General features: G+C 39.0%; 11 protein-coding genes across 15 annotated transcripts; 2 read left to right on the plus strand and 9 right to left on the minus strand.

Annotated features, from left to right (window-relative positions):
• Positions 1–2,035: 2,035 nt before the first annotated feature.
• LOC137944866 (probable polygalacturonase At3g15720) lies at positions 2,036–4,776 on the minus strand. 2 transcript variants are annotated; one of them, XM_068790646.1, is made up of 10 exons: positions 4,730–4,776; positions 4,417–4,524; positions 4,098–4,235; positions 3,742–3,903; positions 3,556–3,585; positions 3,261–3,468; positions 3,101–3,182; positions 2,882–2,978; positions 2,677–2,781; positions 2,036–2,485 (listed from the first exon to the last, which is right to left on the minus strand). In XM_068790646.1, the coding sequence occupies exons 1-10, from the start codon at positions 4,739–4,741 to the stop codon at positions 2,255–2,257; spliced, it is 1,173 nt and encodes a 390-aa protein (XP_068646747.1). In that variant the 5' UTR covers positions 4,742–4,776; the 3' UTR covers positions 2,036–2,254. The 2 variants fall into 2 exon arrangements, with proteins under 2 accessions (XP_068646747.1, XP_068646748.1); XM_068790647.1 differs by having other exon boundaries at positions 4,417–4,521; positions 4,730–4,754.
• Positions 4,777–5,949: 1,173 nt separating this feature from the next.
• LOC137944476 (probable polygalacturonase At3g15720) lies at positions 5,950–8,892 on the minus strand. The gene is made up of 10 exons (XM_068790160.1): positions 8,881–8,892; positions 8,545–8,661; positions 8,262–8,399; positions 7,908–8,066; positions 7,725–7,754; positions 6,867–7,074; positions 6,686–6,767; positions 6,519–6,615; positions 6,267–6,371; positions 5,950–6,180 (listed from the first exon to the last, which is right to left on the minus strand). Exons 1-10 carry the CDS (start codon positions 8,890–8,892, stop codon positions 5,950–5,952), a joined length of 1,179 nt encoding a protein of 392 aa, XP_068646261.1.
• A 5,731-nt stretch (positions 8,893–14,623) lies between these two features.
• On the minus strand, positions 14,624–19,416 carry LOC137944370 (rRNA-processing protein utp23-like). The gene is made up of 5 exons (XM_068790033.1): positions 19,134–19,416; positions 17,340–17,830; positions 16,261–16,539; positions 15,726–15,788; positions 14,624–15,010 (listed from the first exon to the last, which is right to left on the minus strand). The coding sequence occupies exons 2-5, from the start codon at positions 17,733–17,735 to the stop codon at positions 14,921–14,923; spliced, it is 828 nt and encodes a 275-aa protein (XP_068646134.1). The 5' UTR covers positions 17,736–17,830; positions 19,134–19,416; the 3' UTR covers positions 14,624–14,920.
• A 441-nt stretch (positions 19,417–19,857) lies between these two features.
• On the minus strand, positions 19,858–23,365 carry LOC137944222 (uncharacterized). The gene is made up of 5 exons (XM_068789823.1): positions 23,258–23,365; positions 21,549–21,721; positions 20,993–21,091; positions 20,484–20,635; positions 19,858–20,369 (listed from the first exon to the last, which is right to left on the minus strand). Exons 2-5 carry the CDS (start codon positions 21,717–21,719, stop codon positions 19,988–19,990), a joined length of 804 nt encoding a protein of 267 aa, XP_068645924.1. The 5' UTR covers positions 21,720–21,721; positions 23,258–23,365; the 3' UTR covers positions 19,858–19,987.
• A 2,268-nt stretch (positions 23,366–25,633) lies between these two features.
• LOC137943941 (agamous-like MADS-box protein MADS9) lies at positions 25,634–27,991 on the plus strand. 2 transcript variants are annotated; one of them, XM_068789385.1, is made up of 7 exons: positions 25,636–25,997; positions 26,114–26,180; positions 26,424–26,485; positions 26,830–26,929; positions 27,054–27,083; positions 27,387–27,431; positions 27,690–27,991. In XM_068789385.1, exons 1-7 carry the CDS (start codon positions 25,810–25,812, stop codon positions 27,828–27,830), a joined length of 633 nt encoding a protein of 210 aa, XP_068645486.1. In that variant the 5' UTR covers positions 25,636–25,809; the 3' UTR covers positions 27,831–27,991. The 2 variants fall into 2 exon arrangements, with proteins under 2 accessions (XP_068645487.1, XP_068645486.1); XM_068789386.1 differs by lacking the exon at positions 27,054–27,083 and having other exon boundaries at positions 25,634–25,997.
• Positions 27,992–28,798: 807 nt separating this feature from the next.
• Positions 28,799–37,688, minus strand: LOC137943896 (DNA mismatch repair protein MSH3). Of its 2 annotated transcripts, none has more exons than XM_068789324.1 (13): positions 36,617–37,688; positions 35,779–35,976; positions 34,916–35,080; positions 33,990–34,088; positions 33,632–33,883; positions 33,270–33,527; positions 33,034–33,165; positions 32,255–32,515; positions 31,999–32,070; positions 31,693–31,842; positions 30,471–30,965; positions 29,343–29,674; positions 28,799–29,037 (listed from the first exon to the last, which is right to left on the minus strand). In XM_068789324.1, the coding sequence occupies exons 1-13, from the start codon at positions 37,574–37,576 to the stop codon at positions 29,010–29,012; spliced, it is 3,402 nt and encodes a 1,133-aa protein (XP_068645425.1). In that variant the 5' UTR covers positions 37,577–37,688; the 3' UTR covers positions 28,799–29,009. The 2 variants fall into 2 exon arrangements, with proteins under 2 accessions (XP_068645425.1, XP_068645424.1); XM_068789323.1 differs by having other exon boundaries at positions 33,969–34,088.
• A 1,063-nt stretch (positions 37,689–38,751) lies between these two features.
• LOC137944756 (probable ascorbate-specific transmembrane electron transporter 1) lies at positions 38,752–41,301 on the minus strand. Of its 2 annotated transcripts, XM_068790495.1 has the most exons (4): positions 41,158–41,301; positions 39,816–39,864; positions 39,521–39,720; positions 38,752–39,061 (listed from the first exon to the last, which is right to left on the minus strand). In XM_068790495.1, the coding sequence occupies exons 1-4, from the start codon at positions 41,299–41,301 to the stop codon at positions 38,753–38,755; spliced, it is 702 nt and encodes a 233-aa protein (XP_068646596.1). In that variant the 3' UTR covers position 38,752. The 2 variants fall into 2 exon arrangements, 1 of the variants encoding a protein (XP_068646596.1); XR_011110848.1 differs by lacking the exons at positions 38,752–39,061; positions 41,158–41,301 and adding an exon at positions 39,955–40,160 and having other exon boundaries at positions 39,689–39,720.
• Positions 41,302–42,100: 799 nt separating this feature from the next.
• LOC137944480 (nuclear transcription factor Y subunit C-2-like) lies at positions 42,101–42,466 on the minus strand. The gene has a single exon (XM_068790164.1). It carries the CDS (start codon positions 42,464–42,466, stop codon positions 42,101–42,103), a length of 366 nt encoding a protein of 121 aa, XP_068646265.1.
• Positions 42,467–44,989: 2,523 nt separating this feature from the next.
• On the plus strand, positions 44,990–46,663 carry LOC137944481 (LIM domain-containing protein PLIM2c-like). The gene is made up of 5 exons (XM_068790165.1): positions 44,990–45,124; positions 45,313–45,409; positions 45,539–45,570; positions 45,662–45,751; positions 46,367–46,663. Exons 1-5 carry the CDS (start codon positions 44,990–44,992, stop codon positions 46,661–46,663), a joined length of 651 nt encoding a protein of 216 aa, XP_068646266.1.
• Positions 46,664–47,782: 1,119 nt separating this feature from the next.
• LOC137944482 (protein RALF-like 33) lies at positions 47,783–48,100 on the minus strand. The gene has a single exon (XM_068790167.1). It carries the CDS (start codon positions 48,098–48,100, stop codon positions 47,783–47,785), a length of 318 nt encoding a protein of 105 aa, XP_068646268.1.
• A 314-nt stretch (positions 48,101–48,414) lies between these two features.
• Positions 48,415–51,015, minus strand: LOC137944483 (cysteine-rich receptor-like protein kinase 6). Its single transcript, XM_068790168.1, has 7 exons — positions 50,883–51,015; positions 50,249–50,362; positions 49,933–50,132; positions 49,639–49,849; positions 49,322–49,559; positions 48,911–49,061; positions 48,415–48,830 (listed from the first exon to the last, which is right to left on the minus strand). The coding sequence occupies exons 1-7, from the start codon at positions 51,013–51,015 to the stop codon at positions 48,525–48,527; spliced, it is 1,353 nt and encodes a 450-aa protein (XP_068646269.1). The 3' UTR covers positions 48,415–48,524.
• Positions 51,016–65,023: the final 14,008 nt, after the last annotated feature.

The raw sequence follows: 65,023 nt of genomic DNA on the forward strand, positions 1-65,023 counted from the left end.
AGAGGAGAATAGGGGTGGCATCAAGTCGAGTTAAGCTAGAACTTGCATATGTTCGAGTTTGGCTTGATTTGAATACTTTGAACTCAAACTGAACCTCGAGCATAAAATTGGAATCAATATCGAGCCCAAAATTTTTAACCGAGTTTGAGCTCAAGCTTGAGCTGAGTTCGAGCTCCAACCTATATTTAAAACTAAAAATATAAATAAAGAGAATATTGTGATGAACTTAGTATAATTGAATGGCAAGTTATCACAAAGGAGTTCAAGGCTTTGTAATGGAGCATATTAATGTATAATAACCAACTTAATAGACCTAAAAGAAAGAGCAAACACCTCTATCAATAGTGTTTTTCCAGTGGAAAACAATAACATTAGATGTTGAGGAACCCAAAAAGGTTAAACAATCAATCGTCTTTGAGATTTGGGAAAAATAAGAGCAACTATCAACCAACTAAAGAGGGAGTTAACAAGAGCACTTAGATTAGGGTATTTTTTTTTAAAAATCATGCTAACGAGTCGGCTCACTAGCTAACAGGCCGAACTTGAAAAATCTCGAGTTTGACTTGTTATACTTAACGAGCCTTATTTCAAGTTTTAACTTGAATCGAGCTCAAGTAAAAACTAAACTGAGCTGAACTAAAACGGTTTGCGAGTCGATTTGGCTTGGTGCCACCCCTAGAGGAGAGTAGTGCCAGCTCTCCTCTCTGGTATTGCGAGGAGGGGGGGAGGATACCGACTTTCTCATCTCCTTCTATCAAAGCAAAGGGGGAAGGGGTACCAATTTATTGTGAGTATTGGCAACTAGATTCCATTCGAGTTGCATCAATGTTAAATACGAGTTTTGGTATAACACAGTAAAAAGTGTTGTTGATGATGTGGGAAATTAAGCATCGTAACCTGTGGACAATGCTAGTTTGTTTATCTTATCTAATATTTAGTATATCCCTTCTGATTGGTAGGTGACAGGAATTGTAGTTATATATTAACACCAAGAGAGCTTTTCATGGACAAATACCATAATTTCGTATATCAATGGCAAGAGTTTTTCATTGATAAAGACCATAATCTCGTTGTTAAAAATTTATGCTAGGGAGGAAATTTTCCCAAAGAAAAATAAGAATAATTGGAGTATACTATTGTCACAATGAAAGCATATTTTTGTTTGTAAAAGGGTACTTTTAGTTATATGTTTACTGATGACTTGTATATGAATCACTGAAATAGACCAATTACCCATGAAAACATATTTTGGTGGCAAAATGGGTATTTTCAGTATATGTTTACCTGATACTTACATTTCTGATGTTAAAGGCCTCTTTAAAGACAAACAGAAGTGGTACTCTCTGTTAGGAGTAGGGGAGGAGAGGGAGGCCCCCTATTCTGTGAGGATGGGGTGCCTCTATGTAGATTTAGGGGAAGGGCAACGGTGGGAGTGTCCCCCCTTTTGGAAAACGAGGCCCGAGTGTCTACACCCATTTTTCTTTTTTTACAATTTAATAACCATATTACCCTAGGTTTAACTGATTTCCATGGCCATATTTTAAATTTAGCAATATTGGTCATGTTAGAAATTGTGGCATCTAATGAAGTCATATTCAAAAGCTAACTTTGATTTTATGAAATTTTAAGGTTTGAGAGAATATTTAAGAATGACATGTTTGAAAAAATGAATAATTATTTGAAATTATCATTGAAATGAGGGCACAAATTAGTCTTGAATATCTTGATAATTCAGTCAAAAGCTACTAAAATTATGCATTAATAGGAATAGACAAAATGGGAAGTTATACTTAGACCTGACCTGATTTAGGCAAAGAAGGGATCAGCCCCTCCTGGTTGGGTGGGGATGGGGTGATCTAGGGTTAAAACCGAGTGCGAGTTTACGTTGGGATAGGTGGGATATACAGAAAATAGACATTTTATTTTGAGAACTCATTTGACAATTTTTCTCTTATCTTGGTTAGTATTTTGAAGAGGATCTTGTATTTGCTAGAAATTGTGCTCATCAAGGCACTTAAACCATACTTGGTCCTCTTTGAATCCTATTGAAATGAAATTGAGAGACATCAACAAGATTCACAACTAACCTTGTACATGAAGCTCAGTTACCAATAATAATAATAATAAGCTTGAGCTTGATGAAATTATTCTAATTCAAAGACTAGTTTATACTTTTTAGCTTGGTGGCTCTAATGTTCCTCTAATCATTCTTCCTTCTTCTTTCCATTGATCGAAGCACCCTGAAAAGAAATCTTCATCCCAAACATGGAACTTGGGGACAGCAGTCATGGCAACGGGGTCCATGAACACTGAGGCAATAAGAGGATGTTGGCTTCTTTGGAATGACTGATACGAGGTTGACTCTACCCAGACGAATATCTGTGCATGGAACAGTCTCACTACAAGCCAATTTGATAGCCACATCCCCTGTTGATGTCCCCATAATGTTCTCAAATTCCACATCACTTATCGCAATTGCAGAAGTCTTCGCTCCAGTTTTCATGCAAAAGCAAATCAGCCCAAGTCAGTGAAATCTTATATAAAAATGTTTTAGAAGTTAGGTTCAAGGACCATCCCAAAATACTAGTGTGAACTCTTTTTTTAGCTCCTATTACGCGCAGACAATCTGGGTTGTTTCTTTTTAGTTTGAACTTAAAAAGGATAACGAGCTCTTACATGGTTTCTATTGCTGAGATAGTACTGATCAATATCGATTGGAAAGTACACTGAGTTGATCTGAATGTCCCTAAAAGATATCCCCCTAACATGTCCAGACCCTCCCTGCAGGAAATAGAAATGGCATTATGGAAAGAAGAGTAAGTAAACATTAACCAATCTCTGAGAAAAAATGGAAGCTTTCATTTCAGTTCATATTCCCTACCTGTTTAGTCTTGATCCTTGCTCCAAATAGTGTGTTTTTGAAAGAACAACGACTCACATGGACTTGCTCCACTTCTCCTCTTTCCAAGCTCCCAATACTACACCATGTGTTTATATTTTTAATTTGCAAAAATGAGAGATTTTTCATGTTTACAATATCTACTCAGAGAACTGTTTGTGGAAATGCCTTTCTGAGGAATGTAGGTGGGGTGAAAGTTACCTTATTCCATGACCTGGGCCGCATTTGATGTAGCTGACAGAGACATTGAAGGTCCCTGGAAGAAAACTGATGCAGTCATCCCCTGTTGCATGACCCCATTAACGTGAGTTTCAGTATCAAATGCCAAATAAAATAGTGAGAATCGTAAGAGCCAAACAACCTGATTCAATGATCGAATTCGTGATTTGAACATTAGTTGAGGAGCCGATGTTTATGCCATCAGTGTTTGGGGAGTTTCCTGGGGAAGATATTCTGAGATTGGAGAAGGAGACCTGGTTGCATCCATCCACTGTGACATGGTTTCTTGCGCTATTGACCAGCCTCACACTATTAAGATTCAGCATGTTGCATCTCTCAAAGGCCATCAACTTTGGCCCGAGAACAACAAGAAACAAAGAAAGAATATTAGAATGCTTTCACCTAATGAAGGGAAAACTCAGGCTTAGAACACTTACAGTTGGTCGGCCTAGCGCATTGCTGCAGGGCTGGAGCATTGGAACACAGAGAAAACAAAAGAACATTGTCAGCAAGTACGAAGTTCGGTTTGAAAATCACACTGAAATAGCTACTTTGATCCATTTAAATATTAGATTAGAGTAAAAAACCAGACTAGAGACTTGACAGAAGAACGGGGTGCTTGCCTTAAAAGGCCTTTCTAGGCATTCCTTAGGCCACCAAGAATACCCTTGACCGTCCATCTGCCCTCCTCCGGTGATTGTCAGCGAATCTACTACAAAGAATGTAATCCACGAAGCGGTGCCAGCCAATCTACCGCGAGCTGGAGCAACTAGATTCCCTTGGAGCTGCATCAATGGTAAAATTTAGTGATGATAATCTAGTATTAGCAAGACCATTTTGTGTATCTTATCTAACATTTGATACCCTTAAAAGGTAAGTGAATAAGAATACAAGTACCCAAACAAGCTTTGAGATTACAAGCTTAATTTAGTTTCTAGTTTTTTTCGGCCGCATTTCAGTAATTTGCAGAGCCATTTACCCAGAAGTTAATTCTTGATGCATTGCACTTGCCGGTGAACATAATAGTGTTCAAAAGAAATGTCTTTCCTCTTGGAATATGAAGGGTAGAAGAGGCTCCATGAGCACCACATGTAGCTATCCAAGCCCTCTTAAATGCCTGAAAATGAACACAAACAAGAAAGAATTTCATTAGTAAGGAAAAACCCAAGAAAATTCTCATGGGTGCACGCATGCAAGTGATTTTTAACTAGAAAGCACCTGATATTCCTTTGAAACAAGGTTTATATATAGACTACGAAAACTTATTTTTTAGAAGTGATTAAGAGAAGTAAATATACTTCGGTGTCGTCTGTTCTGCCGTCCCCAACTGCTCCAAAGTCGACGACGTTGAAGAGGCCGAAAATGGAGGGAGCTAGGCCTGAGAGTACTAGAATGATGAAAGCCTTCTGCATGGTAAAAAGAAACAAAGAAAGCAGATAGAGATAAGAATCAGTAGATAGTATTTAAACGAAAGAGCAAAATCAGAAGACTGCCTTATTTTGAAGATCACAAAGAAACTGGAATTGAGACTCTCAAGATATCTACAAGGGTAAGGTTCAGAAATGCAAGAAGAGGAACATTAAAAAATGAAGAGAGAAAGAAACTTCTTACCACGACACCCATTTGCTTGCTAATGAACTTGGCCTTCTCTATGTATGAGAAATCTTAACTGGATATCTTGCATAAGCATCACTTGAGCCATATTTATAGCAGACTAAAGCTACTTTGGGCTTCCAAACTGTTGATAAAGATAATCTTTCCAGCAAATGAAGCACCCAGAGAATTAATTACCTGGATGAGGTTGAATCAAAAGTTGAAAACCACTTCTGCAGTATATGAAAGTGGATTCGTGGAGATGACTTTTCCAGCAAACAGTAAACCCACGAGGAGATGACTGTTTTTTATGAAGTCAGAGACAACTCTGAAATGCTGGAATCAGAGAGGCAATTAATTGCAAACGTTTAGACAAGTTGAGTTGACTGTCTGTAACAACAGTGATAAATGCCACGGTTCTTTGTTTGTTAAGATGCAGCTTTTTCACTGCTGAAGATAAGATAGGTTCAGAAACTGTTGGAGAGTTAGTTCAAAGTTTCAAATTCCAGCATTAAAAAAGATCAAATACTTTCAACCAGTTGCTAATGAGCCAGAAAATTTACCTAAGAGAGGGCAAATTATACTAATGGAAGTAATATAAAAGTGAGGATGGGTGTGAACTAAAAAAAAGTCTATATTGATAGATCTTAAGGTTGAGTAATAGACTTCTTAAGTGGTTAGTCATTTTGAGATAGACTAGGGATTGTGAATGTGTGAGTCAGCGCCCAATGTGTAATTCTTAAGTTACTTATGTATTGTAAACTCCATGAGACAGAGAGATAGGTTGTTTATGCGTTGTCGACACATCGCAAGGCCATTATATATAAGTTTGGATGTGAGGGGGAGTGTGAAGTAGGAAAATGTCGTACTTTGATAAATCTTAAGAGAAGTAAATAAGCTATAAGATTGAGCAATAGGGGTTTTAAGTGATTGGTAATTTTAGTATAGAAAAGGCCTAAAAGACTACTTGAACCACATCTTAATATATGATCGAATCAATTTATATGGGTTTTACATGAATGGATGGTCCTGATTAAGTAAAAAGAAGGTATCTTCAAAGGAGTTTTAAAAGAGACTAAAATAATATCAATATTATTAATCAAACTAGAAATTGGACTAGTTTTTGTAACATGATAAAAAATGTAACCTAGTCCAATCTTAAGTGATAAAGCAACAGTAAAAAGAGCATTCTCCCTCCAATGCAACTTCTTGCTTCTTAGCACCATGCAAAGTACTCCTCAACTCAGGCATGGAACTTGGGGAGAGCAGTCGGAGCATCGAGGTCCATGGACACTGAGGCAATAAGAGGTTACACCCTTATTTGGAAAAGCCGATTTGAGGTTCACACCACTGAGACGAACATCTGTGCACGGAACAGTCTCACTGCAAGCCAGATCGATTGCAATATTCCCTGTTCCTGTCCCTCGAATGCCACTGAATTCCACATTGCTTATCTTAACTGCAGAAGTCTTCAATCACAAAAACAAATCGACCCAAGTCAGGAAAAACCTTTCGAAGTGATGGGCAGTTCTAAAAGTTGAGATTGAACACTTACTAGGTTCCTCGGGCTCTCGTAGTATTGATTGATGATGATGGGAAAGTAAACTGATTCCATCTGAATATCCTTGAAATGAATGTCTCTTACGTTTCCAGACCCTCCCTGCAGGAAATAGCAAAGCGAGTCTAGTACAAACTAATGAATCTCTGACAGACCCTCCCTGCAGGAAATAGCAAAGCGAGTCTAGTACAAACTAATGAATCTCTGAGAAGAAATGGACGCACAGTTCTTCTGGGTTTTCTCTCTTACTTGTTTAGTCTTGATCCTCGCTCCATACAGTGTGTTTGACAAAGTACAGTGCTCCACAAACACCTTCTCCACTGTTCCAACTTCCATGCTCCCAACACTTCACAGAAGAATTAAGGTCCTAATAAAGAACTGTTTGTGGAAATGCCTGTGTTAAATTGAGAAAATACCTTATTCCATGACCGGGGTTGCAGATGATGTGGCTGACATTAATATTTCTGGCACCGGGAAGAAAAGTGATGCAGTCATCCCCTGATGTTGTAGATCGTTAGCATGAGCGTGAAGGTCAGAAACGAAAGAAGAAGGGCACTGAAAAAACTAAGATTCTGGGGTTTGTAAGAGCCAAACAACCTGATGCAATGTTCAAGTGCGAGACTGTGACGAAACTGGAGGAGCCGATGTTTATGCCGTCAGTGTTTGGGGACTTTTCTGGGGCTGATATGCTGATGTCGGAGATGGAGACCTGGTAGCATCCATTAATAACAACGTGGTTTCTTGGGCTATTGATCAACCTCAACCCTGTGATATCGAGCCCGTTGCAGCTCTCAAAGGCCAGCAACTTTGGCCCCCCAATAACACCAAAAATCACTTTAAAAAATTATTGTTTTTCCCTGATGAGAACAAGGAAAAGGCAATAGTGGAAGCTGAAACTAGGGTTCCAATCACTCAGCTACTCATCTTGGTATGTGGTTGTATCTATTATACAATACAAACTCGAGCTGATAACACTTATAAAAAAAAAAAGAATGATTTCTGTAACCTTGTAGTTCACATTGATGTTAGTACATTCCGATATAAGAGATTGATTCAATCATTGATGGCCGAGTGAGTTAAAAAAATCTAATGATGAGATTAACTTCCATTTCGATCCGCACAAGTTTGGATGTACACTTGGGGTCTGTTTGGAACCCCTAGAAAAGAAAAGAAAATGAAAAATTAACCATTATTAATCTAAAAAATAGTTAGTAAAAAATGAGATAATTATCAAATTCTCCTTTTCACTTACTATTTTTGGGAATAATAATGGTCAAATTTTTATTTTTTTTCTGTGGGTTCCACTGGCCCTTAAGGTACAAATATCATTGCTCTTATAAAGTAAAATTGATGTTATTGTTTGAGAATATTTTGTTATTTTAGATATTAATTTGCGAGTATAGGCTCACTTGCATTTGTTGTAATTATAAAGGAAAGTCCGGTTAAAAGACTTACAGTTGGTCGATCTAGGGCAATGTGGCAACCCTGAAGCATAGGAACATCGAGAAAAAGACATAATCTTGTGAGCAACTAAGAAGTTCACAATTTGAAGCGAAATTAATGGACATTATTTTGTTCATCCTGCAAATTGACATTTATAATATAGTTTGTGAATCTAGTCTATGATGTGGTACTCACCTCAGGTTTTTCAAAGCACTCTCTAGGCCACCAAGAATAACCTTGACCATCCATTTGCCCCGATCCGGTAACAGTAAGCGAATTCACCAAGTAAAATGTTATCCATGCTTTGGTGCTAGACAAGCTGCCCTTAGGAGGTGCAACTAGGTTCCCATCAAGCTGCATTCAAATGTTGGACATGAATTCTAAGGCACAGCACAACAAAGCTTGAGTTGATGATGATAGTACTAGTCAAGCATTACGATCTTGTAAGCAAAATTACAAAAATACCCCTTATAGTCTAACACCAGTTCAAGATACAACTAGTCGAGATACAAGTGATCCTATTGGGACCTTAGTTGTAGAGTCATTTACCCTAAAGAAAATTCTTGAAGCTTTGCATTGCCCAGTGAACATATAGGAGTTCACAAGAAATGTCTTGCCCCTTGGAATGAGTAGTGTAGAACTGGATCCTCCAAAACCACAAACAGCTGCCCATGCTTTCTCAAATGCCTGATGATCATATAAGAACAAGCACAAAGATTCATTTAAGAAGAAAACCCAAGAGAATTATCAAACTCTTTCATAAATGGAGTCATTTTTAAACATGGCTTATGGACTAAAAAACTGGATTTGGATGTAATTTGAGGAAGTATACTTCGGTGTCATCCCTTTTACCATCCCCAACTGCTCCAAAATTGATGACACTGAACTGATTAGATTGGCTGGATCCAAAGGGAGTGGCACTTAAGATTACAAAAATGGTGAAAATCGCCTGGATCATATGAAAGCAGAAGAAAATGATTAAAAAGAGTAAAACTACAAATAATAGAGCATTGTGGAGGTCTCTTCGTTGCTTCTTCAAAGCTTCTAGTTGGGTTTTCCTGCTAGTGATTTTCCAAAAAAAAATTGGAAAATCATTTCGATATGCCCACATTTGTAGATCTATGAAATGAATAAACAGAAAACTAAAAGAAAAAAAGTAACTTCTTACCCCAACACCCATTTGCCTGAACTGCTTCTCTACACTCTATGAATGAGAAAACAAGTGGGTGTCTTGGATGGGCATCACATAAGCCAGTTTTATAGCAAAATAATTTTTAATTAGGATTCCAAACAGCTCATGGAATAACCTCACCAGAGAAGAACATGCATGATTTAAAAGTTAAAGATTCAATTTTGTAGCTAATGAAAGCAACTTGGAGCTGTCATAAGTCAAAACAGTTCATGAGCTGCCAAGCAACCGATGGAGATGAGTTCTCCTACAACTCATAAGAGCCTAAGTTTCTCCATTTGGCTTGCAAAGGGATGCTTGGATTAAAGAGAGCTTGAAAATAATGGACTTGCTTAATCTAATCCTTCACAGTAATAACTAAAAACTCCAAAGTTTACTGTCTGTTATAAATGCAATGACAACAATTGATGGAGATGACTTCTCCAACAAGTCATTAGAGCTTTTGTTAACTTCTCCATTTGGCATTGCAAAAGAATGCTGGAATTAAAGAGATTACTTGCTTAGTTTAATCCTTTGCAGCAATGGCTAAAGAATGTTATAGTTCATGCTTTGGTATAAATGGAATTCTTCATTGTCTAAGCCTTTTCATCCTCTAAAATAGAAGAACTTGGTTTTAGATTACAAAGAAGCTTTAGTAGGAGTACTGTAACGCAATTTTTTTTAAAAAAATTTGTTAGTCAGGTAAGATGTTGTTTTAGATGTATATGCCCCTTTGTGAGATTTAGCTTATATTTTGCATTACTAATGCTACATTTGATTCTAAAAATTGTCCGATTCAGCTCCATTAGATGTCGTATTGTCGGATTTGGCTATATACTTAAGGTCTACTAGATGATTATGTCCAAAATTACTATAAATTTAACTCTATAAAAAATAAAATTATTGGAATGGGAATTTCACTTAAATACCCATTTAAAATAAAATATTTTTAAAAATACCGACGTCATCAAAATATTTCTAAAACTACCCAACTTTGACCAGTCAAATGCCTATGTGTGCAGTCAAAAGCGAAACATAAGCTTTGACTGCTTACGTGTTGCCACGTCATCTGTGCAGTAAACATAGATCGACACATCATCTGCCATGTCATTATTTTACCATGTCATCTGCCACGTAAGCTGACACGTCATTAAATAAAAATTAAATAATCCTCACTGTATTCCACCGCATAGTATTTCGAAATAATTTATTTTAAATATCTTATGTGTCCCCTCCCATCTTTCTCTCTCCTCTCACCCTCTCGCCGCCCCGCTCGGCCTCCTCTCCTCTCGCCCTCTCTCCTCTCGCCCTCTCGCCCCCTCTCCTCTAGCCCTCTCGCCGCCGCCGCTCGGCCTCCTCTCCTCTCCTCTCGCCCCCTCTCCTCTAGCCCTCTCGGCGCCGCTTTGCCTCGGCCTCCTCTCCTCTCCTCTCGCCCCCTCTCCTCTCCTCTCACCCACTCTCCTCTCGCCCTCTCGCCGCCGCTTTGCCTCGGCCTCCTCTGGCCTTGCCGTCTCTCCTCTCGCTGTCGTCGCGTGGCCTTGACCTCCTCTCCTCTCCTCTTTCCCCCTCTCCTCTCGCCCTCTCACCGCCACTCGGCCTCGGCCTCTCTCTTCTCGCTACCGTCGCTCAGCCTCGGCCTCCTCTCCTCTCCTCTCCTCTCCCCCCCTCTCCCCTCTCCTCTCCCCTCTCCTCTCCTCTCCTCTCCTCTCCCCCCTCTCCTTGTTGGATCATAACCTTGATCCAGTAAAAGGAATGTTCGGATTTTCAGTGTGCTGGCAAGAGAGGTCGGCAAATACCATGCGCTGGCAAGGAAGTCGGCAAAGGAGGTCGGCAAGCACAATGCGCTGGCAAGGAAGACGGTAGAACCAGTGAACGTGTTCAGCAACGATGAAAGGTGTATGCGGTGCCAATTAAATCCAAATGTCTATAAATAAGACCTTAAACTATGTAATCTATAATCCAGAAATAAAACAAAAGTTCAGAGAGCTTCGTTGTCCCGAGAAAGAGTTTAAATTTTCCGTAAGAGACGAGCGTCGATTATTTCCAACAGTGGTATCAGAGCTGGTCGGAAATAATTTCCGAAGGTTACGTTGCCAAAATTCCGGCGAGAAGACGTCTCCGGTGGAAGGATTTTCCGGCGGAAGAAAATCTAGAAACAGAGACGACGACGTCTCTGTTTTTCGGCCGAAGGAGGAAGACGAAGAGCGGGTGAGTTTTTAAAATTTGTTTTTTAAGTTCCGGGTTGACTCGTCCCGATTTCAGCTCGTTCGGCGACTCGTCCCGCACGCTCGACTCGTTAGGCTCAACTTGTCCATCCAAAGCGCCAAGGTGCGCACGGACAGACTCGTCCGACCTGGCTTGAATTCGGCCAGTTCAATTCGCTGAGTTGACTCAGTAAGTTTCTGGAGGCTTCTAGAAACTCATCCCACATCCGATCGGGGTGATTTTGGAGGCGTTGGATTCGTATTTTCGAGGGCTTCGGTTTGATAAGTGCCAAAATCGTCCTCTCTACTGAATCTGTCACTGATCGAGGAGAACCAGTTGTCAATCAGGGCGTGTGGCGCGATGCTGTCGCTGGTGGAAGCTACCAAGGACGGGTCGTCGAAGGGGAAAAATTTCTCTGTCTTGACAATGCTGTTCTCAAACGAGAGAAACATGGTTTGACTAGAACGCTTACAGAGATCCGGAGATGTAGGACGATCACCGGGTCTGTTCTCTGAGCAGGAAGATTGAGGACCTGCAGGAGCCGATCCACGGGCTGGCGAAGAGGACGGTGATGAGCAAGATGGGTATGGCCAAAGAGTGGTCACAAGCAGAAGTGACTGCTAGTTTGTCAAAGAGATCTAATGAGAACCATTATGCTGAAAAGGAAGACAAGAAGGACGAGGAGGAGGAAAACCCGGAAGAGGTCCGGAAGGAGAAAAAGAGTAAGGCTCCTAAGGAGAAGATATCGGGAGGCCTCGGTATGAAGGAAGAGTCTGGCAAACACCCAGATAGCACCTTCCTGGACAGTATCGAGCATGCTTCCAAGAAAGGTGAAGATGCTGTCGAGGAGTTCAAAGATGGAGAACACGAAGCTGAATGAGACGACATCTAAAGCGAAGGAGAGAAGAAGGAGGATGCCCAGATAGTGGGTCCGGATCCGAAGGGTCAATTTGTTGGTTCCATGTGGGCCCCAACAAGAGTAGAAGCTAGTATACGTACACTTTGCCCTGAGTTGGTAGCTAGCCAGAGTTCCACAGTGTATTTAGGTCTGACACGTGTCAAGACCATATGTGCCTTTTTCAAAGTGTTTTCTTTGCCTAGAGTAGCAACCGACTACGAGAACGTTCGTAGGTCATAGATCGACATATGGCAAGTACATTTCCAAGTGTTGACACTTAGAAACAATTACGATAACTGGAGTATCAAGATGAAGGCTCGTTTTGGAGCATATGATGTTTGAAACATCGTTAAAAGAAGGCTTTAGCAAGATTAGGAAGCCAGAAAGAGAATGAGAATATGCTCTTACACAAGAGCAGAAGACAGTTTTGAAGGATTCAAGAAAGAGAGATAAAAGAAGTTCTCTACCTCATCTATGAAGGATTAGATGATGGTGTAAGTGCAACCTCCGCCAGAGAGGCGTAGAAGAAGTTGCAAACCTCTTATGAAGGAGTCGAGAAGAAGGTCCCTCTCCTAGAGGTGAGTTCGAATCCTTATGAATGCAACTGAGACTAGTTCGGAGTAGCAGTTGTCTTTAAAGAAATGATGAAAAGTTAAGGATATGTGAGAAGATACTCCACATATCATCGTGATGATGAAAGAAACCAAAGACTTGGACAGAAATGATGATCAAACAACTCCAAGGAACATTGCAAATTTATTACAAAAGAAAGCAAAGACTTCAGTAGATTAAGGAATCTATTTGGAGTTATAGGATCAAGTTTAAGGGGGAGTGTTGGATCATAACCTTGATCCAGCAAAAAGAATGTTCGGATTTTCAGTGTGCTGGCAAGAGAGGTCGGCAAATACCATGCACTGGCAAGGAAGTCGGCAAAGGAGGTTGGCAAGCACAATGCGCTGGCAAGGAAGACGGTAGAACCAGTGAACGTGTTCGGCAACGATGAAAGGTGTATGCGGTGCCGATTAAATCCAAATGTCTATAAATAAGACCTTAAACTATGTAATCTATAATCCAGAAATAAAACGAAAGTTCAGAGAGCTTCGTTGTCCCGAGAGAGAGTTTAAATTTTCCGTAAGAGACGAGCGTCGATTATTTCCAACACTCCTGTCCCCTCTCGCAGTGCCTGCTGCCGCCGCTCCCCACCGCTCAGCCTCAGACTTCGCCCTCGACGCCCCCCTCTCAAAAAATTAAAAAATTAAAAAATTTAAAATTAAAAAATATTTTAAATCTATAATAAAATATATTAAATTAGTAAGAGTAAATTTTTTTAATTAATTATATATTTATTTTATTTTAAATTATTTTAAATATAAGGTAAAAATAAATTTGAAAAAAAACGTATTGATAAATTTGATTTTTAAACTTAAAACTAAAAATTTCAAATTTTTTTATTAAAATAAATTTTAAATCGATAATAAAAAGGTGTTAAAATGGTAAGAGTAAGATTTTTTATAACTTATTATTTTTAACTATAAGGTAATAAAAAGTGTACCGGTACATTTATTTTTTAAACTCAAGTAAATTTTTTATATTTTTTCAGTTAATAAATATTTTTAATTGATAATAAAAGGTGTTGTAAGATTTTTAATTAACTAATATATATTTTTAATAATTTATTATTTTGTAAATAATATGATAAAAATTATACAAATAAATTTTATTTTTAAACTCTAAAATAATTTTTAGGCTTCGAGACATAACATTTATTACTTTTCCCAAAGATGAATGTCCAATATTGTAGATATTAGGTAATAAAAAATGTATCTGATTTTTTTATTTTTTTAAAAAAATATTTAATGACGTGTCAGCTTACGTGGCAGATGACATGGTAAAATAATGACGTGGCAGACGACGTATCGGTCTATGTTTACTGCACAGATGACGTGGCAACACATAAGCAGTCAAAGCTTATGTGTCGCTTTTGACTGCACACATAGGCATTTGACCGGTCAAAGTTGGGTAGTTTTAGAAATATTTTGATGACGTCGGTATTTTTAAAAACATTTTATTTTAAATGGGTATTTAAGTGAAATTCCCATTTTTATATTTTAAAATATTTTATTGTATAAAAATAAATAAAATTAGGCTAGGTGGGATCTATTTCCAATCCTCCCCCATGAAGAGGGGTATCTATCAGTTTTCTTCTCCTCTTGTCTATGAGAGGTTCTCACAGGAGAGGGGAGGCCCCCTTCCCATTTTTATATTAAGGATGCTCTTGCATATATGGTGTAGAATTTCCAAGTTGGATGGTAATCCTTCTCCCTCTCTTCTCAGTTGGAACAAAGGTTAGATCATTCTATTCCAACATAGAGGAGAGAGTTCAACCTCTCCCTGGTACCACAAAGAACGGGATGGGATGCTTGCTTTCCCCTCTCCTTCTATCAAAACAATGGGGAGGGGGTTGTGCCCAAAAATATGTATAAATCATAATATACTTTCGTAAGGGCCTTTTCGTCTTTTAAATCGTTACGATAATTAGAATTAACCAATGCAATTTAATGACAGTGTTAATATATTTTAGAGTTAACTAAAGTTAACTAGTAAATAACTAGGGTTTTGCAATCTTACTTGAATACCATTTTACAAGAACATGCATATACAAATGCAATATTCAAAGAGTTTGTAATCAGTTGTTGTTAAATTGGCAACCACAAAGAGTTCAATTCCTCTCATTTTCAGCATCACCAATGGCTGAGAAGGCAATTCAAACCCTTGAAAGGCTTAATATTTCCAAAACCAGTTAAGATTTTCAATCCTGATCAAGTTGACTGATTACTGAAGACAACAACTTTAAGATAAGCAGTAGTGGGTCAAGTATAATTGAAGCGGAAAATCCACTGCAACAAAAACTTTCAAGAGTAGTGCCGGACAATGTTCTCAGCTGTTGCTCTCACCCGCGTTGCTCTTCTTGTGGCTCCTCTTCCTTTTCCTGTTCCTCTTCTTCACTGCTTCTCCTGCTTCACCACCCTACATTCACAATCACACATGGATGTAAGGAACCCACAAAATAAATGTTCTTATTTGATGGCTGACAAAGAGAATTTCGAACTTGGCAGATAAAGGTGAAACTGCTGTTCAGTGACAATTTAATCAACTTTCATATGTATTAGACCTATCTTTTGTTTAACTCAATCCATGGGCAGCATTCCATGTCTAATTTGGCATCACTTGGACATGGACTTGGATCTTCCCTAGTTCTAACTGTCCAAAACTGGTTAAAAACATTTATTTATATCAGGGTGAATGGTACCCATTGATACCTAATGCAGCATTAGTTGCTGGACTTTCAGTTGCTTTATTTTTAATAAGTTTAAAATCTACAAATGTGAAATTATACTATTCAAAGTACTCTAAAAGACTTTTGTCTTTAAGAATTCCAAAAGACAATTATAAAATTTTATTCATGACATTTTTTTAGTATAATTTCCCAGGTTGGTTCAGATATTTTTGAAAATCTGATACTAGATAAAACAGGGTGGGCAAACAAGGTCCAATGTCTGAATTGGCCAGTGAAACTAGATACTTATTTTTAATTGGATCTGGATCTGGCAAATGCACTGAAAAGAGAAAAAACAATATGTTATAATGCAATGTGGAGAAAAGCTCAATGTCCATATTCTTTCATCTTGAGGAATGACAGAGCTAGATGGTAAGATAAATGATATAAGCACTAATGACAAACCTGATTTTGAGGAACTGGAGGACATGCCCTGCTCTTCTTTTTAACTGAAAGCGGATTTGGGCCCTACAACACAAAGTCAAATGTCATCTTTCCAGGGAAAAACTCACTATGTCAAGCTTTTCAATAAGCAATTTGATGGTGGATGAGGGAGCCAAGGTTAATAAAAGCTTGGCTTGCCAATGGCAACGTTCAACCACATGGGAAACGTCTTTTGAACTAGTTTTGTCAACTAGAGTTGTTTTCAAAGATTTTTTAAGTTCAAAACACCTCAGTAAAATAACAAAACCAGCATTTCCTGAAATTACAGCACAGCATACTGTATAGTATGGTAAAATCCAGAGAAAACCAAGTCCCAGACTAGACTATAATCTAATGATCTACAGTACTACGTAATTCTTCATGAAGCAAGTCATCATGCTACCTTTCTTTAACTCCTCAACATGCAAAGAGAGAAACATAAAATGTCAAATATAGAAAAGAGAAAACCAAGAGCATAACTAAAAAGACACAAGTAAAAGCAGTTCCAATTACAAACCTTTGCTTTATTTCTTTTGAATCTAACTTTATCTGCCACACCCAGAAGTGCTTTCTTAGTTTTGTCTTGTTTCAACACTTCACTCACATCAGAAGGCTCTTCTGCAGGCTGGATTACTGATAAATTCCTTCTGCTCTGCTTATTTAACATTTTACACTCCAACTCAGTCACATGTAGACGCTCCTCTTCATTTGACTTAACATATTGGCGATTAGAAGTGGAAGGTGGCTCAAGGAATAAGGCGTTTCTTAGACCATATATCAATGGTAGACCTGGAATCTGTCCTCATAAAAAAAATATTAGTTTTCATCAATTTAAGAAATGAAAATGTCACGAAGGCCCAAAATTTGGGTGGGATTCCAGCTTGAAGAAAGCTAAGAGAGCTTCATTCAAACTGATTTCCTGTTGACACATGATAAGAAACTGACAATAGATTGTTCATAACCGTTAGCCTTTTGTTTTTGAAAATGATGAGAATGTCATTAGGAGAAGAGGAAGGAGTAGAAAGTACAAAAGATACAATTCAGCAAAGAGAAACCAGCAAGGATTGTGGGCCACAAAATAAAAAAAACATACAAAAGAAACTAAAATACAATTGTCATGCAATACAATCATCATGCATAAACCTCATGGTCTATGTGAGATGTATCAGTTGTCTTTAAGAGTAACAACTAATGAAGAATAACAGAATCCTTTTCTTCTTTTTTTTTGGTTCTTTTAGTGACAAGAACCATAGCATCCAAAGCACTGATGATGTATGATACATAGGTTTAATTCACAAACAAATTGAACTGAAGTTTTCATTTATACTGTTTTGAGCCTTTATGTTGACAAATATTAGAGAGCTCCAAAACTAGTTCAAAGCTTTAAAATTCGCAGAGATTTCAACAGAACATCTATCACTCCAAAAAAGTAGGTACTTTCAGAGACTTAAAATGATTCCAACTTGAAAAAAAATCAGTAAACTATCATTAACCTTCAGATGCACATCACCAAGAACAACATTCGGTGCTGCATACCTAAGATAACAGCAAGAGAAATGCTTAAACCATTTCATTTCTCAATATCATCGCCATTACCTCTCGAAGTTCCGTGCGAAGCTCAACATCTTGAGTGGCAAGAAAAAAATGCTCTGAGTTGTTTTCACCAATAATGTCTTGAATACAGCCAGAACCACTCTTTCGGTGACCAACATGCTCACAACGAGCCATTGGTAGCTCACGTGCTGCTCGAAGAGCGTCAGAATATGTGTCACCAAGGCTTTTCAACTCAGCAACGATGCAGTGGGAAGCAAAGAGTTTGGTTGGTCCTCCCAGGAGATTGGAAAGGAACTGGTCAGCTGGTAGAAGCTGGTGAATAAGGAGGTGGTGAATGAATGTTCCATCACAGAGGACCTTGAAAGGCTCCCTGAAACCGAAGCATGCAGTGTAGAATCTCACAGTCTTACGGTGGCGCTTCTGCTTCTTAACCCTCATTTTCTCTTCCTCTTTTTAGTTTCTTCAGGTGATCTATCCTCGACTAAATTGGACTTTACCCAATCAAAACTTACTGGCAGTTCAGTAATTCCAGACTGCAAATTCGTAACAAAATTTTGATAAAACTTATAAACAAAATAAGAATCTAAAGAAGTCAAAAGGTATCAATGCAAACATAAAAATTTGCTTAACTAACAGGACAAGTAAACAGTCATGCAAATCATAATGATTACAGACTAATGAGTTGGCATTCAAAATGTGCGGTAAGTTATGGTTCCACTAACTTCTCAATGTCCTCTATTAAACTCATTGATGAAGACAACCTTTCTAAAGGCATATAAAATATTCCTCTTACTATTACAAGCAGTGTCCTCTTCTATGTAGCTTTACTTTCACTTACAAATGCACTGGTTCAATTTTCCAAGAAGATTAAAAATCAAGGTTGCTGAGCCTCCAACTCAACTGTTGTTGCCCCAACCAAGTACGATAAACAAGTCTAGCTTATTAAAAACTCTCAAGTAAGAACTTCAACATCATAAAGTTTGCAATGGACAAATAAAATTTTGTAGGAGATATGATTAAAAGATAAAAAATACTCTTGAGTAAAGAAGTAAATGAACCTGAGATAATTTGAAAGAATGCAATTGAGACCTGCTTCCAATAACTCAAAAAAACACACCAAATAATCTCCATCTAGCATGAGTATGAGGAAAGCAAACCAATTAAATTACTCTCTGCTCAAATCGAACAAGTAAAGCAGATACTGAATTCTCAGAAGAATACTTGATAAAATCAACCAAAAAGATAACACAGGAACTTAAGTGTTGTGGTTTCAAGATGAACTTGCTACATGGACCACATAATAGCACACAAGAATTGCTCCCGTTTTATGTGAAAAGACCACACCATCATAAAAGATAATGTCAACAAAGCACTTGAGCAAAAATCGATTTTTATGTCAGTAAACCACCTGGTCAATCTCAAACGACCATCATACTGAAAACGAACTACAAATGACACAAAAACTACAGTGGTAGTAAAAAAAAAGAAAAGAAAAGCTTCTCCACACAGTTGCACATAACTCACAACTTTTGCCAAACAATCATGATTAGCAAAGAGAAAAATAGATAACCAAATCAAAATACAATTCCAAAACAACAGTTTTGAAAACAAAACCATCGTTACCACGCTAATTAACAGACCCAAATAGTTTACAAATACGAAAAAAGCTTAATATTGGAAAGTTCGGCTTAACATCACTAGTTTTCTCAAACACAATAATGCCGCAAGTACATAACTAAACAGAGAGAACAAATCAATCCCTTCCGTGGACTAAATATTACTGCAATGATACGAGAGAGAGAGAGAGAGAGAGAGAGAGAGGAAAGGAGAGTTTACCAACGTGGGGGACGGAGAAGATGTCTGACTGCTCTCGGTGGACGGTTGGCGTTCCCGCTACCGTGGCGGCAGAGTGGCGAGGGTCCGTGGGAGCTTCGTCGGTTTGATGGGGTGCAGAGGGAAAGCAGCAGCTCTATAGAGAAGTCGGGGGCGTTTTTGTCTGAAGCTTCTGTTATTCGATTTTAGACGATTTTTCCGTTTCTCGACATCCTGTCCGGAAATTTGGGCAAGGGAGGGGCGTATCGGCCTTAATGTTTCACTATCGGCCGAAATGTATCAGATTTTACCCATCAGTTTTGTTCTAACCAAGGAAAACCTACCTTCAATTATTACTAGTGCATACTGTAGAAGATACAAGAGGCATAATGAGTTCAACTGTGTTTGGCTCTTCTCTGGCCCTTTGAATCCTTTTCTATTCAAATTGATTTTATTTGGTTGATTTTACATCACACAGTGACTTACGCATGAACAAAAGCACTGCCCACAAGCATTTGTGAAGCCATTTGAGGCTTTATTGGGCAAACAACCATAAAAAACAGGGCTCTGCAACCGTGCGAGAAGCACAGCTAACCACATTATCTATTCAAAGCAGAAAGCAGAATTTTGTTATCTGTTCGCACACAAGCTACATCAGTCACAAGCTTAAAATGACAATTTCTTATAAGAACCAAATACAATGGGTTCGTTTGAGCTAAATCAGAAATTGTGACCTATACATACCAGATATTCCTCATACAGTAGTTTACTTTCCAAATAAAGAAGATTCAATCGTTTCCTGTCATGATCCTAATGATCTGTCAATCTATGAGAGCAACTTTCACAATGAAAATACAGTACAAAACAGTCAAGGATGGTCATGATCCAATGTTTCCTAGCCAGAAAAACAATGGGAACTGGAAGAGAGCTAAGCCGAGCAGAAAATAGTTATGCCTGCTTGAGTGCTTTTCGTAACTCCTCACCTCTGCAAATAAAACTCTCTTCATTGTCTTTACTAAGAAGATTCCCATACATAGACACATCCATGGCGTGACAAAGTAATAAGCGTATGTCAACACCATCCTTGCCAGTATAGCCAAGGAAATCCCGGTGAATGCATACCCAGCATAGGAAACAATATCCAACAATGGGGCCTCACCACTCCCTAAAATGTACAATGTGACTTTAAGAAGTAAAGTCTGCAGGAACCATCCAAGGAGTCCTGTTGTAAATTGCATACTCAAAGCTTCGGGAGTAAACCTGTGTAGGATGACAAGAGAAAGCAGATCTAAGATAGAGACTCAAATATTTTTTTTGAACTTGGATAGAGACTTGAACATAACCAATGAACAAAAGTAAGTCCTTTACACTTACTTTCCAAGAAGGCCCAACAAAAACCCAGCAAGAACTACATAGGTCCCAAAAGCCATGAAAGGAATGTACAAATCAGGAGCATTTATATCATAGATAGGAGGTTTGTAGGAGAGTCGGCCTCCCACTGGCTCAGTTATCCTTGTCCAATGACCCTAGATAAAACAAATAAATAGCAGTTTTAATAACCTATCAGGTCAGTTACTTTTTTGCAATCAAACAATAAGAGATAGGATACAGAAGCAGCCATCAAAATTGTTGATCTCCTGTACCAGGAAGCACAAAGAATTTGTGATTGATAAATAAGTCCGCTAACATTTCAACGAAAAATCCAGAAAAAAAATGACTTTAACAGCCTCATCAAGAGAACCAAATTCCATTTCCATAAGAAATACCAATCTCGCCAAAGCACACAGGATCAACAACCTTTCTGGCTGACAACTGCAACATACTTGCTCAAGTCATTAATTAACAATCGATAGTAGAAATATAAGTTTGAACACATTGCTTACTCTATGTAGGAATGGGAACAAGATCACCTTCAACTTATTTCTCACATACTGATCATTCACTTGAAAGTAGTACTGGGGATCAGAGAAGTACCTGCTTATCTGTCCAGAAAGCACTTGTAAGAAGATTTACAACGCCTACAGTAAATATAACACAAAAAAAAAAATGTATTTGTGTCTATGGCTAATTGAAGCACTTCTCCACTTCCTTACAAAGAAAACTAACACCAGTCCCAAGAGTTAGCTGAAGATAATATAAAAAACATACTGACAACATAAGATAAAATAGATCAATACACAATTTGACAAGCTCCAGTTTGTCCACAGTAATCAGTTGATCGATCCCCATGCCACCATTGCATTTAGTTATAGTGGTTCAAGTTAGGGGCCATCAGGATAATTTTTTTTACAAATTGATCACTAAAAGAATTCAAAACTGGAAGACATGCAGACTCTGATCAAGTTTCTAAAATAATTCCTCTTGAGTTTGTGAGTGTATGTGGATCTATCCGTGGGTGTCCTTATATAGTCATGGTACATATACTTTGAATATACATACATTGCTTTGCACATACTGAGAGCTTGATCCAAAAATTCGTTCACCATAAGCACCTAATCCACCTCTGATGAGCCCTGATCCCGCATCATAGAAGGTATTCCCAAAGGGGTTAGGCTGAGGGTTCAGTGGGGGGCCCTGCATGCCAGCTTCGCTTCCCATATTCTCATACATTTCTGTGGACAGTTACCAAATTGAGAAGAGGTCAGTTAAACCATGATATGGTCAACACAGATTGAAAAAATGTGTAAATTCAGCAGGAAAAAATCTCATTTAGTTCAAGACAAGGGAAAAAAGAAGAAGGGGATAACCCCATGCAAGAAAATCAGAGTGAGAAATTGAAATGGATTATTTTCTTTTAAAATCTGATAAACTCACATGAATCAAGAGAGCAGTGTCCCAACTATACTGGGTCGACTCTACCAGTCCTCCTCCATTCAGCATTAAGAGACTAATATTTAAAAATTTAACAAATATCTCTATCCCATTTAACTGTATTGCCACCTGATGTAATATTCTTCTGAAAACTATGTATACAAGCCCTTACAGTCTAAGAGAATTCGTTTTTTATCATCCAGATGAAAAAATATCATTGTCCTCTAAATGTAATTGCGTCAGCATGTCAAACAATAGAAGCACATATTCTAGCTCTCTCCATACCTTAAAATAAGAAGAGATAGTACGTATGGTTCTTGATGCTATCTAAGTGATAATGAATCATATAAATGAGATGCAAAACAGATTGAAGTACTCGATCTGCAGCAAAGACGAGAACTCATCCAAACACAAACTAACATAAGAAAGCATCGATACTAGAACTAGAGCTTAGCATCCTAGCATAAAAACAAACACCGTGCATACACTAGATAGCTAATTCTCTGACAAAAATTTCCAAAAATCTGTATGAAGAGTCTTTCAAGGCCAGGCAATTCACTTGTACACAAATACACTCCATCGCTTTTTTTTTTTTTTAAGTAGAATAGCAGTGCAAATAATTGGAGTCATTCATTGTCCTCTAACTGTAATTGCGTCAGCATGTCAAACAATAGAAGCACATATTCTAGCTCTCTCCATACCTTAAAATAGTAAGAGATAGTACATATGGCTCTTGATGCTATCTAAGTGATAATGAATCACATAAATGAGATGCAAGACAGATTGATGTACTCGATCTGCAGCAAAGACGAGAACTCATCGAAACACAAACTAATATAAGAAAGCATCGATACTAGAACTAGAGCTTAGCATTCTAGCATAAAAACAAACACCGCGCATACACTAGATAGCTAATTCTCTGACGAAAATTTCCAAAAATCTGTATGAAGAGTCTTTCCAGGCCAGGCAATTCACTGAGTAGAATAGCAGTGCAAATAATTGGAGTCATTCAGCAAGGAAAAAAGTGGACAACCCCTCTCAAATCGAGAAACTTGTCTCCGCACCACATCCCTACGCTTAAATCAAATAATAAAAGACCGCATGTATACCGCATGTATAGGAAACCAATTAAAACCCTCTTAAAATTAAAAATAAAATAAAAGATCCGAAAAAATTTTAAGCTATCTTCTATAATACCGCAGCCCAAGCTTACAAATTTTCAGCGAATGAAAGAGATCATTTTACTTTGGAATCGGTACCCTAACAAACAAATAGATCATGAAGCATCTAGCATCTAAACGATAGGGGAAAAAAAAAAAAGGAGACGAGAATATCACCTCGAACAGGCGTCCTCGTCCGAAGTCCGCGTTGAGGGTTCTTGTCCGACGCGTACAGACACAGGAAGTAAGGGGATGGGTCCGATCCGGGAGGAAGAGGAAAGACGGTGAAAGGTGTGAACGCATGTTATCTGTTCACATGTGCGAGAGGCTTATCTGAGAAGAGCGAGAGATTTGAAACCAAAAGGATAAAATTGGACCGTCCGATCAATATTAATGGATCGGGCGGCTAACCAAGACTGGATGACGGCCGGTTCGCTTTGCTGGTTCAAAAGTTAGAGTGGGCAACGGGTCGGGTTTTATTGGATTTAGTTAACTTCAACAACGGGCGATTGGTCTAGTGGTGAGTCGAGGTCGCTTGTTCGAATCTCCCCTCAAGTCTTCATTGGTCCACTCAAGTAAACCTCTCACTTCTTATATACAAACATTTGCAAGAAGTGAATGAAATGAAAAAATAATAAGAAAAAAAAAATTATTATAAATCATATTTATATTTGAAAATGTAAAAAAAAAAAAAATTGAAATAATATTTATTTTTAAAAAAAATGTAAAACTTTGATATAATATTTGCAGTTCCTTAAATATGTAACATGTGACTACATTCATGAAGTGATAGACAATACTTGGCTTCCAAGATTATGCTTTTTATGTTACCACTAATTTGATCACTTAAAAGCATTGAGTTAGTTTGGATCAATATAGTGTTTATCGTGTTTTCACCGCTAGTAGTATTTAAAAAAAAAATCCATAAAATCAAGGGTTAATAGTTTGGGATAAATCGGAGAAGGGGTGTCTCTTGTTAAAAAGTGATTAGGAAAGAGCACAATTTTGCTTCATTTCCCTTTATTTTCAATGGCAGGGAAGGGGCCTCCATGGTGTGTTTTTTGCATTGTGGTCGAGAGGACAAGGGTCATCCCTTTCTATCTACGGATGGGGAGGCGTACCCTAGCCTCCCTTCTATCACATGAAATTCACAAAGGTTAGAAGGGAGGTTGAGGGTAGGGGTGGAATCGAACCGAGCCGGTTAGCAAGCAGCTCGAGTTCGGCTCGGCAAAGCTCATTTGCGCTAACGAGTCGAGCTCAACTGAACCATGGTTCTGTTAGAAAGCTCACAAGCCGACTCGTTAACAAGCTCGAAAGTCGGGGACTCGGGAACGGGGGGGGGGGGGGAGGAATTCTTCCTCCCCTCGCCACTGTCAAGCCCCTCTATCTGTTGCTGTCGCCGTCGATAGTTGCTCACCGGCCACCTTCGCCGCTTGGTTCCATGTTCTTCCTTCGATTTCTTCCTCCCCTCGTCTGCCTTCGCCTTTGTTTCCGTCGCCGCCATCGTCATCCCCGATGACAAGTCCTCGCCGGCGCTGCTAGACCCCTTCCCTCGGCGTCATCTCAGCGGGGAAAACCAAAAACCAAAGAGACCAAAGTTAAAAGGGGAAATAATTCCGCACCCCAATTTTATGTAGAGGTCGTGCCCAATTTTATATAGAAGTCGTGCCTAATTTTATATAAAATTTATACCCAATTTTATGTAAAATGTATGCATAATTTTATATACAATTTATTTGACGTGTATTTTTTGAAAAGTTTTAAATGTATGTTGGAGCTCGAACTCAAGGCATGTATTTTTTGAAAAGTTTTAAATGAATGTTGGAGCTCAAGCTCGCTCAGCTCGAATTCGGTTAAAATTATTGATCTCGAACTCGATAACAATTTTAGGCTCGAGCCTGGGCATGGCTCAAACTCGAGTTCGAAATATTTAAATCAAGCTCGACTTGGCTCGATGCCACCTAGTTGAGGGTGCCTCTACCATTGCTAAACAAAAAAAAAAAGAGTTGTGTTGCACCTAGGATTGGACATATTGTCAAGTTCGGGTTTCTGATTTCACTCCATAGGTCAGGGACAAGTCGAAAAAAAAACCCAACTGAGTTCAGGTTACGAACAAGTTTTTTAAACCTGACCTAAACCCGACCTGTATCCGACCCATCGACAAAATAGAGATATTAACCGAGGTTAAGACCGATCTGGTTTACGGGCGTGTGTCGGGTTTAAGGAAATGGAGTAGGGAGGGGGTTATATGGATAGTGATTGGGTCAAGGTTGGGTTTGACCATTCAGGTTTTTTTAAGTTCGGATTTTGGAATCAGTGATCGGATCCGGGTTCGGATTTTGGTTCTACAAAAAAACAGAGTCAGAGAAGTGGTTGTACCCGGCTTGCATGTTAGTAGCACGTACGTAGCTAATGAAAGGTCACATCCAACGGTCAGATCAGCTACTGAATTCTATTCACGTACGTACACAGACGGTACTGGTCACCATCTGCTTCAAATTTCTGGTCTCCGACCTGTCAGATTCAAGCCTACCCATATCCATGCAACATCGTCTGCTCGCTTCCGAAAGCCGCCTTCCCCCGTACCCAAATTGGCAACGGTCCCCATGTGCTGATTGTTCGTTTTCTTCTCCACTTGCTTCAGACCCATTTTGCGCCGCTTCTTCGCCTGCATCTCTGCCTCGCTGAGATACTCGATTTCTGTTTCCTGTGTCATCGTGGACGCTGCAATGGGGAGGGGGAAGATAGAGATTAAGAGGATTGAGAACTCCACCAACAGGCAGGTGACGTACTCGAAGAGGAGGGGTGGGATTATGAAGAAGGCCAGGGAGATTAGTGTTCTGTGTGACGCGCAGGTTTCGTTGGTCATCTTCTCCAGCACGGGGAAGATGTCCGAGTTCTGCAGTCCCTCCACCACGTATTTTCTCTCTTTTTTTTTTATCCTCCTTGCCCATACCGTTGTTGTTGTTTTTTTTTTTTATATTTGGGTTTTGTTTCTGGGTCTGAAATGTTTGAGTCGTTTATGTATTGAAGACTGGTGAAGCTGCTGGATCGATATCACAAGCAAGCGGGAAAGAAGCTTTGGGATGCTAAGCATGAGGTGCCTTTTTTCCTTTTCATTATATGTTTTTCTCTAATCGCTCTTGATTTTTTTTTTCTGCTTTCTGGTGGTTTTTGGGTAAAAAGAAAAAAGTTGAGATCTTGGTTACCGGACTTGATTACGCATCCACCTTCTATGGGGAATGCCTAATCATGGCATGTTTCTCAGAAATAACTCTTTGTTGCTCTTATTGTTTTTTTGTTTGATCATCTGACAACGAGTTCATCTTTTGTTTGGATGCAGTATCTGAGCAATGAAGTTGAAAGAACCAAGAAAGAGAATGACAACATGCAGATCAAGCTGAGGTTAGTAGAGAACTAGAGGTTCTCTTCATCTACTGATGACCCCATCGTTTAATATTTGTGTCATTTCTGGCGCTGTTTGTGTTAATTTGGAGAAAGAGTTCTCTTTATCAAACTTGAAATCTTAGCAAGATTCATCCATTTGCTGGTATATAAATCATAAACTGTTAATCGAAAAGGCAAAGAGAGAAAAAATAAGAGACACTCTGATTTAAAGGGTTATTTCCACTTGATTAATCTAAATCAGGGATGTCCATGATACATAATTCTTGAGTTTCAGTATTCTTTTTTATTTGACGCTGTTGGAGAAGAATGTTTCTCCTATTTGAACTAGTTTATACATGTAGGCACTTGAAAGGCGAAGATATAAACTCCCTCCCACTGAAAGAACTCATGGCAATAGAGGAAGCACTTGAGGAAGGAGTTGCTGGTGTTCGTGCAAGGCAGGCAAGTTTTGCCAAAGTTTTGTATTGGCTCCTAACTTTATTTTAAGCTAATAATTAAGATGATCTCATGATCTCATACTAACACTATTTCTTTGCCCTTGTTGTCATTTCTTTTCATTTGATAGATGGAAGCTTTAAAGATACATAAGAAGAATGTAAGCACTGATCTTTGATTCCTCACTTTCACTTTCATCAATGGAAAAAATAAAGAATGCAATATGGGGAAATCATCAAAATATAGCTCTGCAACTTCATTAAATACTTTTACTTCTCAACAACTCAGTTTTTCAGCATCACCTGCGTAGTTTGTTGATTCTTATAGCTTAAGCCTTTTATAGGCCTTTTAATGTTGATCATATCACAGCCTTGAGGGAAATCCTGACAAGTTTCCAGATGTTGGGCCTATAAGAAGATAATCTCTGTTTAATGATATATGCCTGTTGCAATTTCTTTTGCAGGGTAGAAACTTGGAAGAGGAACACAAGTGCCTTAGTTATATCTTGGTATGCCTTTTCTTTTTCATAATAAACTGATTAAACTCTCCTTGTCTCTTGAACTGATGATGGTTTCACTGCTGTTATAGTGATCTAAACTGTTCATTCTGTGGTCACTGGTAGTGGGATATGGTCTTCAAAACGCTTCTGAGCTTGGGCCTGTTCCACATTCAGCTTTTAAGTTCCCAAAGAAATGAACCAGTGATATTAACAAGGTTTCTACTTGTGAATTGTATATTAAACTACACAAGTTTTCCATTTTGACAGCATCAACAAGAACTGGCAATGCATGGGAATCTGAGAGAATTGGCTAATGGGTATCCAGAAAGAGAAAAGGATTATCCATCTCAGATCCCTTACACCTTCTGCGCGCAACCTAGCCAGCCCAATCTGCATCAGAAAAAGTAAGGATTGTCTGGATGGTCATACTCCTTCCTTGGTCACCAAGATGATAAAAAGACTTGTTTTGGTAGGTTGAATGCTTTATGTATGGGCTATATTTTGTTAAAAAAATTACTCTATTTGCTGTTAACAGAACTAGTTATTAATATATTAACAGCATTTTATGATTTCCTAAGCCATGTCCCAGTAAAAGTGGGATTATGAATGGTTATTAACTAAAAGCAGGAACAAATTAGTAGAAAACTAGAAAGAAGGTATCATAGCCTTGGTTCTTTCAGCCACATCTTTGCATGGGACAAAATTAGGGTAGTGCATTCATGTTTGATGTGACTCTTGACATCTCAAGAGACTTCTGAACTCTCAAGAACGAAGCCTACCTTGAAAAGGGATTTATAGGCAAATATTGAACACTGAGAACCAGATTACCCCTGTGAATGAAACGTTTTTTGCTTAGGTGAACAAGACACATTCCCTAGATGTGAATAAGGGAATATTGGGTTCGCAGGACTCACAGAAGAAGCAATTCTCTTGATATCAGTCTGCACTCACGTCAGAATATCCCCAACGCCTGCAATAAAAGAATAATAACAATCCACACAAAAATACACGATTTGTTTCCTTCGATCGTACACCAGGGCCTGCAAGTCGCATGACATAAGAAGCAGGAGGCTTAACGAGGAGCACGATGACCTTGAAGCGAGAGGGTATACAGGAGCCATTCATGGGTATTGCGAGGTGGTCGAGTGCCCACTCCAGCGAGTACAGGCTATCTGTGCTGTCGTCTACTCCAACCAAGATTGTTTTCTTAGCTGCACCCGCCATTGTTGCAGAGCTCTCTTTGCGTCCAGAGGAAAACGAACGAAGTGTATTTGTGTTTAAGATGGTCTCTTTGGTTGTCTTTTTTATCCTGTTTCGTTTTTCTTGTAATTTCGAGCTTTGGTCATATTCAAGAGACCAATCGGGTACATCTAGTCTAGAGCCATGTAAAGAAGGTATGGATTTGGTTTCTGAGAACAGAATAGAGTGACATAGTGCACTTCACAGCATACAAAGATATAGGAAATAGGTGTTAACTGTTGAGAGCAATAAATACAAAATGAGATAGTAACCAACTATTACCGTGTAAAATGAAAAGATGCTCCACATCTCCAGTCTAACAGTAATCATGGAGGTCAGCCTATGAGTTCACTTCAAGGGAGCAGCCCATCGTTCACTGCATTTAAGCAAACATTTATCAGCTAGATTCATTGACTTGACACCCACCAGCAGTATAAATTTTAAGAACTATCTAATAAAATTTTGCACATTAAAGAGGTTAACTTTTGCCATCCCGTATCAGTACTTGTGTTTCTGATGAATGGCACATTTCATTTTTCAGTTGTTTAATTTTGCCATGCGTGGTATCGATACAAGTTGCATTTGTGAAGCAAATGAATCAAGAAATCAAGATTATGCATGTATTTTCTCTTCCCTCCATATAGCTTCTCGTATAGGAACACAGAACAAAGTGAAATATACCTGTTCAAAATCCTTACTGCAAGCTCCTTGGCATTTTTCAATGAACACAAGCTATTTGCAGGATCTGAATCAACAAATGCAGCATCTAGGTGTTCCAACAAATTGGGAAGCAGTCTCTTTGCTCCATTTACAAAATAGACAAACAAGCCAGCAAACTGTTCTCTACTAGCAGCCTCAGGTTGACTTGAGTCCTGCTGTCCTTGAAAATGTTCAGCAGAGAAAGCTGCACCTGTATACTGCTTTTGTGCAAGGCGAGCTTCCACCCGATGACTGACTTCAGCTTCTAATTTGGCAGCCATCACAGCAGCTCGAGCAATACATAAAGTAGGTATCTACAAATAAACCAAAACATCATGTGACTCCAGATTTAACGGAAAAAGCTCATACTAGCAACAATATGCTGAAAAGCATTAAGAGCATCAAAATAGGAGGGGTAGGTTTAAAAGTCACAGGGCAGGAACAAGGATTGGAATGATAACCAAATGAAGTAACAGAGCCCAAACTGGTTCGCAAGACCCCCAAGGTGCAATTTCAGGCATAGCTAGTCTTAACAAATACAACGCTTTCTCAACCAATACAAACCTTTAAAGTTCCGAACAAAACAAAGAAACATCATACTGGTTGACACTATTTTCACAAAGACGTAGGAAATGGCCCCATGCCACCTCCAAATGGAGGCACAGTGATGGGACATTCCATTTATTTTCAAATGGGCATCCTTAGTAGGGACCACACAAGTGTCCATATCACAGGTCACTCTTTATTTCTTGAAACCCAACCTCCATCTATGCCTACTCCAAATTACGTTAATTGATTATAGTTACAAGGTGAAATGTTCATCCTCAAGAGAAAGATGAACTCAGACAAAGATGGACATTCAAATGTTTGATGCCACAACAGTTCCACCTCAATGATGGATAAAATGGACAACGGAGTCATCATATAACACCAGACGTAATTCTCATTCACCTTTATACACAGCAAAAGAAAGGAACATCTAAATACATATTACTACCTATTTGGATACCTAGCAAACATTTAGAAAAATAATAATAATAATAATAATTTGAACAAATTTAAGAATTCAGAACTTAACAATTCTGATAAGAGATAGGTTGGAGAACTAACCTGTGCAAGGCGAGCAACATTCAGACCAAAACTCTTGTTTGAAATACCAGGAACAACCTTATAAAGAAATGTGACAGTTGCACCGCCACCATCCAGACTTTTTGTTTCAGAATCAGGCTTGGATTCTATTCCCAGATTCTGTTGAGATGCAAGAAATGATACATGATAGGACCCCACGGAACTCGGGAACTCTTCCTTGATATCTATGATGTTTGGGTAGTGAGTAACAAAGAGAACCATGCTTTTCTGCTTAAGAAGGCTATGAAGTGTGGCATAAGCAATGGCAACACCATCATGTGTGCTTGTGCCTCGCCCTAGCTCATCAATGATCACCAGTGAGCGAGATGTAGCATTGTGCAGAATGTGAGATGCCTCACTTAGTTCTTCAAAGAAGGTGCTCCTTCCTTGCTGGATACTGTCTGAAGACCCCATACGAGTATAAACAGCATCTAGCACATGCAATGTTGCTGAAGTTGCTGGTACAAAGGAACCAACCTAGTGGGATCAGAGGGTACATTTTTATATGAAGCAATGCCGAGGGAAAGTATAAGTTTGTTTAAACAGTAACTGATGAAATGCCTTCAACCAGATAGTAGCACAGTTTGAAAACCATTAGTAGTGACAAGGCTGCCTAAACATATAAATATACACTTTTTTCCAATAATTGATCCTTTTTTAATCCAGCCACCCAAAATGAAGAAGGATTTGTATACAAAAAAAAAGATTCTACACATACTCTTCATACATGATATTCAAGGGCAGAATCAAATACATCATAACCCTACAAGGACTATTGAACAAACAATGAGAAATTACCTTACATTTCACTCAAATAAAAATTCCTTAGCACTTTTCAACAGGCAGGCCTCCAATGGACACTATTGTTGAGACACAAAGATGAAGAGTACATACTTCCATTTTTCTCATTTGATCGGTCAAAAAAAGGTAACATCTCACTCACTTTCACCCAACACTTTTCAACTCAAAAACAGGTCTTTAACTTTTCTCTTTCAATTTCAAGCACTTTATTAGTAAATATTGCTAAAAGCATCACTCCTTCACTTCCTTCCACATAGTGGATGCATGATTTAAAATGTCTAGGGTCTATCATTCAGAAAAAAAAATCTAGGGTCTAAATTTCCACTCAAAAGTCTAACAATTTTGACACCTCATCAGAAAAGAACAACAAAGATGTCTTCAAGTTTCATCAATGGAACATTACCTGAGCCATTATAGCAATAAGAGCAACTTGACGAATGTAGCAACTCTTTCCACCCATATTAGGTCCAGTAATTATTTGACAGTATTCCCCATTAGCATGCAAGTTGGTGTCATTTGGAACAAAGTTGTCTTGCAATATTGATGCAAGAACCTGAATAGGAATAAAAACTAATAAAAATCAAGTGGGCAGAAAATAGGTGCAGAGGACGAACAAATTGAAGGATAAAATCAAAGTAAATCAAGAAAGACTTTGAAATTTTATTGGTGCAAAGTTAAATCTGTAATAAAATACTTATAGATTGTATACCGGATGACAACCAGAGCTTATCTTTATTTGACCAGGTTCATCATCACGTAGAAAAACTGGGCGAACATAATTCTGTATACATCGGAATGATGTTAGAGTAATATTGACTATGGGAAATAGGGTTAGACTTGTAGTTCAGTTTGCAAGAAACGACTTGCCTAACTTTGACGAAGGGTTCAAACCCAGTTTACCACACTAATGGAAATGCTTCAGCAGACTAAAGATCTCAGAATAAATTCCCATAAATAAGAATTACCTGATTTCGTGAAAGAATAGCAAGTGAACAGAGGCAGTCCAAAGATGCAAGGGCCTGCACAGCTGCTTGAAATTCTGGATAGTATTGACCAAACCCCAAAATAAACTGGTCCCATGAAGACCGGCAAGCCACTGCAAGCTCCTCCTTGGCAAGTGACAAAACATCTAAAGCATTAAGAACTTCTGGTGGGTGGTATCGCACCATTTTCTTGGTACTATTGACCTTGAGCCAGCTTGAAGGTACCCTTTTATCTGAAGGCAACTGTGATATAAGAGGCATCAGAATAAGCTCATGGCCATAAGGATTGATCATATGAGCAGAATAAGAGCAAAACAGGTCATATCTGGACATTTCATGTGATTTATAAAAATCATAAACGATACAATTGACATTCCTTTCCTTCCTTGCAAAGACCTCAGTAAAGCAGCAACCTGCAGCATCAATATGAAGGTCGAGATAAGATCCAGCCAGATATTCATAATTGCATAAGGTACAGTTTCAACCATCTGATTCAAACATGGTTGTTCAAGGTTTTCCATTATAAGTACCCCGTGATGTCTAGGGACCTTCTAGTAAGTAAGCCAGATAACTGTTCTCAAATTGCCTTCAAACTAGCAGGCCAGTTGCTGGACCTGTAGCACAGAAAGAAGGAAAGGATTGCCAACTGCTCATAAGCATGTCAAGTAAACACCAAGAACTCTGAGACAGCTATCCACAAGCAGCAGCTCACATTTAAGGTACTTGTATGAAACTGAAGAAGTAAGAAAACTCGAAATCACCTCAATCAAGTGTGTTACTCCAGATATACTAATGAATTCCAAATTCCGCATTCCAAGCTGCTTCCGAAGCAGATTTATTAAAAAATCCAATTTTTCTTCTGCTGTTTGAACCGCTGTGCGTGCTTTGGCAACCTATGGATAGTGGACCAATGGAGGAAGAACAGTAAAAGTGAATAAAAAGTCATAATAGTGCAAACAAAGGCGAATATAAAGTAGAGTGCATTGTCTGTGCAAACCTCTGGAAACTGGCCATCAGAAACAATGAATAAATTCTGAAGGTCCCCTTTATTGGCAGCCTCAATACTCAGTAGAGAAAGTAGCCTCACAGCATGAGTGATCAGAGAAGATGATGAAGCTGTTAAGATAAGCCTTCTCAATAAGCTTGACTCTATTATCTTTCCTTGAAAATTTCCAATTTTATCCTCATCTTTGTCCAAGGGAAGTCGTTGAAGTTGTTTTCCAGCCGATAATATGGCATGAATTACTGAAATAAACTGCAAAAGATCAGTTTTATTGAAGAGTCAGCATTTTCATACAAAAGGCTTTATGTCCAAATTCTCTAGAATAGTAGGTGTTTACATACACAGGAATTCATTACCTCAGCAGGAGAAGCTGTTCTATGAAAAGTTCTTGTTATACCACGCTGAACATCTGGTGACCTTCCTAATGTGGTTAGAACTGATGAGAGAATGGAATCAATTTCTGAATGTCTAGTGACCTGACAAGAAGCTTCATCATCAACTTCAACAACAACCTGTGAATCATTATCCCTCCCCATTGATTTTGCTATCTCAGAGACTGCATCAAGACGAGCAGATATCAAGTTTCTATCACGCAGAGGATGAGCCACCTGCATGAACAGGGGAACTCCAATTAACAGCAAAAAACACTAGTACCAGACAGAGAGAGAGAGAGAGAGAGAGAGAGAGAGGGACGTTAGTAAGCACATGTCCTACCCAGTGCCTGAGGAGCCTTGACCCAAAAGCAGTACGTGTATGATTCATTGCTTGCAGTAATGATCCATTCTCAGAACCATCAGTGTTGTTCCTCAGGATCTGAAAGACACCATCAGGGTGACCTTTTTAGTACCACAAACAATGTCAGAGGAATCATGAAAATTAAAAATAATAATAATTAAATGTAGCAAAAAACGACCAATTAACTATAAGAGAAACAAAACAAAGAAGTAAACTTTCGGGGTCAATGGTGATCCAGCTGTTAGTCAGGGATCAATGGTGATCCAGCTGTTAGTCACTATTATTGTTAAAAGGTCTGTCCATAAAAGTTCTGATCGATTTTCTAATGGCATTTCCGCTTCATAATTGCAACCCCAGGATGGCACGAAGAAAAAGGGAAAAGCGTCCCTTGTTTCCATGCACATTGCACACTATAAATTTCTCATGCAAACAAAACTAGTCATCTACTTGTTAAAGTAAAAAAAAATCAAAAAAAGGCAGAACAGCATACCTTATTATATGCAGGTCAGCTTATGGCATTGAGTATGATAAAAGAGAAACACAACAATATATAAGGTCCCAAAAAAATTCTCAAAAAGGGCAAATTCTGTAGGAAGACTATTCATTCTCAATAGAAATTGGTCACACTTCAGTAAATTGCTGAGAATTGGGCTCATTTTACTGCTACAAATTTCATTTAATATATAAAGGCCAAAGAGAACAGTCCTGATAGTCCTAGATAGGTAAGTTTTCTCAGAATTGTTTTGTCAGTCTTATTCATTATTCAATTTAAACTTGCTTTCTTTGTTCAACCACAAGTGATAATTATTTCTCTTTGTTGCTTTTTATTGAACTCATACAACTAAACAAACATAAAGTGAGAATTTAGCTCTTTTAAACAATGTCATTAGACATATCAAGATTACCTCTAGTTGTTGAAGGGCGTTAGCTGATAAGGACATCTCGATATTGCTGGACAAAGGCTGAAATGATGCACCTAAGCACAATATTCTTTCCAGATTGAATTGCTTGAGATAACGGATGGTTAATGCAAGAGCTTGTACAGCTAATTCAGGCATTGACATAATTCCCTGTCACGCAAGCATCATGAAGCTTAAATACATTTTTTTACTTCTAGAAAAGCAACTTAACTACAAATTGTCTAGGGAATTGCATAAAAATTGGCCATCCCTAAAAACAAACGATTTGGATTAAAAAGATAATTATAAGGTGAGCTGAAGAAAATATAGAAGCAAAGATAGTGTCTTTATGAGTCCACCTCAAGTTATACAGGTACCAATTTGAGAATTGCCCTGAACTTATCTCAAGCTTTTTGGTTCACTAAGTGGTATAATATCTATCATGAAGCATATATCAAGAAGTTCTTTCTCAAAAACAGGATATATATTTTTTAAAGATGAGTGTGAATACAATTTGTTATAGCAAGAAAAAAGGTCCTGTAAGATGTAATATAGACGTTTGTTCTTCTAATGCTGACTCTCATTTTTGCAAATGAGCCCAACCATTTTTTTGGCTCTCTCTTACATGTTTGCCTAGTTACATGAATGTGATTTTGAAGATATTGCCCATGGTTCACTTGCAGTACAGCAGAATCATGTGTTTTGAGTGACTCATCTTGACTAACCAGGGAATATTGTCATGTGACCAATAATGTAGTGAAACAATTCTTTTCAGAACTAGCAAAAGTTACAAAAAGAACGCATCTAAAATGGTGAACATATATTACCTCCTTATCCATTTAACAGAAAATAAGGTACTCATTACCAACCTCAATACCAAGAACACGTTTTTCCTCTTTCAAACATCCAGCATGTTCTTTGGAATTTTCAGAAAATGCAGTGTCTTCTTCGACATTACTCTCGTACAAGGTCATTACTTCAGCAAGAGCACCCCCATCCTTAAAGCAGTCACGGGAGGCATGCTCAACTCGGACATTCGATGCTGGTCCAGCATAAGCTAGCAACAACTAGAAATAAAGGAGAGTGATAAGGTAAAAGAAAAAAGGCAACCCATTACATAATTCCTTCAAAAACAGCAGAGACAAATAAACAACAGACATAGGTTACTCACTAAACTAAGATACTCTATCCAACAACAAAAAGTAAAACAACAACAATAGTGTCCAGCATTTTGAGCAGACACATGCAGCCACAGCCATTACCTACTACAACCATTAAATAAATAAGTTCAGAGAGAAAGAGAGAGAGAGAGAGAGAGAGAGAGAGAGAGAGCTATGGACAAAGGCAGTAAATCATACACTGTTCCAGAATATGGAATGACTTAATGATGTCAGTAATCGAGCATAGAGCTTGTCACCCACAAATGGAGGAAGCCCCCTACCAACCAAGAAAAGTGAAAAGTGCATTGAATTTTCCTCCCTAAATAGCTACTTTAATTTTCTGATGAGCTATTCATTTTCTCCAATCTCATGATCAGATAACTCATTTAACAACAGTCATGGGTTCTTCGGACCATTTAATAAATCTGGGTATTTCAGAGTGTACAACCGCTTTGCTTTAAGTGCAAGAATAACCCATCTATCAACTAAACTTTGACAGGAGGTAACAAGAAGTGAGGACGATCAGTTTCAAGAAAGTCTAGATTACCTTCTCTGTTTGTATGGAGAGAGGTCCACCCAACAGTATCTCTGCTGGCAATAAACTCAAGAGTATCGATTCCAGCCCTGACCTCATAATATTGTCATTAAATTCCCCAAACATCACATCTCCCGTTGAAATCTCCACTCCAATTATCCCCACTTTCACATCAAAATTACGATCCAAGAAATTATCTGCAACGGCACCCGCTAAAACTCCCCTGTCCACCACGCAGACCAAATAATTCCCTCCACCACAAGCCCCAGCGTCGTCCACCGCCGAAAATTCCGCCGCAGCTTCTAAGGTAGCCTTCGTGTAGAGCGCAGATAACCCTCTACTGAAAGGACCCAATTTGTTCGCCCCATGCGCTTTGATTGCCGCTGTCTCAGTCTGCTTCACGACACCCACTTTATAACCCGCACTCACCAAACGTCGGACATGAAAATCAAGCCTAAAGGTCGGAATACTTGCAGTTAGAAAACTATGATCAACATGGGCGAAAATCCCCAAAACCCTTGCCGCAATCTCCGCATCCTCGCCAAAGAACCGATACTTATACCCAACTTCAATCATAAGAAGTACGTCAGGATACTTGGACTTGAGCTCAACTACCTGCTGTTCAAGAGGAGTATATTTAGGATTTTTACTCACCACAGCGGCAGTATCAGCCTGCGAGGGAGTCTTCGACGGCTCGAGGAGCTTCTGAACGAACTTCTGATGTAGAAACGGATTGGAGGAAGGCAAGGGCGATGGAGAAGATACGGTTTTGGCCGTTTTGGAAATAGGAGACTCTGGATTTAGGGTTAGGACTCTACGCTTGGAAGGAGTGAAAGACACGGTGGCGGTAACTTTAGCCGGAGAAGAAGCGGGAGGAGGAGGACTTACACGGGGGCCAGAAATGGCATTTGGGTCCGATTTGGGCTTCGGGGAGAAGAAGCGGGAAATTACCTGCTGCTTCTGCTTTCCCATGGATGCAGCGAAAGGCAAACAACAAAACTGCTTTTTTCAAAACATGGGCTACAAATCGACTATCTGCTGCTGCTGAAATGAGAACCTGCCTCTATTCTCTCATACGGATGGAAATGAGAAGGGAGGACAGAGTCGGCAGTGGCTTTGAAGCAGCGGAAAGGCCGAGAGGCAGATTTTATAGGCTCTTGATTTTTCGCGCCCTTTGTTCGATTCGTTATTGTCGTTGTCGCGGGAGAAAGTAAAATGGGCCTGGGCTTCTGTCTAAGTATATCATGGCATTTCTATAAGAATTTGCTTTTCCTCTATTTTTTAAGGAAATTATGTTAATTATTTTAAAAAATTATGCTATCATATATAAATAAACAAAAAAATATTTAATTTAATATTATTATTTTCAAGTTAAATATATTTCGCTATTTTATTTTATTTTAAATAATAATATATTATTTAATTTAATATTTGTTTAATTTACATAATTATTTGACATAACTGATTAGCATGATTTACAATTATTTGACATATATAATATTTTTAACCGTTTAAGGTGCGGAAGACCAGGCACTCCCCGCCTCCGGGTTAAACCCAAGACAAATTCCATGCGAACGTGCGGGGATTTGAAGGCGGGACGTGTGGAACCTGCTCTGATACCATGTTAGACAGCTAGCCAATGCAACCTGAAAAGGTTAACCGTTTAAGGTGCGGAAGACCAGGTCATATCACAGATCACCAACATATTCCAACAATGGAGAGTTCAGAAGAGAGAGAATCAGATTCAGAATATAAACTGATCATCACATGAAAAGTAAACCACACTAGTAGATAAACTTTTATGGATTCCATTGAAGAAGCAGTTGATGATGAATACATCTTTATGGTAATCTCACACCATCTTTGTTCAAGATTACAGGGAAGTGGAAAGAACCATATTTAATACACACATTGTAAACTACCTCTAGAAGCAAGAACATAAACTGATCATCAGATGAAAAGTAAACCACACTAGTATATAAACTTTTATGGATTCCATTGAAGAAGCAGCTGATGATGAATATATGTTTATGGTAATCTCAAACCATCTTTGTTCATGATTACAGGGAAGTGGAAAGAACCATATCTACCTTTAGAAGTAAGCATAAAATAACCAAAATTACAAATTTATCAACATATCATCACTTTTCAACTATCTGAGATTGCACTATAGCTATCTGGGTCTTCAACATTAGCTGTAGAAATGGTAGCCAACACGATGAATGCGCCGAATAATATGACAGCAATAGCATTGAAGTTCACTAAGAAAGCCTCAGGGCCATACTTATCCAGACCAGAGTTCTGGAGAAAAGTGAGCTTCTCCAAGAACCCTAATTCAACTGTGGCCAAGGCCAAGAGGTAGACAAAGAGCCCGAAAGCCACATGCCAAGGTAGAGCTCCACTACGGAGAGATGATGTGCCACCAGGAAAGAAGAAAACAACAAATCCGAAAATCCACTGGAGATACAAATTCAGAACCATAAACCAGAGTGAGACAAAAAAATGAATTAAATTTTTTTTAACAAATAATTTAAATAAACTGCAAGAGGCTTGTTGCCTGTTTCTGCCACAGCCTACTAGTTAGTACTAGTTACTTGGTAATGCCATTGCTCTGCTCTATAAGTGGAGCAATTTCTCTGCTTTGTCATTGCATGGTGAAGTACTAACCTACCACACTTAACATTCATACAGAATATCTGAAAGACCACTAAATCTTCCAGGGTTTTGTGGTTGTGGTGATCTATCATCATCTCAACTCACACCGTAAAGGAATTGAAGGGGATGGTTTCCGATTGAAGTGTTCAACCTGAGTGAATAGGTGAAAATTTTATAGAGACACCTAGTCCCAAAAGTCTTAGCAACTGTTCTAGGGACTAACTAGCATGGAGTAATTCTTATTCTGCTATATTTACATACCTGAATAGCATATAAACAAATGGTACCAATTCCAAGCCAGGAGTGCAAGCTGTACAAGTTGGCAATTCCACTCTCATTGTGGTACTTAAAAGCAGCATATATGCCGATGATGCCGAGTACAAGAGCAATGGCATGAAGAACAAGATGAATCAACTTCTTCACCTCTTTCCTGAATGGGAGAGCCTTGTAGCTGATTATAGCTGCATTATATGGAAAATAGACAATTGAAGGAGAGGAGAAAGGGAACTCGGAATCATTAACAAAGGTTAGAAATGAGTTGTTTGATCTTCATTACCTTCACTTCCAATGATAACAAACCCAATGAGCATTAGTACGGGATGGATCTGAAATACAGAACAAGAAGATAAATGAACACAAAACTTGTGTTTGCCAAAATTCTCTGGGAAATTGAGAAAAAGATTCAGAAATCCCACACATGGCCTCCAAGAAGAATAACGTCAGCAACAGATATGAGAAAGAACATTTCATTTCGATCCGCATTGGTAAGAAAAAACTTCTCAATACCAAAAGCAGTTTTTAGAAACTGTTTACTGATGCTCCTCTTGCATTCCGTTAGTATCATTTAGGCCACCTATTCAGTCCCTTTAGACCTCTAAAGCATTACTCATGCAAAACTAGAACATTTAAAGAAATGGCAGAACAGGACTAAACAGAACACTGATAAAAAATAAGGCAGCAATAAATTGAGGCTCACATAAAGAATAACAATCAAAAAGATTACGGAGAACAAAATCAAATGAGTTTAAGTTAGCGGCTGAAGGAAAGCCCAAAAAATCTTGAACCAAGATAAAAAAGATGCAGAAGTGAGTATAATCAAGCAAGACAAAGATAAGATAAACACAGTCGACTGAAAAAATGGGGAAAGCTGAATATAAAGTTGACAATGAATATGCAAAGCTGAAGATAAAATAATCAGAGCAAAGAAGGGTCACGCTGAACTGTAAGAAGCAAAGGCAAACAGATACAAAAGTCGCAATTGAAAGCCAGCACCAAACTTGGTGATCAAGAAGCAGGAGACCACAATGTTGCTCAACGGTCTGCTCTGACCAAGATCATATAGGAAAGGAAGAAAAGTTGATCTCGTTAACTGGAGAGAAGAAATAAACAAAGAACCATAGAAGCAGAACGACGAACAGTTGACCGTAAACTAATAAGAAGATATCAAAAACTCAAAAAGAAAATCCAGAGGCAGAAGAAGAAGAATAGAAAAAGAAACATAGTCCACAATGAAGGGGGAAAGGATGCGATCAACTGGCTCTCCATCCTAAACTATCTTGGAGGTAACAAAAATCACATACTTTAATAAAAAAAAGCTCAGGAAACAAAATCATTTATTGAACATTGCAAGTCAAATTTGAAGTCTGTTAGAACATCAACATTACCCATTATCGAAATTTACGGATCAACAAATTTACACTATTAAAGTCAACTCATCCAGAAAAAACAAGGGATCAGATTTTGGGAACTCATCAGGGAGTAAGATTTTAGTTCGCTGTTGAACAACTTGATGAATGAAGACATAAACACAGAATAACACTTCAAGCAAACATCACTACTCAATACCCACTTGAAAAACAGATACAATTCAGAACTACCCAGAAACAGAGAACACATACATTAAAGATAAGTTGTTTGTTGGTTGCTGTGAAAGCCAAACCTCCCCGATAATTGATGCACCAAACCAATACCATCACCGCCAAAGCTACCGCCAGCACATGGGAAACATAAGTGAACACCCGTCTATCAACGCCCAAAGCCATCTCTTTCCCTGTCTACCAAACTATTTGTCTTTCCCCTGCTAGAAACTCTGGAGCTCTGCAACTATTCGTCGTTACCCCGTTATCTAAATCCTTGCAGCCAATTAATTACCGTTCGATGAGCGATGGGTAGAAGTTACACCACGCGTTGGGGGCTCGTGGCGAGCTGCTGCCCCGGATGTCTTGGGGCTCTCTGATGGCTTCGTTGCGCAGGGGATGTCGTATTCAGCTGTCAAATTTCTCGTGTTGGATTACGACCTGGGGAGATTTTCTTTAGTTCCTCACCTCCCTTTTCCGAGATTGCACTATCGAAGGCGGCTAGCAGCTTGTCAGATGTAGAGTTATTCTCGTTTTATCATTCACGAACCAGAAGCTTATACGTAGCAGGAATTTCCGCCATATTCGTGTCAATACCATGGTTTCACGACTCGCTGAATTAACTTAGATTTTTACTCAGGCTTTGCTTGATGAAATGATTAGAAATTATTATAACTAATTAATTTATATGAGTAATAATTATTAATATTAGATACACTTAATGACCTATTTACATGATTAATTAATTAATGGATAATTTATCTAATGGGAAAGAGAGAGAGAGAGAGAGGACTCTCTACAAGAATGACATTCGAGCTTAGATATTACAGAATTGCAAAACAATCTTAATTCATTTGGAGATGAAAAATCAGAGAAAAGAGAAACTGGAGCACCTCAAGATTTGAGTTCACAAAGAGTTGAAAGGACTGCATCAATCAAGATAGAAACAAAAAGCACAAGATTAGCAGAAGAGTAATTATACTTTTCATCTCTCCATGATCACGCCTTCCTTTGCACCACTACCATCTCCCCGGCAACCCTCCGAATCCCTCACCATATCGACGAGAAAGTCGAAGATATCAGTCATCGTAACGGCCTCTGCAACGTCGTCTTTATGCAGCGTCCTTCTCTTCCCCTTGAGAGTCACAATCCATGACCTTAACGTGAGCTCCTCTATGAAGAGCTCACATGCCTTTGAGAAAACTATAGGCGCCTCGCCGGCGATCATCTTCACGTCCTCGCCCGATCTTTTCATGATCTTCTTAATCCTCGCCAGCGGCAACGAGTGCGGCCCCGTCCTTCCCGAGATGCCGCCGGAGAGGATACCGGAAAATGTCCCCGCTTGTCTCATACTATATTTATTTGTATATTCAAGGTCGAGCCAGTTCTCGATCAGTCGGAGGTGGGGATTGAGGATCGAATGGAAGCAAGAGACTGCTAAGAGAGCTTTCTATATGGAGATTGGAGAGTGTTGACATTGGAAGGGAGGGTGGCATCTAGGCCGGCTATGCCTGCTTGGCCGGCCACGGACATAGAATGTAAGAAGTCATCAAATCAGACTTTTGGCTGGTCAATAACATTATGAATGGTTCTTGTTTAAGGTCTTTAGCTTCCCTTTCTCTTTCATATCCATAATTTTTTCTCTTTTTACTGATTGAGAGAACAAGGGTTTGAATTATACCAAGGGGAAAACATTGAAGTATCCTATGATCATGGTCACCATTTAGTGTACTTCAATTATTTTAGTTTCATTTGCTATTACAAGTTTAATAACCCTTATTTTTTTCTATATTTTCCGTCTATTGTACTTTATTTTCGTAATATCGACTTATCATTTATATAAATGGTGGGTGTATCAGCAATATGTATTAGGGTTTGAAAGTGTTCATATGATGTACGATATATTTCTCATCATTTATACTTAATTTTTACCTGAGAGAGGTTGATACTGTTCAATACTCGATCAAAAGTAATGAGGGCGTATATGTATTTGTGTATATATATATATATAACTACCTTCAATAATTAATGAGAGTCATAATTAGTGGTTTTGGTAGCATACATCTTGATATAAAAATAGCTACTTGATCATCTTTGAAGTATCCCTAAAGACAAGGGGTTAAATTGCACTCAACCCTTTTTTAAAACCTAGTTAAGAGATTAATTAATTAAGTTAGAGTTGATTATTGGAATGATTTGCTTCCATTTCTTTTGGGGTAGGTAGGATTTGGTCAACTTTGATGAATAAAGAATGGGTATCAAGCTAAATTGATTGGGTGGATCATTCCAAATGAGAAAAAAAATTAAACCATTTTGCAAGTTCATGTGTAGAACCTCGATAAAACTTAATCTTATGTCATGACCACGCCTGTTATTAATCTAGGCTTAGTTTATTTTGGTTTTATTTTTAGTTCATTTTCGGATATACAATTGGTTGATCGATCAAAAACATATTTTGAAAATCAACACTCGCTAATCACTCTAAGGGGGGTTAGTCCAAAATGAATCAGACATGAATTACTCCCGCATTACTCAGTTAATTCGATTAGGCCCTTAGTCCAAAATGATCTCCCCTTAATTTGAATAACGTCAGGTAATGCGCTTAGGAAAAAACGGGGGAATAACATTACCAAAAAAAATAGCATTAATTTTTATTTAAGTTTAAAATTGTCATATGAATTAGTTAGATTAAGCATGTACTTTCTCTTTGACCAAAGAAAAGGTTTGCAATTTTAATGGGTTTAGATCTCTCTCAAAGTGGTGTTTTGTTATTGGCCATTTTGACTATGCTATTTTTTATCCATTTTATATGAACAAGAGTGTTTCATTGCCTGATAACTAGATAAATGAATGCATATATATGTTATTTGGTCCACATAAGTGATGTAAGATCTACCTAATAACATAAAAGTAATGGATCTAAGATCATTTGCACTTCAAAAAAACCGATTTATGCAAACAAATATTTTTACCTGAATCAACCAAACTAAGTATAGGAATTGAACTTGATTGAATAAACTGATGCAATATCACAGATTCAGGCCACTATCTTAAGGGTTTTTTTTTTTTTTTTTTTTTTGTTAATCCTCTAGCTCCCACGTTAAAAGACTATCCATGCAACATATGTTCTCACTTTTGGCTCTCTTCCAACCCCTTTTAAGAGTCGGTTTGCTATTTCCTGCCCCTTATTGCCTTCCTCTGTTCTAACCTTCTAATGCAAAGCTAGATAGTTAAAGGCCCCAGTGAGGGTACCACTACCATCGAATTGGTTGACTTGGCCCCTTTGATTTTGTTTCACAATAAGTTATTAATAGCTTTTAATTTTTATGCCAAATCTGTTTTGAATGCCTTTGATTTTGTGTGCTGAATGTGCATCTCTCTCTCTTTCTCTGGACTCGGTCTCCATTTCTCTCAAATGGCTAGGATCTTCACTGGCCTCCTTGTCGCCCTCTCCTCCCTTATTAATCCATTAAGATCCAAATTTAATGGCCTGCAGCCCCACTTCCCCTCCTTGAGCTCCGTTTTTAACTCCCCATTTTACATGTCATTGCTCCACCGGTGGGATTAAGCTTGTCCATCCGTCCTTATTTGGGTTTTCCACCTTTAATCACCCTCAACCATTTCGAAGAAAGAAGACACCCAGATATACGTTTATTTGTCAGATTTAAATTGGTCCGTGGCAGACTTTCTCAAGATTGGTTCTTCCCTTCTTCAACGCATCTTGTCTCCTTTTCAGCTGGAAGCGGTTTATGGTGTTTTGAGAGTTTGATTCTCATCGGTGTCTGTGGGTTCTGTGTGTTTTTTTTCTGTACTATCATCTGTTTGTTTGTTTGTTTGTTTGTTTGTTTGTTCCTTCGAGTTTTGATTTTTCAAGATGGCTTTCACTGGGACTCTGGAGAAGTGCAAGGCATGTGACAGGACCGTTTACATTGTTGATATGTTATCTGCTGATGGTGTGGCTTATCACAAGACCTGCTTCAAATGCAGCCATTGTGGAGGGACCCTTGTGGTTAGTATATTTGTATTAGGATAACAGATGAGCTTTTTTTTCTTGTTGTTGTTCTGGGTAGAAGTGTTGTATTGTTGAAATCGGTATGACCCATTTGAAATAAGATCTTGAGCAAAACCTGACATGATTTATATTTGTTGTATATGTTTTTATTTTCCGTTAATTCTGCTGATGATGTATATCTTTAGATGAGTAACTACTCTTCCATGGATGGAGTCCTCTATTGCAAGCCTCATTTTGAACAGCTCTTCAAGGAGACAGGAAGTTTCTCCAAGAATTTCCAGCGTGAGAATTTATGCTCTTTCCCTGCATGGGTTTTCTCATACTTGAAACCATTTCTCTCTCTCTCTCTCTCTCTCTCTCTCTCTCTTTTGTGGGTGTTTTTCTAATGTGTGCAATTTTATGACTTTCCAGATGGAAAACCTTCTGAAAAGTCCAATGATCTGGTAGGTTGTAACATTACCTTCTGCAATGGAGTTTTTCTTCACTTTACTTGTCCAGAATGCTCACACATGAGTTGGATCATTTACCTCACAGAGTAGGCAGCCCAGCAAATTGTCTTCCTTCTTCTCTGGGACCCAAGACAAATGTGCCACTTGCCAGAAAACAGCATATCCACTTGAAAAGGTCTGTCACTTTTTTTGTTCTCTTGTGTTGATCCAAACAGAGTTTAGTTTTCATATATATGAGCTAATAAGAGATTCATATAACTACTGCATTTTTAGGAATTTTTTCGTACATAGAACTAAAATAAATGAAACATTCAATGACTTTGGGGTAATTTTCTCTTTTGTCAAGATTCTTCTGTGAGATGTCTAACACATACCTAAAAAGAAATCATGATGACCAGAGATATGAAAGTTAACTAGATTAACCATCACTATACCCAGTATTTTTTAATGAGGAAATCTTATTAAACGGTTAAAAGCAATCCAAAACAGAGAGGACCATTCAAGCAATAAGGAAGGTGACCCAGAAACAAATGACGAACGAGAGAGACCATCTTTGGTTAGAGAATCAGCTAGGGAATTGGTCTGAGTAGATGCTGCTAAGAAACATCAGAGGACCTACATGAGTCTTGAATTTCCTCAAAGATGAGTCTGAACCTCCACTGAGGGTTGGACTGTCCTTTCATCCAGTTGATATTAGTTCCTTGTCTGCTAAAATCATTTCTTAAAATCTAACTCATACTAGTGCTCATGTTTTAAGAATGTTGAATAAATTTTCTGGAAGCTGTAACAGGTAACTCTAGAAGGGGAATCATATCATAAGTCCTGTTTCAAGTGTGCCCATGGAGGCTGTGTCCTCACTCCTTCATCGTATGCTGCAATGGATGGTGTTCTTTACTGCAAAGCCCATTTTGCACAATTGTTCAAGGAGAAAGGAAGCTACAGCCATGTCCTTAAGGCAACTTCAATGAAGCGCAACTCTACTGTAGTACCAGGGGAGTCTCAGAAAGAGGAGGCAGCAGAAGATGAAAGCCAAGAAGCAAAAGAAGCTGAAACAGAAGAAGCAACAGCAGAGCAGGAGCATTCATAATCATAGGATGTTCAAATTTTCATCAATATTTATCATTGACGTTTTGGTTGCTTTTTTTTTTTTCCATCTTCACTATATTTTTCTAAATTCATTTCACCCAGACCAAATCCTAATCAGTTTTGCATTGGGCAAGTTTCCATCCCCATTAGACAAAAAGGACTGGATATCCCTTATTTTAGCTCCCTGAGCCTGCTTCAAACATGTAATTTTCTGTTATATTTCTTCGGATGAGATGCAACTTGAAAGCAATAAATCTTCTCCTCTTGTAGGATGACACTCTGGCCTTGCAACCTTGTATCAACAATTCATTGAACTTCAGAAACACAATTTTCCTCTTCTTCTTTATCTGAAATAGCAGGAAATGTTGTAATGGCTGGTGCACTGGGTTTTACAGCCCTGGATATACTCTTAATGCTTAAAGTGAATTTCATTAAATTTAGAGTAGTAACAAGTTAAAATCAGTTTTACTTAAAAATATTTTCATAAAGGGTCCTGTTTGTGGGAGTTGTAATGGGTCAACAAAGGTGGGGGAGCCAGATAATTTCTTCTGGACGCCATCATTGCTACATGTCATTGCAGAACTTTTAGTACATCTGATATAACTTCTTTTCACTTTAACTTCACAATTAAAAAGAGAAACTTTGAAATAGGAACAATCCTTCACGGGTCTTTGCATAAATGCTTAAATGGGCATTTGATTGAAGCTAGACGGAGAAATGCCTGGAATGGGCATTCACATGTGAAGGATTTGTAGCCAGTCAAAGATCAGTTGGAGATCTGGCAATTTTTTGCCTTTCAGTAAAATTCAGGGATCATTACGAAGACCCATGTTCTTCTTCTTAACGAGTTTAGTTGCCTTCCGATTTCGTAATATATATTCTGTTTATCCGGCCTCAAGCCACTGATTTCTCCACGAAAATTGCTACAATAGCCATTGAATTCACAACAAGGAGGGGAAAGGATTGGCAAGTTCGATCAAATTGCCTTTTTTTTTTTTTTTTGCACAGGTTTACACAATCGCATTCAAGTAGTACCAAAAGGAAGAAGAAAAATAAGGAACAGAAGAAAGAAATCTTTAGAAGAAGAAGGCAGAGGGATAAGAAAAAATTATACACCAGTTTAGGACCCTTGCCTGCAGTAATATTCCTTCTCGCAGCCTCGGGTGTAAGGATTACCAGGTTTGGCATTACCACCCGCAGGTCGATCCTTACCCAGGCCGTTGTAGCTTATGTAATTGGGTTTGTCCTTCAGAAATCTTCTATTGATCTCGGAATCCATCAAAAACTCTGCTTCAGCATAGCAATCTGCAATCGACCCATTGCACGGTGAGTTCCTCTCTCGTATGTCACCAACAGTTCCTGAGAGATTGGCAAAGAGTAGAGCAAGGATCGCCAAGACAATGCAGAAGCTCTTTTTCCCCGTGAACTCCATGGCCATGGCCTCTGCCTTTGTAGTTAGGCACTCTGGTTTGTCTTTATGGTAATGGAGAGAAGAAGAGAGAGAAAATGAAGGCAAGTGCCAACCACTCCACTTATTATTGGCCACCAAATAAGAAATAAAAAGGCTTATGAACAAACACCTTTTATCATCACTCACTAGTGGTGTCAAATGGAAGGCCATCATTGGAACCAAGACAGCAATAAAAACGCATTGGGGTGCTCTGAACAGTCCGATCAACCACAACACTATTTACGTATTTCATACCAAATCGCTTTTCGTGTTGGATCAACCATGTCATATATCTACTACATTTTTAGCTATTTGGTTGTACATAAAGGAGGTGGAAAACCCTCTTCTTTCGATTTATGCAAAATAAAAAATGAAAATGAAGGAGGAGAATACCCATATTAAGGATATTTAGTCATCGGGGATACATATCAGAGAAGGTTTCTTCAACAATGGAACATCCACTCGACCTTCGTCGATCCAGTGGAGGAGCACTTACAGTAGAAAATGATGGCTGTGACGGCTGCGGAAGACCAGTGGGATCACTCCTTAACATGAGCACTACTAATGACATCGTGGGTCTCAAAGTGGGATCTCCCTGAACACACAATAAGCCAATATGTATGCATCTCTGTACTTCCAGTTCCCAACTTGAACAACTCTCAAGAATTAAAGAATCCATCAGCTCCAGCGCTTTGTTTTCAGACCAGAGGCTCCAGGCCTGCAATTGACAATTCTTACATTCAGCAAGAACAACAGTAGATGGAGAGATATTCTACAAAATAAGGTAAAAAAACATACATATTCAATAAGGCCTAGTGGGTATTCTGAGATGCCAAAACTAGTCGCCTTCCTTCCATTTACAATCTCCAATATTAGGACTCCAAAGCTGAACACATCAGACTTTGTAGAGAAGTGCCCAGCCATTGCATACTCGGGAGCCATATATCCACTTCAGTCAGTCAAAACAACAAACACTTTTAAAAGTACTTAAAAGATATATAAATGCATAGAAAAGGGAATCCCACCATTGACTTTGAAAAGGGAAGCAAGGCCTTGCCCTTCCTCCTCCCCTACCCATGGAAAGGGGGGAAAAGAGCACAACAGGTAGGCTCCCTGCCCTTGGCTCTCCATTACCAGAATATTAAACAGATCAATCCCAGCTCTTTGGTCTCCATTAACAGAATGAAATAGATGGAAAACCATACTGACTAGGTGCCAACAACTCGAGCAGTTTTAGCTGCAGTCTCGTTGCCTCCAAATATCCTAGCCATCCCAAAGTCTGATATCTTCGGAATCATGTCAATGTCCAACAAGACATTACTAGCTTTCAAATCCCTGTGAATAATTGTAAGTCGAGAGTCTTCGTGAAGATAAAGCAAACCTCGTGCAATCCCATTGATAATTTGCAAGCGTTGTTGCCAACTTAATTGCGCTCTTTTCGTGGAATCTACTCATAAAACAAGCTCTTAAGTTAAGATGTTTAAATACTCATAATCCTTGTTCAAACCCAATGAAAGAAATCTCACCAAAGAGAAAGACATCTAGACTGGTGTTTGGCATATACTCGTAGACGAATAGCTTCTCTTCTTCCTCCAAGCAACAACCCAAGAGTCTTACAAGATTTTTGTGCTGAAGTTTTGCAATCAATACGATTTCATTCTTGAACTCCTTTAGACCTTGGCTTGAACTCCTCGAAAGCCTCTTGACAGCAATTGCCTTGCCATCAGGGAGCACACCCTGTGAAAGTTTCATGGTATAGAAATCTCAGTGAAGCGATTCATTCGAAAGTGAAAAAATCATTCTGAAAAGAAAAATATTACCTTATAAACAGGGCCAAAACCCCCTTCTCCATGTCTATTGGAGTCGGAGAATTTATTAGTAGCTATTCGAATTGTATCCAAGCCAATCATCGGTAGTTCTGGAGATTTTGCACGAGCAAGTGTGCGTTTACCAACTGCACCATGCAAAATTCTTGAAATAGAGGAAGAATCCACTGGGTTTTCATAGCTTCGGTTCTTCTCTGCAATACAAGGGATTCATTCATCTATTTCAGTAATATTTTTAATGTTCTGCTACTTCAGTTTTGCATGAACATGATGCTTCAGAGCATAAGTTGTTTCTAGTATGCAAACTCACCCTTTCCTGGTCTCCTCCTCCAATAAAAGTAGAAAGCAAAACCCACTAAAACTACCCCAACAAATGCTGCTGCAGAGCTGATTATTACAAGGTTTCTTCCTACAACTCCTAAACCTGCAATCAAGTAAAAATAACAAAATAGTTTCTCTTGCAATTAATAAGGCTGAAGAAACCACAAATAGAATCTACCAAAAAACACAGGCATTCTGGTTAGTCTATCTACTCTGATTCACAGAGAAAATCACAAATCAAGTATAAACTAGGTCCAAATGGACTAGCAATCTTCTAGTCCTACGAATCACTAGCAATGGTGGCTTGTCTCCTTTGTTCGCAACAAAGAGGGTTGCAGGGTCGGAGAGGAAGAGTCCCCCACCCCTTTTTTTCTTTCGTCAACAGGAGCTTTGCCTGTTAGCAAGAACTACTGAGCCGAGAAAAAACAGAGGGAGAGGGAGCAGTCCCTCTCTTCTCGCTTCCCTTGCAACATCGCAGGGGAAGGGGTCCCCCATCTGAGTTCCACCTGAGGGGCATCTGACAGACACCAGTGTTTAGTTATTGGTCGAGACATATATAGACTAGAAGAGATAAAGTTCTTATCTCATATAACAATTTCCGAGCAAGATTCGAGCCCCTGTACTTCCTTTGCAGCACCTGAGAAGCTCAGTAACTCCACGGCGGATGCATCTGCTGCAGTTTCCTGCTCCCATGGCTAGCAGGTTAAACATCCCTTGCTGCGACTTATAGAATCCCTCTGCGTCCGTTACTCTCATCGGGTTCGCTGCATGGAGCTTGTACGAGAAATCCAACACGTTGAAGAAATTCTTGTCGGATTAGTGGACGATGCAGTAACCAGACAACGCAACCACAGATTTTGCGGAAGGGCAGCTCTTCTTTATTTCGACCATGCCTTGTCTCAGGCAGCTTCTGCAGACAACATCAAAAAGTTTAGCTCGACAAGAAAACGACCCGTAAACTGTGTCCGCGTCTCTTCCTACGATGTCCGAACCGCTCCCGCCCGAGGTTTTGGAGGGGAGAGAGAGGAGGAGGAGGTCGAGATTGGTGGCGAAGGGGCTACCCGCCGTGAAGTTTCCAGGACGGCAAATAACGGCGAAGGTGCTGATATCCGCAGAAGAGACAGTACTGACGAGGTGACCCAGGTGAAGTAGTACTAGAAGAGATGAAAACATAAGAAGCTTGGTCACCATTGTTGCTGCTCGGTGAGGAATTTCTGCTATGATGAGTAACCCATTGCTTTTAAGAGGACAGGGTTTTCAAGAACCTTCGCCGCTTCTTTTTGATGTTATCTGCACCGCTTCTTCATTTCCGTCTTTTCGTCCTACATCTTGCAACTCTTCCTTCTGTTTCTACTTTGTTTCAGTAGTATTTTGGTCTCCCATCCTGCAACTCTTCTTTCTCCCACTCTCTCAACAAGTTAAAAAGATTTTATTTTGAGAATTTTTGGAAAATACCCATCTTTAAAAAATAATTAACAAAATCTTCATCTCTTAAATTTATTCGTCAAAATACGCGAATTCGATCCAACCACCTACTATTTTCTAAACCTTAAACCCTAAACCCATTTCGGTTCAAAAGGAGATGAAGTTAATAGTCGGCGAGAAGAAGAGGGGTGGGGTTTCCTAATCTTAAGCACATTGTTGTTAAAATCCTAAGATGACTAAAATTCCTAATTAGATTGAAAATTAAAACTGTAATTTATCTAGATTTGGGCAATTTTGCTTAGCTTAGAACTCGAACAAACCAAAACTTGAGGAGAACCTTGAAATCTGAATCTGAATCAACTTGGTCAAGACATTTTGTCGATCGGCCTCCCCTAGTCGATTAGTCTGAAAGAAGGGAAAAAGGGAAGAAAGGAAGAAAGAAGGGAAGATTTTCTAAGAAGATGGGCTTTTGATTAGGAGATTCTTTTGTCGATATGTGCTCTTTTCTACAAATGGTGGGGTACCCATGCTCCTAAGGATCCATTTATATCCAGGGAGAAACACATTTTCCCTAATGGAGATAGAGACTAGCAGGGAGGACTTTCACACCTCTCCACTTTCTTTCTTTAAGTCGATATTCCTGAATCTAACACAAATCTTTCCACATTCTGTACCGTAGTCATCATCGCGAAGAGGACGATCTCTCTATGGTTCAGAAGGTCGTTAATGGCATATGATGCAAAAAATGCTTGGGTCCTGAAAGACAATAATCCATTTCTTTCATGCGGTAGAAATTCTGCAACGACGACCTTCGACATGAAATAAGTGCTAACGGAATCTTTATCTTGACGCAAGGTTATCAATTCTCGTTTAAGCTAAAAAATACGCGGGCCGTTGCGCTGTTGAAAATGATCTCGAAGGTCGAGCCAAATTTCTCGGGCAGAAGCAGCAAAGATAACACTCGCAGAGATTTCCTTGGAAACCGAATTTAGGATCCAAGAGAGGACTATGTTATTATTTCGGGTCCACGAGTTAAGCAAAATAGGATCAGCACTTTGAGGTTCAAGTATGGAACCATCGACAAAACCCACTTTGTTCTTCACGGATAAGGCGATCAACATCGCACGACTCCAACTGATGTAATTTTCACCGGTGAGCAGCTGCGAGACAAGAATTTGCCCGGGGCTGTCCGAGTGGTGAATATAATATGGGTTCGATGGTTCTTCAAAAACGGAACGAGACGCACTGGTTCGACGACCAGAATCGGGAGCAGTCGTCGACGAGTAAGACTCCATGGAGCACTGACCGAAGCAGTTCACCAAAATTCACCAATCCAACAAAAATCTTAACACAAATCGGCCAACCAAACAGATCCAACCAAATATTTTTCCCAAGGCTAACCGTGAATGCTGCGCGGAAAAGGACCTTCGCGACCAGCCAGAAAAAATTTTAACAGATCCAACCAAATATTTTCCCAGCCAGTTAGGTAGCGCCTCAAAAAAAAAACTCAAATCGACCACTACCAGTACCACTGCCAACAACAGTTCCGTATCTCCTCAAGAATGGAAACGCCCAAACAGGAAATCGAAGCCGCAACGGAACCAGATGAAGAGAAAAAAAATAAAATTTAGAAGAGGTGTGAAAGCTAACCTCTTTTGCCAGGAGATAACCAACGGAGGGAGAAATCAGCCGCTGTAGAACGCCGAAGGCCGAAATAGATCGACGAAGGCCGGAAATCTTCGCCGAAATCCGTCCTCTCAGTAACGAGGACAGAAGAATCAGTGACGGAGTGAGCCGCTGCTGGAAAACCAGACGGAAAAAAAATAACCAACGAAGTGAGCCGCTGCCGGAAAAACGATGGCCGAAACCAGTCGCCGAAATTTTGGGGAAAGGAACGAGTAGAGGTCCATCGTCCTGAGATAATCAGAGAATGAGGATTGATCGCTCTGATACCATATTGAAATCTCAAATGGAAAAGAGCCGTTGAGCTCTGTCGTCGAAACGCGAAGTCGGGAAGACGAGTCGGGAAGACGAACAGCGAAAAAATCAATTTGATTTCTGTTTCCTAACTTTACAGATTACAAGTTAGGGTTAAATACAATGACTAAGGGTAAAAACATAAATATTATAAAATAATAAAAATAATATTCTAATACGACGACGTCTAAGTTCACATTGCTCCACCAACCAGCAAGCTCTGGCATGTCAAGCTTGGAAACATAAAAAACTTTACGTTAATCAACAACCCACCATATCTCTCCTCCCTTTTCTTCCTTTCCTACTACACCATGTACCTTATTCTCACCTTCTCAACTTCTCAAAAAGAATCAAGTTGACAAGTACTCTTTAGGGGGGGTAAGTCAACCTGACTCAGGACAAGATCTTCATGCGCATTACTCAGTTCATATCCTGAAGTCGTTAGGGACCGCCAAACTTCATGTCATGTACATGATCATCCATGACTCAGGAGTTCATGTCCCAAGAGTAAACGACGAAAAGTGTTTTTCGCCCGATTTTGAGAATCATGTACGTGACACTATCGCGGGGCTCTCTCTGCCGCACACCCTCTCTGCCATTTCATTCCCGCAACCCTCTCTAGTCTCCACCGTCCCTCTCCGGTCTCCCTCTCTATGACGTCCATCTCCCTGTGAACGTCCTTTCGGCGTCCTTCTCTCCATCTCAAACTCGCTCTCCCTCTGAACCTCCTGCTTGATTTTGACATTTGGGCTTCGATTTTTTAATTTCTACTTCGATTCGGCATCAATTTCCCATTCGGCTTTGATTTCAGCCATCCTCCCTCTCCTCTCCCTCTTGACCTCCGTCGCAGAGCATGGGAGGTCGAGCATCTATTGCAAAGCTTCTCGGTCTCCCTCTCTTCTCCCTCTCAGCGTACTGTCGGAGTGCCGCCTCTGTCGGCGTTGCCCACTGGCCCATCGCCGTCGTCACCGTTGCCCACTGGCTCGCCGCTGAGGAAGACGACGATGGTTTAATTTTTCCTAAGTTAGGAAAAATTAAACTATCGTCATAAAAATCATTAATTTATAAATTTTATTTATAAAATAATTATTTTTATTTATTTAATATATTTATTTTATAATTACTATATTAAATAGTGATTTAATAGTCATAATTAAAATATTTTTAAAATAAATATTTGATAAATTATTTTGGCATAATTATCCGATTGTTATAGTTAATTAAACCAATGGTTTTAAATTTTTGGATAATATATTATTAATTAATAATACATAAAATATATTATGTACAAATATATAGTGTGTTAAAGTTATGATTAGATCAATTTTTTCTCTTAAATTATTCATTTTTAGGTTAAAGTATATCATATGTTATTAATAAATTAATAACTCAATGTATTACTTTCGTTTTTGTTATTTATAACGTTATTTATTTATTATTTGCAATTAATCATGTACGTATTTCATTGGCTCATGTAATTACCATATTAATGCACAATAAAATATCTAATTCAATTAATAAATATATTAATATATTTAATTATACATTAAATAACTTATTCGTGTAGTAATAATGGTTGTTTTACCTAATTTGGGGTTTAAGGATTATGTTGTAATTAAGTGTACCGAAAAGGTTTAGGGATTCTGTTGTTTTTTATGTTTTCTCATGTTGGGGCACTAACACTGGAAACTGTTTTCCAGTGCACATGAAGTCGTTAACACTGACACCAAGTGCAAAGATGATCTTCATGTACATGACTGACATGATCTTCATGTTGGACATGAACTTGAACTTCAAAAATCCATTTGGGGGACTAAACCCCCCTTAATGGAATTAGAGAAACCTACGAGAAGATGCTTGATTTCAATATAACGCGTTACACGTGACACTCGATCATGGTTTTCAGTTTTCTTGTGTACCCACACCGATTAAGGACTAATAAGTATATGTTTCCATAACTTTGGAACCGATAATTGTAAGCTATATCCTATACATAGGCCGGTTTCTATGAGTTTTCATAAGTTTCCATATGTTTTCCACTCGAAACATGAGTATCATTAAGTCACTAATGGTCTTATTCTAATATCCACTTAGAATATAATGAGCATAGATTTTAATTTTTGCCAAATTATAAATTCAACTTGTTGGGGTTTTCTTAATGAATTCTCTCTTCTTATTTTCTTCCAAAAATTAAAGATGATTAATAATCAAATCATATTTGGATTTGTTTATTTTTATATTAGTTTCTTTATGTTTAATTCATCTTAGGCCATGTTAGTGCATTTTTTCCAGGAAATGCTAGAAAAACATATCTAGGTAGACATTTGTTTTCTTGGATCATTAATGCCCCATATTTTTAGGAAACATATTTATGTCTGGAAATTCTTACCTCAAAAATTGAATCATTTTCCAAGTAAGGTTTTCCAGCCACGACAGGTCGGAAAATCACTAGTGGGAAAACGTCAAGTTGACTTCATTCTTACTTGACTTAATTCTTTCGCGACACTGTGACACTAGTCTTCCTCTCCATACGGGTTTTCCCATCAATGCTGCAAAGTTGTCTTATCCCATGGTTGTCTCTTCCTATCTTCAATACAGGTACTAGTCTTTTCTCTCTCTCTCTCTCACCTCCCTCTCCACTACCTCTTTGTTTTCTCTCTCGATAAGGTTGCTAATAATATCAAAACATTTAGAAACTATACGAATAGTACTGATTGCGAAAACTAATCTTTTTTTAGAGATAGAAAATACTGCATGGGATGGTGAATTGAAGGCACAAAATGACTTTTCTACTAAAATCCTTATTCTATATCTATATTTAAACATTTTTATATAAATTCCTAGTAAAAATCCTTATTCAGCAGCTACTTGTATGATGAAATCTCAGATCTTGGCTCTACTTGGCCATGTCATCGTGGCTTTCTGGTAATTTAAAAAAAAGGCTTTTTGGTCTGAGTAGATACTGCTAAGATACATCAGAGGGCCTACATGAGTCTTGAATTTCTTCAAAGATGAGTCTGAATCTCCACAAAGGCTTGGATTGTCCTTTCATCCATTAGTTCCTTGTTGGCTAAAATCATTTATTAAAATCTAACTCATACTAGTGGTCATGTTTTAAGAAATGTTGAATAAATTTTCTGGAAACTGTAACAGGTAACTCTAGAAGGGGAATCATATCATAAGTCATGTTTCAAAGTGGGCCCATGGAGGTAGTGTCCTCACTCCAAGGATGTTGCAATGGATGGTGTTCTTTACTGGAAGGCCCATTTCGCACAATTGTTCAAGGAGAAAGGAAACTACAACCATGTTCTTAAGGCAACTTCGATGAAGCGTAACTCTGCTGCAGTATCAGGGAGTCTCCGAAAGAAGAGGAGGATACAAAAGATGAGAACCAAGAAACAAAAGAAGCTGAAACAGAAGAAGCAACAATAGAGTTGGAACATTTATACTCATAGTGTTAGTGCCTAGCCAAATGTTCCCAATAGACACTAACAAATGGTATCAGAGCCAAATGTTCCCAACAGACCGGTTTAAAAAAATTGGCCTGGTTGGAACTTCCCGAAAAGCTAGTGCACCAGTGCCTAGCCCGAAGCCAGCACACACCCAAAATCTGTCACCATCAGTTCACGTTTCTAATCCTTGCTGGCACAGGGATTCGAACGCCGAACCTGGAGCCCAACTTTGATACCATTTGTTAGTGCCTAGCCAAATGTTCCCAACTCGGGGATTCGAACGCCGAACCTGGAGCCCAACTTTGATAACATTTGGCTAGGCACTAACAAATGAATTTGTTATTTGGGTGTCTTAAATGGATACCCGAATACCCGAGTACATGTTTTGAGTTCCTATACCCGATTACGAACCCACGTATGTTACCCGATTAAATGATTTAATCGGGATCTCTCTATCGGGAGAGTTTTTGAGTTGAGACTTACGGGAAATGGGTTTTTCGTCGGGGAAGAGGGTTTCGTCGAGAGGAAGAGGGTTTTTCCGGGAAGAGCGCTTCATTGGGAGAAATCGGTGTTCGATTTGTACGCTAGGAGCCGCAAAGCTTTCTTCTTCTCTCGACTTAGTGGAATCATCGTCATCTCCCGTGGAGTAGGCTGTTGCCGAACCATGTAACCCCTGTCTCTTCTCCTTTGTGATTTATTTACTGTTTTTGCACCTATTTATGTTTTCTCTATTTGATTATATGCTTCGTAGTTTGATATCCTTAATTATATGCTCGGATTAGTGTCTTCGTTATAACAATTGGTATCAGAGCGAGGTTTTTCAGCGACGGTGCCGGATTTTCGTTTGTCCCTCTCCGTTTCCGCTGATGGGAAGAGAGTTCTCTGTCCCGAGCTTCCGTTTGGTGGTTTTCTGGAAGAGTCGAAAGGAGAAGATTTTTTTTTTTTGGGCACTGTTTGTGGTTTCTGGAAGTGTCGAAGAGTAGAAATTTTTTTTTTTTTTTTGGGGGGGCACTGTTTGGTGTTGGATTCTGGAAGTGAAAAGAGCGAGATTTTGTTTATCAGAGAGGTCAGAGAGAAGATTTAAGCATTTGAGCATTTTTTGTGACCGAGGGTATTTTGGTAATTATGATTACGAAGTATACATAAGAGAAATTTTATGGGCAGATGAGTTTCAGTTTGTGGCGCCTGAAGATGCGTGCCTTGTTAGTACAACAAGGATTCCACATAGCATTGAATAAAAATGATAAGTTTCCAGTTACGGTGTCAGAAGAAGCCAAGGAGGATCTTGACATCAAAGCTCTCAGTTCCATTCAGTTGTGTTTGGCCGATGAGGTTTTGCAGGAAGTTGCAGATGAGATTACAACAGCTGGTTTGTGGCTGAAGTTGGAGAGTATTTATCTGACTAAATCTCTCACGAACAGGTTGTATTTGAAGCAACGCCTTTACACTCTTCGGATGAAGGAAAGTACATATCTCAAAGAACATCTTAATGAATTCAATAAGATTGTTATAGATTTGAGAAATATAGATGTTACCATTGAAGATGAAGATCAAACACTGATTGTGTTGTGCTCTTTACCCCCATCCTATGAGCACTTTATTACAACAATGCTCCATGGGCACGATACCATCTCTATGGAGGATGTCAAAGCATCTTTATACTCTAACGAGTTGAGGAAGAAGGTATCTACTAGTGGGAGAGAGGAGCAAAGAGATGGTCTGTTTGTTTGAGGGTGAACGAAGGAGAAGGATTATGGAGGCAGTGGCCCTTCTAGGCTGAAGTCAAAGGGGAAATGGGGCAAGTGTTGTTATTGTCATCAACCAGGTTATTTTGCAAGAGATTGTCCAAAACTCAAAGAGAAGGAGAAAAGAGAAGAAAAGGAAGAGGTTGTTGGGGTTGTTGAAGATCATTCTGATGGTTCAGAATATGTTCTCACAATTGAGTGTTGCACACTCACAGGATGAGTGGATACTTGATTCGGGCCGCTCCTACTACATGTGTCCTATCAAGAATTTTGTTCTGCGACATATCAGTCGGTAGATGGTGGTACAGTTTTGATGGGGATTTTTTGCTCTGTAAAACTGTTTGGGATTGGAACGGTTCAGATCAAGATGTATGGCGGTATAGTGAGAATTTTGTAAGAAGTTCGATATGTACCAATTTTGTTTTTTCTCTAGGTTCTCTTGTTTCCCTTAGCTGCAGATATACAACTGAAGGTGGAGTTTTTTGGAGGTCTGTATGGGTACACTAGTTGTGATGAAAGGGAAAAAGGCTGGTAACCTTTTATGTGCTTTAGGGCAGTACAGTCATAGGTACTGCAGCAGGTTCCTTATCTTCAGATTCAGATATTGACACGACTCGTCTGTGGAATATTCGGTTAGGGCATATCAGTGAGCAGGTGGAGTTTGAGGGTGATGAGTAGGGGTGGCACCGAGCCGAGCCGAGCCCGAACCTGCCTATGTTCGAGCCGAGCTTGATTTAAATATTTCGAGCCGAGCCTCATCTCGAGCCTAAAATTGTTATCGAGCTCGAGCCCACCGAGTTCGAGTCGAGCTTCGAGCCGAACTTGAGCCTCAACATATATTTAAAACTTTTCAAAAAATATATACCAAATAAAATATATATAAAATTATGCATACATTTTACATAAAATTGGACATAACCTATATATATAAAACATGTATAAGATTGGGCATACTTAAAATTAAGCATAATCTATATATATAATACCTGTATAAAATTCGACATGATCTCTATATAAAATTGGGCATAATCAACATACATAATACCTGTATGAATACACCATAAAATTATTTATACATTCCATAAACACTCCAATAAATTATTTATACATTCCATAAAATAGTATAAACACTCTATACACTGCATAATATTATACATAAATTTCATATAATAATCAAACACAACAAAATTAAATGAAATATCACTATCAATTTACAATCACCCAAATAAAAACTATAAATCCATTATAAATTTACAAACTATAGTTATTTCTCTTTATGCTAGAAAATAATATACGTCCTTGCTTGAGCAAAATCTCCACCTATGACAAAAAAAAAAAAATTAGTTATTGTCAAATAAAAAAATATTCTTCCACTAGTAGTTACTTAATGTCATTAAAAATATTAAAATTACTATGATGAGAAAAACATGAAAAATCATGTAGCTGGTAGCATTATCTTTGCACTCTTCTTCTCAGGCTATAATCATAAAACAAAATTTTAATAAATAAAACTAAAAAATATCGTAATAAATAATTAATCAAAGAAATTCACCTTTTGATTTTTCTTTATACCGTTAAAAAACTAAAAGAGTTTACATTCCTTAAAAATCATAGATACTTTTTGGAATTATCTCTCTTAGCATTTGTGCATTTCAATTTTGGATGTTAAATTTTTTTTCAAGTCCAAACTTGAGTTTTCACTCTCCCATTTTTCTTGCAAAAAAAAAAAAATTAGGCAAAGAGATAAGAAAAAAATAAAAATTTTAGAGTTTATGTATGCAAAAAATTTAAAACTATATTAACTGTAAGTGAAGAAAATTATTTCATGCACTAAAAATGAACACTATTGTTTTATTGTCCATGTTTGCAAAATTTTAATTATACAACCCCTAAGCGTTATGGCACTGGCCTCCGGGTTATTTTGATCCTCATTTCCCTTTTATTGAGGAGAGGTTAAACGTGGGAGGAGCTTCCCCTTCGTATTTACTCCTTTTCACGTTTTATAGTGTTCGATAAAGTGGAGTGAAATGGGAATCGCATATGAAAAAGTTTTCTTCAAAGGAAAGTAGAGAAGAATGAGAATAAGAAGTTAATTAGTACCAGGATGTTGGCAATTTTGGAGATGATCAGAGAGACCAGAATTAAATCTAAATGTAGTTTTTTGTATAAACGAATAACCCGTCCGGCCACAACTGCAGGAGAAGAAACTCCTGCGTCGTGCTTCCTACAGACGCGATCTTCGGAAGCTCCCGCCGTTTAATCAATATCAGATGCCGTAGCGTCTCGCCCACGAGAAGTCTTCGTGGACCTCCGCCGCGGGCATCGGTCCCGGCGACGAATCCAAGACGGCCACAGTCGCTTCGAGGACAAAGACCGTTACGACGCCGACGGTGTGGCAGAGGAACTTGCCGGAATAACATTCTTCGCCACAAGGGTGTGTCCGAAATGACCTGTCATCAGGAGGCTTAAGCTCGGAGTCAGAGACGTCTCCCACTGCTGACGGCGCTCGCGGGGACGATGACCTGCACAGTGAAAGATTTCTCGTTCCGCGCGGCTCGAAAAAAAATTTCGGGAGAAAAAAGAGACCCCCGATCCCGTCGCTCGTTAAATTAACGAGTCGGCTCGCTAGCCGACGAGCCGAACCTGGTTCTGTTCGAGTTCGGCTCGTTAACCTAAACAAGCCCATTTCTGAGTTCGAATTCGGCTCGAGCTCGAAATATAACGAGTCGAACCGAGCCGGAACCGAGCCGAACACGAGCCGGCTCGGTTCGAAGCCACCCCTAGTGATGAGTACGGCTACGACGACATGGTCGCTTATGCATTACCTGTGGCAGAGACCGTTCAGTTTCTAGAGCCCTCTAACTACCGTGAAGCTGTCACGGGTAGTGATGCTACTCAATTCAGACTTTAAGGTTCTACACTCAAGTTCAAGCACGGTTTGGACTTTCGTTTGGTGTTCGCACTACCTGAGGAGGATGCCCTAAAGGGCAAGGTGGAGAAGACGATAGACAGTTTGTTTTTTCAGAGAAGATTATTTCCATTTAGGGCAAGGTGGAGAAGACGATAGACAGTTTGTTTTTTCAGAGAGGATTATTTCCATTTAGGCCAAGGTGGAGATTTGTTATTTGGGTGTCTTAAATGGATACCCGAATACCCGAGTACCTGCTCTGAGTTCCTGTACCCGATTACGGACCTGCGTATGTTACCCGATTAAAACATTTAATCGGGATCTCTCTGTTAGGAGAGTTTTTGAGTTGAAACTTACGGGAAAGGGGTTTTTTGTCGGGGAAGAGGGTTTCGTCGAGAGGAAGAGGGTTTTTCCGGGAAGAGGGCTTCATTGGGAGAAATCGGTGTTGGATTTGTATGCTTGGAGCCGCAAAGCTCTCTTCTTCGCTCGACTTAGTGGAATCATCGTCATCTCCCGTGGAGTATGTTGTTGCCAAACCACGTAACCCCTGTCTCTTTTCCTTTGTGATTTATTTACTGTTTCCGCACCTATTTATGTTTTATCTCTTTGATTATATGTTTCGTAGTTTAATATCTTTGATTATATGCTTGGATTAGTGTCTTCGTTATAACACATAGGATGTTCAAATTTTCACCAATATTTATCATTGTCGTTTTGGTTGCTTTTCTTTTTTCCATCTTTCACTATATTTTTCTAAATTCATTTCACCCAGACCAAATTGTAATCAGTTTTGCATTGGGCAAGTTTCCATCCCCATTAGACAAAAAGGACTGGATATTCCTTATTTTAGCTCCCTGAGCCTGCTTCGAACATGTAATTTTCTGTTATATTTCTTCGGATGAGACGCAACTTTAAAGCAATAAATCTTCTCCTCTGGTAGAATGACACTCTGGCCTTGCAACCTTGTATCAACAATTCATTGAACTTCAGAAACACAATTTTCCTTTTCTTCTTTATCTGAAATAGCAGGAAATGTTGTAATGGCTGATGCACTGGGTTTTATAGCCCTGGATATACTCTTAATGCTTAAAGTGAATTTCATTAAATTTAGAGTAGTAACAAGTTAAAATCAGTTTTAATTAAAAATATTTTCATAAAGGGTCCTGTTTGTGGGAGTTGTAATGGGTCAACAAAGGTGGGGGAGCCAGAAATTTGCATTGATAGGAATTTCTACGACAAATCAATTGTTTGAAAGTTTACCTGGGGTAGTGTTTGAAAGGCAGATAATCCACAGTTCAATCTGAGTTTACCGAACAATCCTTCATGGGTCTTTGCATAAATGCTTAAGTCTTTTCGGAGAATGGTTAATTGATTCGTGATTCAGTGTTTCCATGAAATGGTTTTCTGAAATTTGACAATAATACTTGCTGTTTGTGATTCTCTTGTTCGTCCGCTTGGGATGTGATGACAAGGTGATTGTGATGACGATGTTTGAACAAACGATTTAGGAAGGCAAGAAAGATTTTGAATTATTGAAAGACAAATCAAAGAGATCCAATCTTTACTAGTTCTTCAGGTTGGCTAGTAAACAGCATGTATGAGTAAGGTTGAGCGTGGCTATATTTGCTAACCTCCCGACGCTGCTACTGAAGTGACCCACATGATCTGCTCTTGTTCAATTTCAGTTCTTCGGAAGTTTGGAATCATCGCAGAGGGGGATGAGAGGGGCTCTGCCCTCCCTCCCTGCCGGGCTTGGTTTTCCGGCCGTGCGAAAAAACGATCCTTGCCAATGGTAGAGAAGGAGCAGCCCCTCTCCTCTCTGTTCATTAGAAGAGAACGAAAGGACTCTTAGTATTAGAAAATAAATGTTTTAAAATAAAATTACTAATCTACCCCCACTTTCAATCCGGGGAAGGGTGAAATCGGAATTGTTTGTCTTTGACAACTGGGAAGCGAGAAGTGACTGGAATTTCAGAATTACCCCCCTCGGGGTTTCTTTCTTATAATAATCGAGTCTCGTGCGCGTTGATACGAGGCTCAGATTAGATTTCTTCCAAGGCGCTACCGGTTCTCGTTCTGGTTTTCTTGTCTTCACGTTCCCATCTCCCATGCACGGAGAGGCGGGTTAAGGATATGGAACAAACAGGCCCTGGCGGCCACTTTGTCCCATATGCTTCACCTGCTTCACCGTGTATGAAGAGCAATATCGAAACAAATTTCTGCGGGAGAAGTGCTTCGGTGACGACCGTAGAGGGTGTTTTCTTGCTCAGTCCAAGAATTCAAAGAAGTGACGAACCAGGTACGCCTCTTCTTGCTTTTCAGAATAAATTATCCCAGGGCTTCGCAGTCGGTACAGCATGAGAAGAGAAATACCCAAACAAATTTCTGCGGAAGAAGTGCTCCGGTGACGACCATCCAGGGTGTTTTCGTGCTCAGTCCAAGAATTCAAAGAACCGAAGACCAGGTTCGCCCCTTCTTGCTTTTAAGAATAAATTATCGGCCTGAACAAACCCCAACATGAACTTCTTTACCGCTCTGTTTTTTCTCTTGCCTCATCCTTAGTACGCTACTGCTGTTATTAAATTCTCATCTCGGGCGACTGTCAAACAGGGCATATTTCTTTAGTGTTCATTTCTTCTTTCTTTTATTTCTTTGAGGTTCTTCGTAGAGACTGTTTTTTCCTCCAATCAGAACGAGCAGGCCTAGATAGCCAGCAGTTCGATTTCTCGTTACGAGCGGAAAGACAGAAAACAATTATTATATGGCTATAGCTTATATATGCGAAACCTACAAACAGTGAGCTCCTTGCACGAATTTCTCAAGAGAATATGGTTCTTCGTACAGAAAATGGTTCGTCCTTCGTTTCAGCCCAAGAAGGTCGAGGAGAATTCGCACGATTAGCCTTAAAGAATAAAGACTCGCATGCAAAGCTGTGATCCAACTTCGTAGCTACGCGGACTCCATCGATGAAATTGATCACATTCTCTCCTACCAATGACCTGAGACTGTCGATCCGAATTTTCCCAGCGATTCCAGCAGTGGCGAGGATCTGGTCAGAAGGATCGATCTCCATGACGCCGAGGGTGTCGGATATGGCGGAGTGAACGCCATTGGTGGAGACGAGGGTGGAGAGGTGGAAGGCCCATTCACAGAGACCTTTCTCCTGTTCTTCTTCGTCGTCGTCGTCTTCCCTGCCTTCGCTGCTTGGGCTGGGGTCCATTTCTCATTTATTGGAGACCGTGGAGACGGTGGAGGTG

Source organism: Aristolochia californica, unplaced genomic scaffold, assembly GCF_029961685.1.
Source record: "Aristolochia californica isolate CCGP_79_NKW_82.1479 unplaced genomic scaffold, dmAriCali1.0.hap1 SCAF_11, whole genome shotgun sequence".
In the NCBI taxonomy this organism is placed as follows: Eukaryota; Viridiplantae; Streptophyta; class Magnoliopsida; order Piperales; family Aristolochiaceae; genus Aristolochia; species Aristolochia californica.

Coding starts and splice junctions, on each gene's coding strand:
- LOC137944482 (XM_068790167.1), bottom strand. CDS start 48,100: ATGGCCATGGAGTTCACGGGGAAAAAGAGCTTCTGCATTGTCTTGGCG.
- LOC137944756 (XM_068790495.1), bottom strand. CDS start 41,301: ATGGCTTTGGGCGTTGATAGACGGGTGTTCACTTATGTTTCCCATGTG. Junction 39,865..41,157: donor ACAAACAACTTATCTTTAAT/GTATGTGTTCTC, acceptor TCTGTATTTCAG/ATCCATCCCGTACTAATGCT. Junction 39,721..39,815: donor TGTTATCATTGGAAGTGAAG/GTAATGAAGATC, acceptor CATATAATGCAG/CTATAATCAGCTACAAGGCT.
- LOC137944866 (XM_068790646.1), bottom strand. Junction 3,586..3,741: donor GCCTAGAAAGGCCTTTTAAG/GCAAGCACCCCG, acceptor CCAATGCTCCAG/CCCTGCAGCAATGCGCTAGG. Junction 2,782..2,881: donor CAAGGATCAAGACTAAACAG/GTAGGGAATATG, acceptor TATTTCCTGCAG/GGAGGGTCTGGACATGTTAG.
- LOC137943941 (XM_068789385.1), top strand. CDS start 25,810: ATGGGGAGGGGGAAGATAGAGATTAAGAGGATTGAGAACTCCACCAAC. Junction 26,181..26,423: donor TTTGGGATGCTAAGCATGAG/GTGCCTTTTTTC, acceptor GTTTGGATGCAG/TATCTGAGCAATGAAGTTGA. Junction 27,084..27,386: donor TAAAGATACATAAGAAGAAT/GTAAGCACTGAT, acceptor TTTCTTTTGCAG/GGTAGAAACTTGGAAGAGGA.
- LOC137944483 (XM_068790168.1), bottom strand. CDS start 51,015: ATGAGAGTAACGGACGCAGAGGGATTCTATAAGTCGCAGCAAGGGATG. Junction 50,363..50,882: donor TCTCAGGTGCTGCAAAGGAA/GTACAGGGGCTC, acceptor ACTTGATTGCAG/GTTTAGGAGTTGTAGGAAGA. Junction 48,831..48,910: donor CACTAGGCCTTATTGAATAT/GTATGTTTTTTT, acceptor TGTCAATTGCAG/GCCTGGAGCCTCTGGTCTGA.
- LOC137944370 (XM_068790033.1), bottom strand. CDS start 17,735: ATGAGGGTTAAGAAGCAGAAGCGCCACCGTAAGACTGTGAGATTCTAC. Junction 16,540..17,339: donor TTCGCACGGAACTTCGAGAG/GTAATGGCGATG, acceptor TTATGAGGACAG/ATTCCAGGTCTACCATTGAT. Junction 15,011..15,725: donor CTCCAGTTCCTCAAAATCAG/GTTTGTCATTAG, acceptor TTGTGAATGTAG/GGTGGTGAAGCAGGAGAAGC.
- LOC137944476 (XM_068790160.1), bottom strand. Junction 8,067..8,261: donor CTTCAAGAATTTTCTTTAGG/GTAAATGACTCT, acceptor ATTTGAATGCAG/CTTGATGGGAACCTAGTTGC. Junction 6,768..6,866: donor GCACTTGAACATTGCATCAG/GTTGTTTGGCTC, acceptor CTACAACATCAG/GGGATGACTGCATCACTTTT.
- LOC137944222 (XM_068789823.1), bottom strand. CDS start 21,719: ATGTATGAGAATATGGGAAGCGAAGCTGGCATGCAGGGCCCCCCACTG. Junction 21,092..21,548: donor CTCAGTATGTGCAAAGCAAT/GTATGTATATTC, acceptor CTTTCTGGACAG/ATAAGCAGGTACTTCTCTGA. Junction 20,636..20,992: donor TGTTCCCATTCCTACATAGA/GTAAGCAATGTG, acceptor TGTTTTATCTAG/GGTCATTGGACAAGGATAAC.
- LOC137943896 (XM_068789323.1), bottom strand. CDS start 37,576: ATGGGAAAGCAGAAGCAGCAGGTAATTTCCCGCTTCTTCTCCCCGAAG. Junction 35,977..36,616: donor TCTCCATACAAACAGAGAAG/GTAATCTAGACT, acceptor CTTTATTTCTAG/TTGTTGCTAGCTTATGCTGG. Junction 31,843..31,998: donor TAAGCTCTGGTTGTCATCCG/GTATACAATCTA, acceptor ATTCCTATTCAG/GTTCTTGCATCAATATTGCA.
- LOC137944481 (XM_068790165.1), top strand. CDS start 44,990: ATGGCTTTCACTGGGACTCTGGAGAAGTGCAAGGCATGTGACAGGACC. Junction 45,125..45,312: donor ATTGTGGAGGGACCCTTGTG/GTTAGTATATTT, acceptor GTATATCTTTAG/ATGAGTAACTACTCTTCCAT. Junction 45,410..45,538: donor TTTCTCCAAGAATTTCCAGC/GTGAGAATTTAT, acceptor ATGACTTTCCAG/ATGGAAAACCTTCTGAAAAG.
- LOC137944480 (XM_068790164.1), bottom strand. CDS start 42,466: ATGAGACAAGCGGGGACATTTTCCGGTATCCTCTCCGGCGGCATCTCG.